Source organism: Barbus barbus (genome assembly GCF_936440315.1).
Source record: "Barbus barbus genome assembly, chromosome: 20".
In the NCBI taxonomy this organism is placed as follows: domain Eukaryota; kingdom Metazoa; phylum Chordata; class Actinopteri; order Cypriniformes; family Cyprinidae; genus Barbus; species Barbus barbus.
Genome location: NC_136748.1, coordinates 28041264 through 28113352, shown reverse-complemented (window position 1 = coordinate 28113352; position 72089 = coordinate 28041264). Strand labels below are relative to the sequence as shown.

At 36.2% G+C, this 72089-nt stretch overlaps 2 protein-coding genes and 2 pseudogenes across 4 annotated transcripts; 2 read left to right on the top strand and 2 right to left on the bottom strand.

The window, feature by feature from the left end:
* Positions 1-40511: 40511 nt before the first annotated feature.
* On the top strand, positions 40512-43137 carry LOC306886777 (adhesion G protein-coupled receptor F4-like; the record flags this gene model as incomplete). Its single annotated transcript, XM_079444084.1, has 5 exons — positions 40512-41297; positions 41383-41424; positions 41576-41611; positions 41720-41800; positions 41898-43137. The coding sequence occupies 4 exons, from the start codon at positions 40512-40514 to the stop codon at positions 41780-41782; spliced, it is 927 nt and encodes a 308-aa protein (XP_079300210.1). The 3' UTR covers positions 41783-41800; positions 41898-43137.
* LOC306886776 (ankyrin repeat domain-containing protein 66-like) lies at positions 43129-44740 on the bottom strand (annotated as a pseudogene). Its single transcript has 4 exons — positions 44721-44740; positions 44305-44427; positions 43386-43519; positions 43129-43237 (listed from the first exon to the last, which is right to left on the bottom strand). The product of its transcript is annotated as an ankyrin repeat domain-containing protein 66-like (transcript).
* Positions 44741-45245: 505 nt separating this feature from the next.
* On the bottom strand, positions 45246-56200 carry tdrd6b (tudor domain containing 6b). Its single transcript, XM_079442861.1, has 4 exons — positions 56102-56200; positions 46034-51521; positions 45857-45927; positions 45246-45751 (listed from the first exon to the last, which is right to left on the bottom strand). Exons 2-4 carry the CDS (start codon positions 51474-51476, stop codon positions 45704-45706), a joined length of 5562 nt encoding a protein of 1853 aa, XP_079298987.1. The 5' UTR covers positions 51477-51521; positions 56102-56200; the 3' UTR covers positions 45246-45703.
* Positions 56201-57055: 855 nt separating this feature from the next.
* LOC306885891 (structural maintenance of chromosomes protein 6-like) lies at positions 57056-71695 on the top strand (annotated as a pseudogene). Its single transcript, XR_013785951.1, has 26 exons — positions 57056-57188; positions 57280-57397; positions 58721-58826; positions 58900-59036; positions 59119-59180; positions 59354-59434; positions 59520-59621; positions 59743-59862; positions 59945-60011; positions 60487-60632; positions 61277-61365; positions 61563-61721; positions 62384-62562; positions 62643-62844; positions 62928-63042; positions 64360-64523; positions 66195-66330; positions 66443-66523; positions 66609-66770; positions 67542-67679; positions 67826-67971; positions 68358-68483; positions 68582-68687; positions 69903-70055; positions 70171-70268; positions 71487-71695. The product of XR_013785951.1 is annotated as a structural maintenance of chromosomes protein 6-like (transcript).
* Positions 71696-72089: the final 394 nt, after the last annotated feature.

Genomic DNA, 72089 nt, shown 5'->3' with positions numbered 1-72089 from the left:
ACGGGGGCGCTACAGCGCAAAAACCTAAAATTTCAGACATTTTTGGCCCACAGTCGTAAACCGTGTGTCGTAGACTCAAAAACTTTACATCGTTGCAATCCTTGGGTTAGCCCGAACAAAAGTGGAGTCCGAAATTTTTGAGCTGCGACGCTTCCTTCTTGCCCTAAAATTGACCTATATCCCAGACCTACTTTTGCGAACTAGTCCTAGGTTTTTCGCCTGATCGGAACCAAACCAGTGCAGAAATATTCTGTGGACACTGAATATCAATAATTATCAAAAAAAAGTTGCAATTTTGATTTTCGGGCGATACAGTACTCCAATTAGCGTCTATGCTAACGTTAGCCAAATGTTGTTGGAAGTATAGCTCTGGAACGGAATGAGCTATATTCACCAAACTCGGTACAAATATGTACGAGCTCAATCTTTGGTCAAATAAAAAAAATTACGAAGCTTTGCCACTTAGGGGCGCTATAACACAGAAAAAACATATAAATGGTTATAACTAGGCAATCGTTGGTCCGATCGACTTCAAAATTGGTATGCAGCGTCTTGGTCCAAAGGGGCACAAGTGTATATGAGGACATTCACGTATCTCAAAAAACATGGCCGCCATTGGCCAAAACAATTTAAGCACCAATTTGACAAGGTTAACGGAGGTCGATCGGAACGAAACTCGGTGGGCATGTTCGACTCATGGCCCTAAAGGTCTGTAAGAATTTTGAAAGAAATCGGCCACAAGTTGGCGCTAACGAGATTTTTGGCCTAGTGATCACGTGGTGTTTTACATATCCACACATAATGCATATCATATGATAGAGCTCCTCATTCTGAACAACTTTGCCTCTTGGACCAAAGATGTCAATCAAATCGTTCATTAATTATTCAGAAATATGTCTAAAACCTACTTTTGCGAACTAGTCTCTGGTTTTTCACTCAATTTCGATCAAACCAATGCAGTAATAATCTCTGGACTCTCTAGATCAATAATTATCGAAAACATGTTGAATTTTGTCCTTTGGTTAGCCATAATTGGCTAATTTCAAAAAAGAGGCGTGGCCACACATACCCAACAGCCTATAAAACCTAAACGAAAACTTGAAACTTTACGAAAGTTGGTGAAAACATGTGTCACATGACTGTGAACAAGCAAGAAAAGTTTCATCAAAATCGGACCATAGGTGGCGCTATAACAGTCAGAAAAGCCATCAAAAATACAATATTTCAACTGTACATGAAATTAACTGTAAAAAAAACATCTTAGATATTCACAAATACATAAGTCATTCATATCACATGATAGATCTCATCATTCTGAACAACTTTGTCTCTAGAATCATTTCTGTCAATCAAACTGTTATTTAACTATTCGCAATTAGGTTTAAAACCTACTTTGGTGAACTAGTCGTAGGTTTTTCACCCAATCGCAACCAAACTACTGCCGAAATGTTCTCTGTCCAGGGCTTATTAATAATTATCAAAAAAATCTTTGAAATGTCCACTCATTTTTGTAATGGGGCCCAAAAACGTTTAAAAGTCGAGGACCTATTTTACGAAAAATGCTATAACTCGTGAGCGAAATGGGATATCTTCACCAAACTTGGTACATATATATAGCAGTAGGAACTTTGGTCAAAAAACAAAAAATACCACTGATCTGCCACTTGGTGGCGCTATAAGATCGAAAAAACTGTAACTGGGTAACCATTGGTCCGATCGACTTGAAACTTGGTATGCAGTGTCTTTGTCCGACGTGGCTGAAATATCTATGAGGACATTGGCGTATCTCAAAAAACATGGCCGCCATCGGCCATTAAAATTTGAGCACTTATTAGACAAGGTTAACGGAGGTCGATCGGAACGAAACTCGGTGGACATGTTCGACTCATGGCCCTAAAGGTCTGTAAGAATTTTGAAAGAAATCGGCCACAAGTTGGCGCTAACGACATTTTTGGCCTAGTGATCACGTGGTGTTTTACATATCCACACATAATGCATATCATATGATAGAGCTCCTCATTCTGAACAACTTTGCCTCTTGGACCAAAGCTTTCAATCAAATCGTTCATTAATTATTCAGAAATATGTCTAAAACCTACTTTTGCGAACTAGTCTCTGGTTTTTTGGTCAATCTCGATGAAACCACTGCAGTAATAATCTCTGGACTGTCTAGATCAATAGTTATCGAAAAAATGTTGAATTTTGTCCTTTGGTTAGCTTTAATTGGATCATTTAAAAATGGACGCGTGGCCACACATACCTGACAGCCTATAAAACGTAAACAAAAACTTGAAACTTTACAAATGTTGGTGAAAACATGTGACACATGACCGTTAACAAGCATGAAAAGTTTCATGGAGATCGGACCATAGGTGGTGCTTTAACAGTGAAAAAGGGCTTCTGAAACAGTATTTCTAAGGGAAATGACCTCAAATTGCAATAAAATATTAATAACATTCACTTATACACTACATCTTCATATCATCTGATAGATCTCCTCATTCTGAACAACTTTACCTCTTGGACTAATGCTGTCAATAAAATCGTTCATTAATTATTTACAAATGTGTTAAAAACCTACTTTTGCTAACTAGTCTCTGTTTTTTTGCTCAATCTCGATCAAACCACAGCAGTGATGTTCTCTGGAGTCTCTAGATCAATAATTATCAAAAAAATGTTGATTATTTAAGAGAGATTGGGCAAGAAATAAAACTATTATAGTAAAAAGCTTAAAAACAGTGTTGTATGAGAAATTGGCTTTTATAACCACTAGATGGCAGCGGAAGACCACTAATGGCCTTATTAAGCTGTAAAACAGCACTGTTCAATGGTTACTGAATGATTCAAGATAAAACATTATAAAATCACTGTTATAACCTTTTAAACCTCATTGAGTCAAAGTTTACCATTTTGTTCATACAGACATATCAGTTTTTATAATTTTGCCAGATTATGATTACAGTGAAACCTGAAAATGACATCTAAACTCTTAAAAACTGAATAGGTGCAATAAGGTTTGTTACCTATCACTTATTTTAATTCTCATTCTGATATACTTTGCCTCTAGGATCAGTGCTGTCAATCAAACTGTTAAGTATTTAAGATTACTTAAAAAACATGCTTTTGTCAACTAGCCTTCAGTTTTTAACTCAAAATGAATCAAATCATTGCAGTACTGTTCTCTAGACTCCCTGGGTCAATGATTATCAATTTTTTTTTATAATTTAATAGAGATTGGGCAATAAATAAAACTATTATAGGTAAAAAGCTTAAAAACACAGTGTTGTATGAAAAATTGGCTTTTATAACCACTAGATGGCAGCGGAAGACCACTAATGGCCTTATTAAGCTGTAAAACAGCACTGTTCAATGGTTACTGAAGAATTCAAGATAAAACATTATAAAATCACTGTTATAACATTTCATTGAGTCAAAGTTTACCATTTTGTTCATACAGACATATCAGTTTTTATAATTTTGCGAGATTATGATTACAGTGGAACCTGAAAATGACATCTAAACTCTTAAAAAGCCAATAAGTGCAATAGGCTTTGTTACCTATCACTTATTTCAAATATCTGCATCTGCAACAAAATGTGTGTGCATGTATGCCCGTGTATGAGTGTTTCTGTGTGTGTGTGTATACAAGTGTGTTTGTGTGTGTGTGTGTGTGTGTGTGTATGTGTGTGTATGCGTGTAAGCAGGCTTTATGATTGTTATTGTGATGGTTTGACCATTTAATTTCTATGTGTGTGTGCATGTGTGTTTTTGTGTGTATGTAAATATGCTTATAGAGTATTAATAGGCTAGTTTAATAATTTTGAGATTGATATTATTTTGAAAAACATGCTTTTGTCAACTAGCTTTCAGTTTTTAACTCAAAATCAATCAAATCATTGCAGTACTGTTCTTTAGACTCTCTAGGTCAATAATTATCAAAATTTTTTGATAATTTAACAGAGACTGGGCAAAAAATAACACTATTACAGTTAAAAAGCTCAAAAACACAGTGTTGTATGAGAAATAGGCATTTATAACCACTAGATGGCAGCGTAAGACCATTAATGGGCTTATTAAACTCTTAAACAGTACTGTTCATATGTTGCTTATGGAGATGCTATAAAATCACTGTTATAACATTTTAAACCTCATTGAGTCAAAGTTTACCATTTTGTTCATACAGACATATCAGTTTTTATAATTTTGCCAGATTATGATTACAGTGGAACCTGAAAATGACATCTAAACTCTTAAAAAGTGAATATGTGCAATAATCTTTCTTACCTATCACTTATTTTAAATATCAAACAACTGTGTTTGTGTGTGTGTGTTAGCAGGCTTAATGATTATTACTGTGATAGTCTGACCATTTCATTTATGTGTGTGTGCATGTGTGTTTCTGTGTGTGTGTGAATATGCTTATAGAGCATTAATAGGCCAGTTTAATCGTTTAATTTCACTGTGTGTGCATGAGTGTTGTGTGTCTGTGAGCCTGCTCTCCATTTTGGATGTTTTTAACTGTCAGCCATACATCCAGGTTGGCCAACCTTAAAGGGCGTCAATTTCACGAACCCCGGTTAATCGCTGCTTGCAGCTATATTTAGGGGTTCGTGCACGTAGTGCAGAAACCCTATTGTATTTGTTAAGATTTTTATTATTATTATTATTAGGGGTTCGTGCACGTAGTGCAGAAACCCTATTGTATTTGTTAAGATTTTTATTATTATTATTATTATTATTAGGGGTTCGTGCACGTAGTGCAGAAACCCTATTGTATTTGTTAAGATTTTTATTATTATTATTATTATTATTATTATTATTATTATTCTGCCTTAAAACGAATCGTGCAGCCCAAACCGTAAGGGCTAGAGAGCTGAAACTTGGTCAGAAGGTAGTAGTCTTGCTCGCTACTCAGATACAAAGAATCGGCCAAATCGGCCAAACGGGGGCGCTACAGCGCAAAAACCTAAAATTTCAGACATTTTTGGCCCACAGTCGTAAACCGTGTGTCGTAGACTCAAAAACTTTACATCGTTGCAATCCTTGGGTTAGCCCGAACAAAAGTGGAGTCCGAAATTTTTGAGCTACGACGCTTCCTTCTTGCCCTAAAATTGACCTATATCCCAGACCTACTTTTGCGAACTAGTCCTAGGTTTTTCGCCTGATCGGAACCAAACCAGTGCAGAAATATTCTGTGGACACTGAATATCAATAATTATCAAAAAAAAGTTGCAATTTTGATTTTCGGGCGATACAGTACTCCAATTAGCGTCTATGCTAACGTTAGCCAAATGTTGTTGGAAGTATAGCTCTGGAACGGAATGAGCTATATTCACCAAACTCGGTACAAGTATGTACGAGCTCAATCTTTGGTCAAATAAAAAAAATTGCGAAGCTCTGCCACTTAGGGGCGCTATAAGACAGAAAAAACATATAAATGGTTATAACTAGGCAACCGTTGGTCCGATCGGCTTCAAAATTGGTATGCAGCATCTTGGTCCAAAGGGGCACAAGTGTATATGAGGACATTCACGTATCTCAAAAAACATGGCCGCCATTGGCCAAAACATTTCAAGCACCAATTAGACAAGGTTAACGGAGGTCGATCGGAACAAAACTCGGTGGGCATGTTCGACTCATGGCCCTAAAGGTCTGTAAGAATTTTGAAAGAAATCGGCCACAAGTTGGCGCTAACGAGATTTTTGGCTCTGTAATCACGTGGTGTTTTACATATCCACACATAATGCATATCATCTGATAGATCTCCTCATAATGAACAACTTTTCCTCTTGGACCAAAGCTGTCAATCAAATCGTTCATTAATTATTCAGAAATATGTCTAAAACCTACTTTTGCGAACTAGTCTCTGGTTTTTCACTCAATTTCGATCAAACCACTGCAGTAATAATCTCTGGACTCTCTAGATCAATAATTATCGAAAAAATGTTGAATTTTGTCCTTTGGTTAGCCATAATTGGCTCATTTCAAAAAGGAGGCGTGGCCACACATACCCAACAGCCTATAAAACCTAAACGAAAACTTGAAACTTTACGAAAGTTGGTGAAAACATGTGTCACATGACTGTGAACAAGCAAGAAAAGTTTCATCAAAATCGGACCATAGGTGGCGCTATAACAGTCAGAAAAGCCATCAAAAATACAATATTTCAACTGTACATGAAATTAACTGTAAAAAAAACATCTTAGATATTCACAAATACATAAGTCATTCATATCACATGATAGATCTCATCATTCTGAACAACTTTGTCTCTAGAATCATTTCTGTCAATCAAACTGTTATTTAACTATTCGCAATTAGGTTTAAAACCTACTTTGGTGAACTAGTCGTAGGTTTTTCACCCAATCGCAACCAAACTACTGCCGAAATGTTCTCTGTCCAGGGCTTATTAATAATTATCAAAAAAATCTTTGAAATGTCCACTCATTTTTGTAATGGGGCCCAAAAACGTTTAAAAGTCGAGGACCTATTTTACGAAAAATGCTATAACTCGTGCACGAAATGAGATATCTTCACCAAACTTGGTACATATATATAGCAATAGGAACTTTGGTCAAAAAACAAAAAATACCACTGATCTGCCACTTGGTGGCGCTATAAGATCGAAAAAACTGTAACTGGGTAACCGTTAGTCCGATCGACTTGAAACTTGGTATGCAATGTCTTTGTCCGACGTGGCTGAAATATCTATGAGGACATTCGCGTATCTCAAAAAAACATGGCCGTCAACGGCCATTAAAATTTGAGCACTTATTAGACAAGGTTAACGGAGGTCGATCGGAATGAAACTTGGTGGGCATGTTCGACTCATGGCCCTAAAGGTCTGTAAGAATTTAGAAAGAAATCGGCCACAAGTTGGCGCTAACGAGATTTTTGGCCTAGTGATCACGTGGTGTTTTACATATCCACACATAATGCATATCATCTGATAGATCTCCTCATAATGAACAACTTTTCCTCTTGGACCAAAGATGTCAATCAAATCGTTCATTAATTATTCAGAAATATGTCTAAAACCTACTTTTGCGAACTAGTCTCTGGTTTTTTGGTCAATCTCGATCAAACCACTGCAGTAATAATCTCTGGACTCTCTAGATCAATAGTTATCGAAAAAATGTTGAATTTTGTCCTTTGGTTAGCTATAATTGGCTCATTTAAAAAGGACACGTGGCCACAAAAACCCAACAGCCTATAAAACGTAAACAAAAACTTGAAACTTTACGAAAGTTGGTGAAAACATGTGACACATGACCGTTAACAAGCATGAAAAGTTTCATGGAGATCGGACCATAGGTGGTGCTTTAACAGTGAAAAGGGGCTTCTGAAACAGTATTTCTAAGGGAAATGACCTCAAATTGCAATAAAATATTAATAACATTCACTTATACACTACATCTTCATATCATCTGATAGATCTCCTCATTCTGAACAACTTTGCCTCTTGGACTAATGCTGTCAATCAAATCGTTCATTAATTATTTACAAATGTGTTAAAAACATACTTTTGCTAACTTGTCTCTGTTTTTTTTGCTCAATCTCGATCAAACCACAGCAGTGATATTCTCTGGAGTCTCTAGATCAATAATTATCAAAAAATTTTATAAGTTAAGAGAGACTGGGCCAAAAATAACACTATAATAGTTATAAAGCTTAAAAACACAGTGTTGTATGAAAAATTGGCATTTATAGCCACTAGATGGCAGCGGAAGACCACCAATGGGCTTATTAAGCTGTAAAACAGTACTGTTCAATGGTTACTGAAGGATTCAAGATAAAACATTATAAAATCACTGTTATAACATTTTAAACCTCATTGAGTCAAAGTTTGCCATTTTGTTCATACAGACATGTCACTTTTTATAATTTTGCCAGGTTTTTATTACAGTGAAACCTGAAAATTACATCTAAACTCTTAAAAAGTGAATATGTGCAATAATCTTTCTTACCTATCACTCATTTTAAATATCAAACAACTGTGCTTGTGTTTGTGTGTTAGCAGGCTTAATGATTATTACTGTGATAGTCTGACCATTTCATTTATGTGTGTGTGCATGTGTGTTTCTGTGTGTGTGTGAATATGCTTATAGAGCATTAATAGGCCAGTTTAATCATTTAATTTCAGTGTGTGTGCATGAGTGTTGTGTGTCTGTGAGCCTGCTCTCCATTTTGGATGTTTTTAACTGTCAGCCATACATCCAGGTTGGCCAACCTTAAAGGGTGTCAATTTCACGAACCCCGGTTAATCGCTGCTTGCAGCTATATTTAGGGGTTCGTGCACGTAGTGCAGAAACCCTATTGTAATTGTTAGGATTTTTATTATTATTATTATTATTATTATTATTATTATTATTATTATTCTGCCTTAAAACGAATCGTGCAGCCCAAACCGTAAGGGCTAGAGAGCTGAAACTTGGTCAGAAGGTAGTAGTCTTGCTCGCTACTCAGATACAAAGAATCGGCCAAATCGGCCAAACGGGGGCGCTACAGCGCAAAAACCTAAAATTTCAGACATTTTTGGCCCACAGTCGTAAACCGTGTGTCGTAGACTCAAAAACTTTACATCGTTGCAATCCTTGGGTTAGTCCGAACAAAAGTGGAGTCCGAAATTTTTGAGCTGCGACGCTTCCTTCTTGCCCTAAAATTGACCTATATCCCAGACCTACTTTTGCGAACTAGTCCTAGGTTTTTCGCCCGATCGGAACCAAACCAGTGCAGAAATATTCTGTGGACACTGAATATCAATAATTATCAAAAAAAAGTTGAAATTTTGATTTTCGGGCGATACAGTACTCCAATTAGCGTCTATGCTAACGTTAGCCAAATGTTGTTGGAAGTATAGCTCTGGAACGGAATGAGCTATATTCACCAAACTCGGTACAAGTATGTACGAGCTCAATCTTTGGTCAAATAAAAAAAATTGCGAAGCTCTGCCACTTAGGGGCGCTATAAGACAGAAAAAACATATAAATGGTTATAACTAGGCAACCGTTGGTCCGATCGGCTTCAAAATTGGTATGCAGCATCTTGGTCCAAAGGGGCACAAGTGTATATGAGGACATTCACGTATCTCAAAAAACATGGCCGCCATTGGCCAAAACATTTCAAGCACCAATTAGACAAGGTTAACGGAGATCGATCGGAACAAAACTCGGTGGGCATGTTCGACTCATGGCCCTAAAGGTCTGTAAGAATTTTGAAAGAAATCGGCCACAAGTTGGCGCTAACGAGATTTTTGGCTCTGTAATCACGTGGTGTTTTACATATCCACACATAATGCATATCATCTGATAGATCTCCTCATAATGAACGACTTTTCCTCTTGGACCAAAGCTGTCAATCAAATCGTTCATTAATTATTCAGAAATATGTCTAAAACCTACTTTTGCGAACTAGTCTCTGGTTTTTCACTCAATTTCGATCAAACCACTGCAGTAATAATCTCTGGACTCTCTAGATCAATAGTTATCGAAAAAATGTTGAATTTTGTCCTTTGGTTAGCCATAATTGGCTAATTTCAAAAAAGAGGCGTGGCCACACATACCCAACAGCCTATAAAACCTAAACGAAAACTTGAAACTTTACGAAAGTTGGTGAAAACATGTGTCACATGACTGTGAACAAGCAAGAAAAGTTTCATCAAGATCGGACCATAGGTGGCGCTATAACAGTCAGAAAAGCCATCAAAAACACAATATTTCAACTGTACATGAAATTAACTGTAAAAAAAACATCTTAGATATTCACAAATACATAAGTCATTCATATCACATGATAGATCTCATCATTCTGAACAACTTTGTCTCTAGGATCATTTCTGTCAATCAAACCGTTATTTAACTATTCGCAATTAGGTTTAAAACCTACTTTGGTGAACTAGTCGTAGGTTTTTCACCCAATCGCAACCAATCTACTGCCGAAATGTTCTCTGTCTAGGGCTTATTAATAATTATCAAAAAAATCTTTGAAACATCCACTCACTTTTGTAATGGGGCCCAAAAACATTTAAAAGTCGAGGGCCTATTTTACGAAAAATCCTATAACTCGTGAACGAAATGAGATATCTTCACCAAACTTGGTACATATATATAGCAGTAGGAACTTTGGTCAAACAACAAAAAATACCACTGATCTGCCACTTGGTGGCGCTATAAGATCAAAAAAACTGTAACTGGGTAACTGTTTTTCTGATCGACTTGAAATTTGGTATGCTGTGACTTTGTCCGAAGTGGCTTAAATATCTATGAGGACATTCGCGTATCTCAAAAAACATGGCCGCCATCGGCCATTAAAATTTGAGCACTTATTAGACAAGGTTAACGGAGGTCGATCGGAACCAAACTCAGTGGCCATGTTTGACTCATGACTCCAAAGGTCTGTAAGAATTTTGAAAGAAATCGGCCACAAGTTGGCGCTAACGAGATCTTTGGCCTAGTGATCACGTGGTGTTTTACATATCCACAAATAATGCATATCATATGATAGATCTCCTCATTCTGAACAACTTTGCCTCTTGGACCAAAGCTGTCAATCAAATCGTTCATTAATTATTCAGAAATATGTCTAAAACCTACTTTTGCGAACTAGTCTCTGGTTTTTTGGTCAATCTCGATCAAACAACTGCAGTAATAATCTCTGGACTGTCTAGATCAATAGTTATCGAAAAAAGTTTGAATTTTGTCCTTTGGTTAGCTATAAATGGCTCATTTCAAAAAGGGCACGTGGCCACACATACCCGACAGCCTATAAAATGTAAACGAAAACTTGAAACTTTACGAATGTTGGTGAAAACATGTGACACATGACCGTTAACAAGCATGAAAAGTTTCATGGAGATCGGACCATAGGTGGTGCTTTAACAGTGAAAAAGGGCTTCTGAAACACAGTATTTCTAAGGGAAATGACCTCAAATTGCAATAAAATATTAATAACATTCACTTATACACTACATCTTCATATCATCTGATAGATCTCCTCATTCTGAACAACTTTGCCTCTTGGACTAATGCTGTCAATCAAATCGTTCATTAATTATTTACAAATGTGTTAGAAACCTACTTTTGCTAACTTGTCTCTGTTTTTTTGCTCAATCTCGATCAAACCACAGCAGTGATGTTCTCTGGAGTCTCTGGATCAATAATTATCAAAAAATGTTTATAATTTAAGAGAGACTGGGCCAAAAATAACACTATAATAGTTATAAAGCTTAAAAACACAGTGTTGTATGAGAAATTGGCTTTTATAACCACTAGATGGCAGCGGAAGACCACTAATGGCCTTATTAAGCTGTAAAACAGCACTGTTCAATGGCTACTGAAGGATTCAAGTTAAAACATTATAAAATCACTGTTATAACATTTTAAACCTCATTGAGTCAAAGTTTACCATTTTGTTCATACAGACATATCAGCTTTTATAATTTTGCCAGATTATGATTACAGTGAAACCTGAAAATGACATCTAAACTCTTAAAAAGCCAATAAGTGCAATAGGCTTTGTTACCTATCACTTATTTGAAATATCTGCATCTGCAACAAAATGTGTGTGCATGTATGTCCGTGTATGAGTGTTTCTGTGTGTGTGTGTATACAAGTGTGTTTGTGTGTGTGTGTGTGTGTGTGTGTGTATACAAGTGTGTTTGTGTGTGTGTGTGTGTGTAAGCAGGCTTTATGATTGTTATTGTGATGGTTTGACCATTTCTATGTGTGTGTGCATGTGTGTTTTTGTGTGTATGTAAATATGCTTATAGAGTATTAATAGGCTAGTTTAATAATTTTGAGATTGATATTATTTTGAAAAACATGCTTTTGTCAACTAGCTTTCAGTTTTTAACTCAAAATCAATCAAATCATTGCAGTGCTGTTCTTTAGACTCTCTAGGTCAATAATTATCAAAAAAATTTGATAATTTCACAGAGACTGGGCAAAAAATAACACTATTACAGTTAAAAAGCTCAAAAACACAGTGTTGTATGAGAAATAGGCATTTATAACCACTAGATGGCAGCGTAAGACCACTAATGGGCTTATTAAACTCTTAAACAGTACTGTTCATAAGTTGCTTATGGAGATGCTATAAAATCACTGTTATAACATTTTAAACCTCATTGAGTCAAAGTTTACCATTTTGTTCATACAGACATATCAGTTTTTATAATTTTGCCAGATTATGATTACAGTGGAACCTGAAAATGACATCTAAACTCTTAAAAAGCGAATAGGTGCAATAGGCTTTGTTACCTATCACTTATTTCAAATATCTGCAACAAAATGTGTGTGCGTGTATGTCCGTGTATGAGTGTTTCTGTGTGTGTGTGTTTGTATGTGTGAGTGTGTGTGTAAGCAGGCTTAATAATTATTACTGTGACCGTTTGACCATTTCATTTAAATGTGTGTGTGTGTGTGAATATGTTCATAGAGTATTAATAGGCCAGTTTAATCATTTAATTTCACTGTGTGTGCATGAGTGTTGTGTGTCTGTGAGCCTGCTCTCCATTCTGGATGTTTTTAACTGTCAGCCATACATCCAGGTTGGCCAACCTTAAAGGGTGTCAATTTCACGAACCCCGGTTAATCGCTGCTTGCAGCTATATTTATTATTATTATTATTATTATTATTATTATTCTGCCTTAAAACGAATCGTGCAGCCCAAACCGTAAGGGCTAGAGAGCTGAAACTTGGTCAGAAGGTAGTAGTCTTGCTCGCTACTCAGATACAAAGAATCGGCCAAATCGGCCAAACGGGGGCGCTACAGCGCAAAAACCTAAAATTTCAGACATTTTTGGCCCACAGTCGTAAACCGTGTGTCGTAGACTCAAAAACTTTACATCGTTGCAATCCTTGGGTTAGCCCGAACAAAAGTGGAGTCCGAAATTTTTGAGCTGCGACGCTTCCTTCTTGCCCTAAAATTGACCTATATCCCAGACCTACTTTTGCGAACTAGTCCTAGGTTTTTCGCCTGATCGGAACCAAACCAGTGCAGAAATATTCTGTGGACACTGAATATCAATAATTATCAAAAAAAAGTTGCAATTTTGATTTTCGGGCGATACAGTACTCCAATTAGCGTCTATGCTAACGTTAGCCAAATGTTGTTGGAAGTATAGCTCTGGAACGGAATGAGCTATATTCACCAAACTCGGTACAAGTATGTACGAGCTCAATCTTTGGTCAAATAAAAAAAATTACGAAGCTTTGCCACTTAGGGGCGCTATAACACAGAAAAAACATATAAATGGTTATAACTAGGCAATCGTTGGTCCGATCGACTTCAAAATTGGTATGCAGCGTCTTGGTCCAAAGGGGCACAAGTGTATATGAGGACATTCACGTATCTCAAAAAACATGGCCGCCATTGGCCAAAACAATTTAAGCACCAATTTGACAAGGTTAACGGAGGTCGATCGGAACGAAACTCGGTGGGCATGTTCGACTCATGGCCCTAAAGGTCTGTAAGAATTTTGAAAGAAATCGGCCACAAGTTGGCGCTAACGAGATTTTTGGCCTAGTGATCACGTGGTGTTTTACATATCCACACATAATGCATATCATATGATAGAGCTCCTCATTCTGAACAACTTTGCCTCTTGGACCAAAGATGTCAATCAAATCGTTCATTAATTATTCAGAAATATGTCTAAAACCTACTTTTGCGAACTAGTCTCTGGTTTTTCACTCAATTTCGATCAAACCAATGCAGTAATAATCTCTGGACTCTCTAGATCAATAATTATCGAAAACATGTTGAATTTTGTCCTTTGGTTAGCCATAATTGGCTAATTTCAAAAAAGAGGCGTGGCCACACATACCCAACAGCCTATAAAACCTAAACGAAAACTTGAAACTTTACGAAAGTTGGTGAAAACATGTGTCACATGACTGTGAACAAGCAAGAAAAGTTTCATCAAAATCGGACCATAGGTGGCGCTATAACAGTCAGAAAAGCCATCAAAAATACAATATTTCAACTGTACATGAAATTAACTGTAAAAAAAACATCTTAGATATTCACAAATACATAAGTCATTCATATCACATGATAGATCTCATCATTCTGAACAACTTTGTCTCTAGAATCATTTCTGTCAATCAAACTGTTATTTAACTATTCGCAATTAGGTTTAAAACCTACTTTGGTGAACTAGTCGTAGGTTTTTCACCCAATCGCAACCAAACTACTGCCGAAATGTTCTCTGTCCAGGGCTTATTAATAATTATCAAAAAAATCTTTGAAATGTCCACTCATTTTTGTAATGGGGCCCAAAAACGTTTAAAAGTCGAGGACCTATTTTACGAAAAATGCTATAACTCGTGAGCGAAATGGGATATCTTCACCAAACTTGGTACATATATATAGCAGTAGGAACTTTGGTCAAAAAACAAAAAATACCACTGATCTGCCACTTGGTGGCGCTATAAGATCGAAAAAACTGTAACTGGGTAACCATTGGTCCGATCGACTTGAAACTTGGTATGCAGTGTCTTTGTCCGACGTGGCTGAAATATCTATGAGGACATTGGCGTATCTCAAAAAACATGGCCGCCATCGGCCATTAAAATTTGAGCACTTATTAGACAAGGTTAACGGAGGTCGATCGGAACGAAACTCGGTGGACATGTTCGACTCATGGCCCTAAAGGTCTGTAAGAATTTTGAAAGAAATCGGCCACAAGTTGGCGCTAACGACATTTTTGGCCTAGTGATCACGTGGTGTTTTACATATCCACACATAATGCATATCATATGATAGAGCTCCTCATTCTGAACAACTTTGCCTCTTGGACCAAAGCTTTCAATCAAATCGTTCATTAATTATTCAGAAATATGTCTAAAACCTACTTTTGCGAACTAGTCTCTGGTTTTTTGGTCAATCTCGATGAAACCACTGCAGTAATAATCTCTGGACTGTCTAGATCAATAGTTATCGAAAAAATGTTGAATTTTGTCCTTTGGTTAGCTTTAATTGGATCATTTAAAAATGGACGCGTGGCCACACATACCTGACAGCCTATAAAACGTAAACAAAAACTTGAAACTTTACAAATGTTGGTGAAAACATGTGACACATGACCGTTAACAAGCATGAAAAGTTTCATGGAGATCGGACCATAGGTGGTGCTTTAACAGTGAAAAAGGGCTTCTGAAACAGTATTTCTAAGGGAAATGACCTCAAATTGCAATAAAATATTAATAACATTCACTTATACACTACATCTTCATATCATCTGATAGATCTCCTCATTCTGAACAACTTTACCTCTTGGACTAATGCTGTCAATAAAATCGTTCATTAATTATTTACAAATGTGTTAAAAACCTACTTTTGCTAACTAGTCTCTGTTTTTTTGCTCAATCTCGATCAAACCACAGCAGTGATGTTCTCTGGAGTCTCTAGATCAATAATTATCAAAAAAATGTTGATTATTTAAGAGAGATTGGGCAAGAAATAAAACTATTATAGTAAAAAGCTTAAAAACAGTGTTGTATGAGAAATTGGCTTTTATAACCACTAGATGGCAGCGGAAGACCACTAATGGCCTTATTAAGCTGTAAAACAGCACTGTTCAATGGTTACTGAATGATTCAAGATAAAACATTATAAAATCACTGTTATAACCTTTTAAACCTCATTGAGTCAAAGTTTACCATTTTGTTCATACAGACATATCAGTTTTTATAATTTTGCCAGATTATGATTACAGTGAAACCTGAAAATGACATCTAAACTCTTAAAAACTGAATAGGTGCAATAAGGTTTGTTACCTATCACTTATTTTAATTCTCATTCTGATATACTTTGCCTCTAGGATCAGTGCTGTCAATCAAACTGTTAAGTATTTAAGATTACTTAAAAAACATGCTTTTGTCAACTAGCCTTCAGTTTTTAACTCAAAATGAATCAAATCATTGCAGTACTGTTCTCTAGACTCCCTGGGTCAATGATTATCAATTTTTTTTTATAATTTAATAGAGATTGGGCAATAAATAAAACTATTATAGGTAAAAAGCTTAAAAACACAGTGTTGTATGAAAAATTGGCATTTATAACCACTAGATGGCAGCGGAAGACCACTAATGGCCTTATTAAGCTGTAAAACAGCACTGTTCAATGGTTACTGAAGAATTCAAGATAAAACATTATAAAATCACTGTTATAACATTTCATTGAGTCAAAGTTTACCATTTTGTTCATACAGACATATCAGTTTTTATAATTTTGCGAGATTATGATTACAGTGGAACCTGAAAATGACATCTAAACTCTTAAAAAGCCAATAAGTGCAATAGGCTTTGTTACCTATCACTTATTTCAAATATCTGCATCTGCAACAAAATGTGTGTGCATGTATGCCCGTGTATGAGTGTTTCTGTGTGTGTGTGTATACAAGTGTGTTTGTGTGTGTGTGTGTGTGTGTGTGTATGTGTGTGTATGCGTGTAAGCAGGCTTTATGATTGTTATTGTGATGGTTTGACCATTTAATTTCTATGTGTGTGTGCATGTGTGTTTTTGTGTGTATGTAAATATGCTTATAGAGTATTAATAGGCTAGTTTAATAATTTTGAGATTGATATTATTTTGAAAAACATGCTTTTGTCAACTAGCTTTCAGTTTTTAACTCAAAATCAATCAAATCATTGCAGTACTGTTCTTTAGACTCTCTAGGTCAATAATTATCAAAATTTTTTGATAATTTAACAGAGACTGGGCAAAAAATAACACTATTACAGTTAAAAAGCTCAAAAACACAGTGTTGTATGAGAAATAGGCATTTATAACCACTAGATGGCAGCGTAAGACCATTAATGGGCTTATTAAACTCTTAAACAGTACTGTTCATATGTTGCTTATGGAGATGCTATAAAATCACTGTTATAACATTTTAAACCTCATTGAGTCAAAGTTTACCATTTTGTTCATACAGACATATCAGTTTTTATAATTTTGCCAGATTATGATTACAGTGGAACCTGAAAATGACATCTAAACTCTTAAAAAGTGAATATGTGCAATAATCTTTCTTACCTATCACTTATTTTAAATATCAAACAACTGTGTTTGTGTGTGTGTGTTAGCAGGCTTAATGATTATTACTGTGATAGTCTGACCATTTCATTTATGTGTGTGTGCATGTGTGTTTCTGTGTGTGTGTGAATATGCTTATAGAGCATTAATAGGCCAGTTTAATCGTTTAATTTCACTGTGTGTGCATGAGTGTTGTGTGTCTGTGAGCCTGCTCTCCATTTTGGATGTTTTTAACTGTCAGCCATACATCCAGGTTGGCCAACCTTAAAGGGCGTCAATTTCACGAACCCCGGTTAATCGCTGCTTGCAGCTATATTTATTATTATTATTATTATTATTATTATTATTCTGCCTTAAAACGAATCGTGCAGCCCAAACCGTAAGGGCTAGAGAGCTGAAACTTGGTCAGAAGGTAGTAGTCTTGCTCGCTACTCAGATACAAAGAATCGGCCAAATCGGCCAAACGGGGGCGCTACAGCGCAAAAACCTAAAATTTCAGACATTTTTGGCCCACAGTCGTAAACCGTGTGTCGTAGACTCAAAAACTTTACATCGTTGCAATCCTTGGGTTAGCCCGAACAAAAGTGGAGTCCGAAATTTTTGAGCTACGACGCTTCCTTCTTGCCCTAAAATTCACCTATATCCCAGACCTACTTTTGCGAACTAGTCCTAGGTTTTTCGCCCGATCGGAACCAAACCAGTGCAGAAATATTCTGTGGACACTGAATATCAATAATTATCAAAAAAAAGTTGAAATTTTGATTTTCGGGCGATACAGTACTCCAATTAGCGTCTATGCTAACGTTAGCCAAATGTTGTTGGAAGTATAGCTCTGGAACGGAATGAGCTATATTCACCAAACTCGGTACACATATGTACGAGCTCAATCTTTGGTCAAATAAAAAAAATTGCGAAGCTCTGCCACTTAGGGGCGCTATAAGACTGAAAAAACATATAAATGGTTATAACTAGGCAACCGTTGGTCCGATCGGCTTCAAAATTGGTTTGCAGCATCTTGGTCCAAAGGGGCACAAGTGTATATGAGGACATTCACGTATCTCAAAAAACATGGCCGCCATTGGCCAAAACATTTCAAGCACCAATTAGACAAGGTTAACGGAGGTCGATCGGAACAAAACTCGGTGGGCATGTTCGACTCATGGCCCTAAAGGTCTGTAAGAATTTTGAAAGAAATCGGCCACAAGTTGGCGCTAACGAGATTTTTGGCTCTGTAATCACGTGGTGTTTTACATATCCACACATAATGCATATCATCTGATAGATCTCCTCATAATGAACAACTTTTCCTCTTGGACCAAAGCTGTCAATCAAATCGTTCATTAATTATTCAGAAATATGTCTAAAACCTACTTTTGCGAACTAGTCTCTGGTTTTTCACTCAATTTCGATCAAACCACTGCAGTAATAATCTCTGGACTCTCTAGATCAATAGTTATCGAAAAAATGTTGAATTTTGTCCTTTGGTTAGCCATAATTGGCTAATTTCAAAAAAGAGGTGTGGCCACACATACCCAACAGCCTATAAAACCTAAACGAAAACTTGAAACTTTACGAAAGTTGGTGAAAACATGTGTCACATGACTGTGAACAAGCAAGAAAAGTTTCATCAAGATCGGACCATAGGTGGCGCTATAACAGTCAGAAAAGCCATCAAAAACACAATATTTCAACTGTACATGAAATTAACTGTAAAAAAAACATCTTAGATATTCACAAATACACAAGTCATTCATATCACATGATAGATCTCATCATTCTGAACAACTTTGTCTCTAGGAGCATTTCTGTCAATCAAACCGTTATTTAACTATTCGCAATTAGGTTTAAAACCTACTTTGGTGAACTAGTCGTAGGTTTTTCACCCAATCGCAACCAATCTACTGCCGAAATGTTCTCTGTCTAGGGCTTATTAATAATTATCAAAAAAATCTTTGAAACATCCACTCACTTTTGTAATGGGGCCCAAAAACGTTTAAAAGTCGAGGGCCTATTTTACGAAAAATCCTATAACTCGTGAACGAAATGAGATATCTTCACCAAACTTGGTACATATATATAGCAGTAGGAACTTTGGTCAAACAACAAAAAATACCACTGATCTGCCACTTGGTGGCGCTATAAGATCGAAAAAACTGTAACTGGGTAAGCGTTAGTCCGATCGACTTGAAACTTGGTATGCTGTGTCTTTGTCCGACGTGGCTGAAAAATCTATGAGGACATTCGCGTATCTAAAAAAACATGGCCGCCATCGGCCATTAAAATTTGAGCACTTATTAGACAAGGTTAACGGAGGTCGATCGGAATGAAACTCGGTGGGCATGTTTGACTCATGACTCCAAAGGTCTGTAAGAATTTTGAAAGAAATCGGCCACAAGTTAGCGCTAACGAGATTTTTGGCCTAGTGATCACGTGGTGTTTTACATATCCACAAATAATGCATATCATATGATAGATCTCCTCATTCTGAACAACTTTGCCTCTTGGACCAAAGATGTCAATCAAATCGTTCATTAATTATTCAGAAATATGTCTAAAACCTACTTTTGCGAACTAGTCTCTGGTTTTTTGGTCAATCTCGATCAAACCACTGCTGTAATAATCTCTGGACTCTCTAGATCAATAGTTATCAAAAACATGTTGAATTTTGTCCTTTGGTTAGCTATAATTGGCTCATTTAAAAAAGGACACGTGGCCACAAAAACCCAACAGCCTATAAAATGTAAACAAAAACTTTAAACTTTACGAATGTTGGTGAAAACATGTGACACATGACCGTTAACAAGCATGAAAAGTTTCATGGAGATCGGACCATAGGTGGTGCTTTAACAGTGAAAAGGGGCTTCTGAAACAGTATTTCTAAGGGAAATGACCTCAAATTGCAATAAAATATTAATAACATTCACTTATACACTACATCTTCATATCATCTGATAGATCCCCTCATTCTGAACAACTTTGCCTCTTGGACTAATGCTGTCAATCAAATCGTTCATTAATTATTTACAAATGTGTTAGAAACCTACTTTTGCTAACTTGTCTCTGTTTTTTTGCTCAATCTCGATCAAACCACAGCAGTGATGTTCTCTGGAGTCTCTGGATCAATAATTATCAAAAAATGTTTATAATTTAAGAGAGACTGGGCCAAAAATAACACTATAATAGTTATAAAGCTTAAAAACACAGTGTTGTATGAGAAATTGGCATTTATAACCACTAGATGGCAGCGGAAGACCACTAATGGCCTTATTAAGCTGTAAAACAGCACTGTTCAATGGCTACTGAAGGATTCAAGTTAAAACATTATAAAATCACTGTTATAACATTTTAAACCTCATTGAGTCAAAGTTTACCATTTTGTTCATACAGACATATCAGCTTTTATAATTTTGCCAGATTATGATTACAGTGAAACCTAAAAATGACATCTAAACTCTTAAAAACTGAATAAGTGCAATAGGCTTTGTTACCTATCACTTATTTCAAATATCTGCATCTGCAACAAAATGTGTGTGCATGTATGTCTGTGTATGAGTGTTTCTGTGTGTGTGTGTGTATACAAGTGTTTTTCTGTGTGTGTGTGTGTGTGTGTGTGTATACAAGTGTGTTTGTGTGTGTGTGTGTATATGTGTGTGTGTGTGTGTGTGTGTGTGTGTATACAAGTGTGTTTGTGTGTGTGTGTGTGTGTGTATACAAGTGTGTTTGTGTGTGTGTGTGTGTGTGTGTGTGTATACAAGTGTGTGTGTGTGTGTGTGTGTGTGTTTGTGTATGTGTGTGTATACAAGTGTGTTTGTGTGTGTGTGTGTGTGTGTGTATACAAGTGTGTTTGTGTGTGTGTGTGTGTGTGTGTGTGTGTGTATACAAGTGTTTTTCTGTGTGTGTGTGTGTGTGTATACAAGTGTGTTTGTGTGTTTGTGTGTGTGTGTGTGTGTGTGTGTGTGTGTATGTGTGTAAGCAGGCTTTATGATTGTTATTGTGATGGTTTGACCATTTCTATGTGTGTGTGCATGTGTGTTTTTGTGTGTATGTAAATATGCTTATAGAGTATTAATAGGCTAGTTTAATAATTTTGAGATTGATATTATTTTGAAAAACATGCTTTTGTCAACTAGCTTTCAGTTTTTAACTCAAAATCAATCAAATCATTGCAGTGCTGTTCTTTAGACTCTCTAGGTCAATAATTATAAAAAAAATGTGATAATTTAACAGAGACTGGGCAAAAAATAACACTATTACAGTTAAAAAGCTCAAAAACACAGTGTTGTATGAGAAATAGGCATTTATAACCACTAGATGGCAGCGTAAGACCACTAATGGGCTTATTAAACTCTTAAACAGTACTGTTCATAAGTTGCTTATGGAGATGCTATAAAATCACTGTTATAACATTTTAAACCTCATTGAGTCAAAGTTTACCATTTTGTTCATACAGACATATCAGTTTTTATAATTTTGCCAGATTATGATTACAGTGGAACCTGAAAATGACATCTAAACTCTTAAAAAGCGAATAGGTGCAATAGGCTTTGTTACCTATCACTTATTTCAAATATCTGCAACAAAATGTGTGTGCATGTATGTCCGTGTATGAGTGTTTCTGTGTGTGTTTGTATGTGTGAGTGTGTGTGTAAGCAGGCTTAATAATTATTACTGTGACCGTTTGACCATTTCATTTAAATGTGTGTGTGTGTGTGTGTGTGAATATGTTCATAGAGTATTAATAGGCCAGTTTAATCATTTAATTTCAGTGTGTGTGCATGAGTGTTGTGTGTCTGTGAGCCTGCTCTCCATTCTGGATGTTTTTAACTGTCAGCCATACATCCAGGTTGGCCAACCTTAAAGGGTGTCAATTTCACGAACCCCGCTTAATCGCTGCTTGCAGCTATATTTAAATATTATAATTTAAAATAACTGTTTTCTCTTTGATTATATGTTAAAATGTAATCAAAGTTGAATTTTCAGCATCATTACTCCAGTCTTCAGTATCACATGATCCTTCAGAAATCATTCTAATACGTTGATTCTGTTCTTTAAACATATTGAAAACAGTTGTGCTGCTTCATATTTTTGTAGAAACTGTAATAAACTTTTTTCAAATTTTGTTTATGAATTAAACCTCAAAAAGCAACATTTATGTGAAATTGAAATCTTTTGTAACTTTATAACTCTTTACTTTTACTTTTGATTATTTAATGCACCCTTACAGAATAGAAGTGAAATAAAAATACACTGACCAAATTTTGAATGGTAGTCTATGTTCATGCAAATCTGCTTTATTATTGTCTCTATAATAAACATATTCAAAAAGAGATACAGACAGTTGTCGGTGCAAAAGCATGCAATAAAATATGGAGATATACTTATTTGTACCTAAAAATGAGATGCTCTCCTTCTCACTCACAGTACAATATCCTCAGCTTTTAACTCATTAGCCACGGTGACCATGGTGGATCTGATCAAACCCCATTACTCAATGACGGAGGCCAGAACCACTCTGCTGTCAAAGATGCTGGGTGAGACTTTATCTTCAATGCTCATCTCTTCATTTGAAATGATTTCCGTCCCTCCACTGATGCACAATGATAGAATATGTTTAATCAGATTTCCCCTTTACTCAAAGAGATCAAATGAAGCTTCAGTGAGCATGTTTATAATACATGATTATTGTATATTCCTCATCCAGCTCTATCATATGGGATTATATGTCTGGCTATGGCTTATGTCGTGCATTTGATGAACAGTTCAGTTCTTCAGGTAAGCGTGCATGCTTTTATAAGCAGTGATGAATTTTTCATAGCAGTAATCAGTAACCTATGCCAATGTTAAGAAATCTAAATATATCCTGTGTTAAATCAGATTAACCTCTATACTCTTAAACTTTATTGCCATCGATGGTTCCATGAAGAAATTTTAAGAATTATTGTGTTAAACAAAATGTTCTTTATAGTTGAAAAAGGTGCTTTAGATTATTAAAATGATCTTCACACTAAGAAAAAACAAGTAAATTTGCAAAAAAATGTACTCACCCTCAGGCCATCCAAGATGTAAATGAGTTCCTGAGAATCCTCTGCAGTGAATGGGTGCCGTCAGAATGACAGTCCAAACTGCTGATAAAAACATCACAATAATCCACAAGTAATCCACATCACTCCAGTCCATCAATTAACATCTTGTGAAGCCAAAAGCTGTGTGTTTGTGAGAAAACTCCATCATTAAGAAGTTATTAACGTCAAATCATGGCATTTGGTTAAAATATGTAGTCTATAAGAGTCTATAATCAATAGTATTGTTTTTTTCAGTTAAAAGTAATCTTGTCTAAATCAGGAGAGAAGTGAAGTGACAGACTGCCAAGTACGGTGACCCATACTCGGAATTCGTGCTCTGCATTTAACCCATCCAACGTGCACACACACAGCAGTGAACACACACACACAGCAATGAACACACACCCGGAGCAGTGGGCAGCCATTTATGATTTATGTGGGCAGCAAACATTATGATTTATGCTGCAGCGCCCGGGGAGCAGTTGGGGGTTCGGTGCCTTGCTCAAGGACACCTCAGTCGTGGTATTGAGGGTGGAGAGAGCGCTGGACATTCACTCCCCCCACCTACAATCCCTGCCGGACTCGAACCTGCAACCTTTGGATCACGAGTCCGACTCTCTAACCATTAAGCCACGACTTCCCTAAAATATGCACAGATCAAGCACATTTACGTTTCTAAATAATTAGAATTAGACTTATTAGAATTAGAGTTTTGTTGATTATGAAATAGGTGAAAAAAATCTCAAACACTTGAAGGACCCAGAAAATCACAGAGAGAATGCAAAAGCCTAGCAATTGCGCAGTTCACTGTAGAAATTGCATAGACTAAAACTATTAAAAACTGATTTTCCTTAATTGAAATAAAGCAGGTAACACTGTACAGTAAGGTTCCATTTGGTAGCATTAGTAGATGTATTAGTTAACATGAATGAATTAACTAACAATTAGCAATATATATTTTAGACTTTTATTAATCTTGATTAATGTTAATTTTAGGGTCTCTTAACTAGTTACTTATTAGCATGCATATTACTAGAATATTAGCCATTTGTTAGTAGTAATTAAGCACGTATTAATGCCTTATTCTACATCCCTAATCCTACCCAATACCTAAACTTAACATCTATCTTACTAACTATTAATACGCAGCAAATTGGGAATTTATTGAGGGAAAAGTCGTAGTTAATAGTGAATAAGTGCTCCCTATTCTAAAGTGTTACCAAATATGGTTGGTCAGTGTTTGTTCAAATGTATTAATAAATGTTGAAATAAAGCAATAAGCCCCAAGAAGCCGTGGTTTACAGTGAATTTATAACAGCTAAGGGGCATTGTTAGGCAAAAAACGTTTTATAAAACAGTTATTCTATATACATAGTAAGGTTTCACAAAATAAAACTGAGCAAATAAAGTGTAATGATATTAATAAAAACAGCATTCTTCCACCAAACAATGTAGTTCCTCAGAAATGGATGTGGTTTCAACAAAAGTGGTTGCTGAGCAACACACAAAGTAAAGAAAGGTGTAGGTTTGTTGAGTCATTAGCTGCAAACGTGGCTCAGCCAATCAGAATCAAGGACCGGAACTATCCATTTTATAAATAACATTGAGTCATATTAACTAATGTTAACAACTGAAACTATTGTAAAGTGTTGCCATGAAGCTGAAATAAAATATAAATATTAGATGGAAAAACTTAAACATTAGAACTATTGCCTCTGCATGTAACTGAAAATGTACAAAAATTCCAAAAATAATTGTAAAATATTAAAGCTTAAAGCTATATAAAAATATTGAAAATAACAATGAGCAAAAAATTGCTTTATAAAAAAGCTAATTTAAAATGTTATTAAATATTATAAGAGTATGTAAATATTATTAAGATACATGGAAGCTTGTTTCTGCCACTGAATAAAACTGTAAAAAAAGACTATTTTTGTCTTAGAGACTTTTTTCTCACATCTCAGAACTAAAACTCCTCTTTTTTTTTGTGAGATATTAAGCCAAAATCGCAAGATATAAACTCATAAATAAAAGTTGCAATTACCTCTTTAGTTTTTTATTATGTGGTGGAAACAAGCTTCCAAAAAATAACACTGGTAGAAAAATATATATATATACTGTATATCAAAAAAACGGCCAGACAAATACAATTTTATAATTTGTCTTTTTTTTTTCTTCACATTTTTTTCAAGGCCCAACAAAAGGAGACTATGTGGCCTTTACTGTAGTAAACCTGCTTCTAACAGATCGATGGTCATAAAGAAATGAATGGAAATGTAAAGGAGGATGCTGGAACTGAGGTAGAGACAGAAACATTTCTCCCATCAAATCATGTGGAGCACGAGACCTCCGTATAGCAAAATCACCATGAACGGGTTGTCCTGCATGCTGAGTATTGTAAATATGTATATTGATGATGTCAGTAATGCTAATTACAGAGATGTGTGCCTGTAATTATTTTGCCTAGGTGTACATTTTTGTAATAGATTGTATATTTCTGTCACATTTGTATTGTTTTGTATGAGTAGCTGTTTTAAATAAACCCAAAGAAAACTATTTTTACAACATGCACTAAAATGTTAATGACTGATGTAAAGTACAAATCCAAATGACAAAGAGAATGTTCAGCAAATCAATTTTAAAGTATTTGTGCATCATGTGCTGCAGCTTTTCTGGGTGAATCTCACAAATCTGGCTCTGTTGCGAGAGACCAGACTGCGTTGGATCCATTTGCAGCTTTTATTGAGAATAGTCAAACGGGCAGAGTTAGAGTAAATCACCAGCAAACTTGAATAACAGAGGCAAGGCAGAGACAGAGTCGAAAAACAGGCAAAAGGTCGAGGCAGGCAGCGAGAATCAAGAGTCCAGTAAACAATCCAAGTCGGGGCGGGCAGAGAACAATCAGCAACGTGAAACAGTCCAAGGGTCGAGAGGTACAAAACAAACACGGTAATAACGCTCAGAAAAGACAGCCGGGGCAAATCAAGACTTCGCAGCGAGGTGCTGTGTGTGAATGGCTTATATGTGTGTGTGTTAACAGCCCGATCTCACCGAAATTCGTACATATTTTACGAGGTGGCTAATTCATACGAATTCGTATGACCTCACTCGTACAAATTCATACGATTTTTGCTTAATCGTACGTATTTTACGAGTTGCCAATTCGTATGAATTTGTAGGAATGACCTACACCTAACCCCGCCCCTAAACCTACCCGTCACTGGGGTTTAGACAAATCCTACTGAATCGTACGAGTGTGAATTCGTACAAATTAGCCACCTCGTAAAATACGTACGAATTGCCGTGAGATAGCGTTGGTGTTAATGAGGTGCAGGTGTGGAGTGCAATCAGTCCCAGGTATGAGGCATGATGGGAATTGTAGTCTGAGGTGGCGTGCAACAGTTAGTGTAGTGCAAGAGTTCATGTGGTGAGCGAGTGACCTCGTGACATAGCTGAAGACCACCTGACCCGAGCAGACGGAGGAGAAGACCACCAGACCTGAGCAGAAGACCACCACGGCGGAGCAGAAGACCACCAGAGCCAGACAGCCGTCCTCCACGGTGGAGCAGACTGAGCAGGAGCCCACCAATGCGAAGCAGACAGGACAAGAGAGCACCACGACGGATCAAGGGAGCACCACGGCAGAGATTGGAGCCTAGGGGAAACTAAGACACAAGAGACAGACATAATATCTACGGTTTCAAAGACCGAGGCAGGGAATACAAAAAGTTCATCAATATTTTGCCTAGTGATAACGGAGCGAATAGACAGTCCATGAGCAAACTCCCTGAGGAAAACTGGACGTGATGACAGTTCATAAATAGTCTCTATGGCAGTGGCAGAGTTAATATGACAGACATGGGATGCATTCATAATCTCTGGACTCATGACAGGCGGGTTTAAGGGTTCAATGGAGGGTTTCGGGGTTGAGACAGACAGGGCAATCAACTCAGTATTGGCCTCCTTGAGAGTGGTTGGATAGACAGAAAGTTCAATATTATCCTCATGGACTGGAACAGGACATACAGATAATTCTGAATTAAACACACTTGGGGGTAGTAGTTCGGCAGACGGATCAAAACTGGCCTGCAACAGTTAGTGTAGTGCAAGAGTTCATGTGGTGAGCGAATGACCTCTGGTGGTGAGTTAATGGAAGTTCATGGCCAGGATTCCTGACAGGCTCAAATTTCCCCCCCAAAATAAAAATAGGAACATTAACTTTTGCATTAAGATGTTATTAAAAAATTAAGCTATTCATAATTTTTTCTACCTCATATGCTGCTATTTAAATACCCTGTACAATTTTTTTTGCACATTCCTGTTATTACTATTTATGTCAACAACATACTGACCTGCACATTTATATTTATATTTTATTTTATTCTTTTTATTTTTTTCTACTTTTCTTTTTCTTAATATTTGTCTATACAATTGCACTGTCCTTGCAGTGGACCTGACTTACATTTCACTGCTGGTTATACTCTGTATAATTGTGTATGTGACGAATAAATTGAATCTTGAATCTTAAAATAAGAATAAACAACACTATCAAAATAATAATTTTCTGTTTTCTCAGTATTGCAATATGAATTGTGGGAAGACTAATTATCATGAATACTTTACAAACAAACGAAGGCTTTATTTTCTTTAAGCAAAATATGTATTTATTTATTTAATTTTGGGGTAGCCTGGACAGGTTCTTGAAATGTTTCACATTTTGTAAAATTAAGATGCATTCAAATTGATGCACATGTGTCCATATGCATACATACATTTTTATTAATAATATATTATTATAAATAAAAAATAAGTGATATTTACATAAGATAGACTTATTTTTATTTATTCATATTATATGTGCATTATATATGTATTAAAAATATATCTAAAAGTCTGCATTAAAGAGGCATTTTTTAGTTATTCCTACATTTGCTCAGCAGATGAAAATACACCAAATAGGCCTACCAAATTTGTGGTTCCTCATGTTGCTACACAAGTGGAACCTCTGGGCCCATTTTCAAGAGAGATGGTTCAAAGTGAAAATAGCAAGCTAATGCTGTGCTTTATTAAAGCTGACTGGGTGAGATGATTTTAGTTGTCATGGTCAGGTGCTCAGCTGAGATGTCGTAAATGCAACTTTATAAACAGGCAAATGTCATGCTGACATTTCAGTGTGTTATTTCTTGGATAAATGTCAGTTCTTTAGCTGAAATATGGTGAGTCAACCGTCCAAAGACTGATGAATGGCATTAAAGTGTAGCCTGCGGGAACTTCTTGCTAAATGAAGCTTTCAGCAGAAGTTTCTGGTCCAATAAGGATGCCTATTTATCGATCTATAGAGAGCAGAATATGATACTGATTTGAGGATGGGCTCTTTTAACAGCAACCAGAGATGAGAGCCTTTACAGATCAACCTCAATGATTTTGATTAATATGCAGTTCAAAACATGTATACAATTTGCTCTATTATGTATTGTACATAAATGTAGTCAAAGCAGATGATACTGTGATATAACAGCATACAGTGTGCTCTTCATTCAGATTAGATTTCATTGTTTCATGACTCTCTGATAGATTTGCATTGTAAAATAGATGTATGTTGTGATGATGCTATGCTTGCATGAGCAAACTTACAGGAAATTCATATTTGAATTACCAGGGAAAAAAAACATCACAGGATTGTCTTGTGCTATTTAAATGAGTTTGTTTCTTCATCATGACAGATTTGGAGAAATTTAGCATAACATCATTTACTCAGCAATGGATTGAAGATTCAATATTTTTATTTGTCACATACACAATTATACAGAGTATAACCAGCAGTGAAATGTAGGTCAGGTCCGCTCCAAGGACAGTGCAATTATAAAGTATACAAATATTAAGAAAAGTAGAAAATAAAAGAATAAAATAAAATAAAAGATAAGATAAAAAATATAAATGTGCAGGTCAGTATGTTGTTGACTTAAATAGTAATAAGAGGAATGTGCAAAAATAATGTGCAAAAAAGTTGTACAGGGTATTTAAATAGCAGCAATATGAGGTAGAGAAAAAAATGAATAGCTTATTGATGTATGATATTTACATGGAGAAAAATTATGAATAGCTTATTGATATGGTGGTATTTACATGGAGTCAAGAGATGTTATGACACAGAGTTAGAGTTTAGGAGCCTGATGGCCTGGGGGAAGAAGCTCCTCCTAAGTCTCTCAGTTTTTGCCATCAGGCTACGGAAGCGCTTACCAGATGGAAGCAAAGTGAATAGATGGTTACCAGGGTGATTAGAGTCCTTGAAGATTTTAACAGCTCTATTTTTGCAGCGTTTGAGGTAGATGTCCTGCAGAGAGGGGAGAGCAGACCCTGAGATGCGCTCAGCTAAGCGCACAACTCTCTGTAGTGCTTTGCAGTCCTGATTGGAGCTGTTTCCATACCACACTGAGATGCACTGAATCAATACACTTTCTATGGTCCCTGAATAGAAGGTTTTCAGGATTGCTGGTGAGACCCTGAATTTCCTCAGCTGTCGCAGATGGTACAGTCTTTGCCTGGCTTTCTTAACCTGTGTCTGGATGTGTGTAGTCCAAGTCAGGTTCTCGGAGATGTTTACACCGAGGTACTTGAAGCTCACCCTCTCCACAGGGGTCCCACTGATCATAAGAGGAGTGTAGGGCTGCTGCTGACTCTTCCTAAAGTCCATGATCAGCTCTTTAGTTTTCCCCACATTCAGAGAGAGACAGTTGTCCTGGCACCATGATGTGAGTCTCTCTACCTCATCCAAGTATGCGGTCTCATCGTTGTTGGAGATGAGGCCCAGAACCACAGTATCATCAGCGAATTTGACAATAGACAATAGGATGCTCTGCAGTGAATGGGTGCCGTCAGAATAAGAGTCCCAACAACAGATAAAAACATCACAATAATCCACAAGTAATCCACACCACTCCAGTCCATCAGTTAATTATCTCGTGAAGACAAAATATTGTTTGTAGAAAACAAATCCACCATTAAAAGATTTTTAACATCAAACCATTGCTTCTGGCTAAAATACAAGTCCGAAATCCATAACAATGCATCCTTTGCGGATTATCGTGATCATTCTGACAGCACCCATTCACTGCAGAGGATCCACTGGTGAGCAAGTGATGTGATGTTAAATTTTTCAAACATTTGTACGTTTTCAACAAATTTTCATTTTTGGGTGAACTATTCCTTTAAACCAGGGTTTCCTAAAACTATTTCCATTGCGAGTGCTCGTGTATTGATGAAAAGCTAAATCATAGAAATACTGAAAAAAAATACAATTCATTTGCATGTCATGTGACCACTCATTCAACATCAACGGGGGAAGTCGTGGCCTAATGGTTAGAGAGTCGGACTCGTAATCGAAAGGTTGCGAGTTCGAGCCCCCGGCCGGCAGGAATTGTAGGTGGGGGGAGGGAATGTCCAGCGCTCTCTCCACCCTCAATACCACGACTGAGGTGCCCTTGAGCAAGGCACCGAACCCCCAATTGCTCCCCGGGCGCTGCAGCATGGCTGCCCACTGCTCCGGGTGTGTGTTCACGGTGTGTGTGTGTGTGTGTGTGTGCGCATTTGTTCACTACTCACTGCTGTGTGTGTGCACTTGGATGGGTTAAACGCAGAGCACCAATTTCGAGTATGGGTCACCATACTTGACAATACGTCACGACTTTTTAACTTAATTAATCAGAAAACCGAAAATATGAGCATAAAACGTCACAGAAAAGCAAAAGTCAGTAAAGTAGGTGTCATTTCATAAGAATCATGAGGCCATGCAAAGTAAAATGCAAATACAGTTGTGCTATTTTGAGTATTTTTTGTAACCAGCAACTGTAGGTACTTTTGTTTATACATTGTAAATGAATGAGCCTGCTGTTGACAAGGTCTGCTTCCTTGAGGCTTGATTGGATTTTACTGATATTCAAACTAGCATCTGGGGGATGGTTATTCTTGAACATTCTGTGGTGTTCAATGCATTTTTTTTTTCTTTGACCAAAATGCATTTTAGACTTTGGACAATGTTTCTTTCAATCAACAACAACAACAAAAGTGTGACCTTAAGCTTCTGCTTTAACGCTTGAATTAAGTTTTGTACACAATAAATTGCGCCTACATACTGTATGATAATTCAAATAGGCTGAAAATGTTTTGATGATTCGTATAATGAGAATAAAAGATTAGATATATCTAAACATTTATTTCCTCAACTGTGCACTGTAGTCAAAGAACTGAAGCAAACCATGTTAGAAAACAAAAGCTGACGAGTTATTAGACCAGATAAGCTTTGTAACATTAACACGAGGAGCAAATGTTGCAAACAATGCAAATGAAGAAGGTTGTATTGGAGACACGAGAGAAGCAGAGTCATTTGTGGGTTTTAAAATACAGAAATGTATCTTTGCTAAATACATATTTACAATCGAAAAAGTCTGATGACATAAATGACCAAAACATCTACGATGGTGCTCCCTGATATCTAATTATATAGTAAGAAAATGTGGGTGGTGTTTGCTGCTGGAAAAAAAACCCAGAATGCTGAGGTCTTGTTGGTGGTTTTGTGTTTTCTTACTGTCTTGTGTGACATTCCAGCGCCCTCAAGTCTCTATGATTTTCTGAGATTTGGCTAAATGTGCATCTGTGGGATTTTTTTTCGTCTGTTTTAAGGTGAAAATGGTGCATCTGATTACTTAGTAAATTAACAATCTACAAGACTTTGAGGAAATATTTAAGGATACAGTGGGGCAAATAAGTATTTGATAAACTGCCGATTTTTCAAGTTTTCCCACTTACAAAGAATGGAGAGATCTGTCATTTTCATCCTAGGTACACCTCAACTGTGAGAGACAGAATATATTTTTAAAAAATCCAGAAAATCACATTGTATGATTTTTTAATAATTAACTTCCATTATATTGCATGAAATAAGTTCATGGGATGAGAGTTGCTGAAATCGCGTTTGGTCTCGTACTGTATCGTGTATCTTGTCAGTGTGTGCACTTGCTTGGCCATTTGTAGTTGATAAACAGGAAAGTGGGTCCAGCTGAATTGAAATGATCATTTGTTAGATTGGTATAATAAAGGTTATTATACCGCGGCAGCGGTTGCGGCAGTCGTCGTGTGAAGCCCTCTTAGTGTGAAGACCAAAGAGTGTAAAGACCATCGACTCTACCGTGCGACTCCACCGGGCAGGGACACCGACAAGGGATAGTAGTAGCTTTTTATTTAATTTTTTCATTGATATGTTTATTATTGAAATGTTGTTGTTATATGCATGTGTTAATTTGATTTAATTTCTTTATTTTCTTAAATATGTGGGTAGATAGTATTTATAGAGTTGTAACTTTTTAGTTTTAGTTACTTTTTCTTATTTGTAAGTCGCTTTGGACAAAAGCGTCTGCTAAATGACAAAAGTAAAGTAAAGTAAAGTAAAATAAGTATTTGATCACCTACCAACCAGCAAGAATTCTGTCTCTCACAGACCTGTTAGTTTGTCTTTAAGAAGCCGTCCTATCCTCTACTCATTACCTGTATTAACTGCACCTGTTTGAACTCGTTACCTGTATAAAAGACACCTGTTCACACACTCAATCAATAACACTAGGGACAAAATTGTAGACCTGCACAAGGCTGGGATGGGCTACAGGACAACAGGCAAACAGCTTGGTGAGAAGACAACAACTGTTGGCGCAATTATTAGAAAATGGAAGAAATTCAAGATGACTGTCAATCTCCCTCGGACTGGGGCTCCATGCAAGATCTCACCTCGTGGAGTATCAATGATCCTGAGAAAGGTGAGGGGACCTGGTCAATGACCTGAAGAGAGCGGGGACCACAGTCTCAACGGTTACCATTAGTTACACACTACACCGTCATGGATTAAAATCCTGCAGCGCGTGCAAGGTCCCCGTGCTCAAGCCAGCACATGTCCAGGCCCGGCTGAAGTTTGCCAAAGACCATCTGGATGATCCAGAGGAGGCATGGGAGAAGGTCATGTGGTCAGATGAGACCAAAATATAATGTTTTGGTATAAACTCCACTCGCTGTGTTTGGAGGAAGAAGGATGAGTACAATCCCAAGAACACCATCCCAACCGTGAAGCATGGGGGTGGAAACATCATGCTTTGGGGGTGCTTTTCTGCAAAGGGGACAGGACGACTGCACCGTATTGAGGGGAGGGTGGATGGGGCCATGTATCACGAGATTTTGGGCAACAACCTCCTTCCCTCAGTAAGAGCATTGAAGATGGATCGTGGCTGGGTCTTCCAGCATGACAATGACCCCAAACACACAGCAAGGGCAACTAAGGAGTGGCTCCGTAAGAAGCATTTCAAGGTCCTGGAGTGGCCTAGCCAATCTCCAAACCTGAACCCAATAGAACATCTATGGATGGAGCTGAAACTCTGTGTTGCCCAGCGACAGCCCCAACACCTGAAAGATCTGGAGAAGACCTGTATGGAGGAGTGGGCCAAAATCCCTGCTGCAGTGTGTGCAAACCTGCTCAAGACCTACAGGAAACATCTGACCTCTGTAATTATAAACAAAGGTTTCTGTACCAAATATTAAGTTCTATTTTTCTATTGTATCAAATAATTATTTCATGCAATAAAATGGAAATTAATTATTTAAACATCATACAATGTGCTTTTCTGGATTTTCTTTTTATATATTCTGTCTCTCACAGTTGAGGTGTACCTACGATGAAAATGACAGATCTCTCCATTCTTTGTAAGTGGGAAAACTTGAAAAATCGGCAGTTTATCAAATACTTATTTGCCCCACTATATATAACTTAAATGTTATTGCTGCAAGTTGCACACATTTTAGTTGTAAATAAAACATTCTATTTGAGTACATTTGAAAAAGTCAATTTTGTTATTTCAAAATTTCACGTTTCTTGGTGAAAATTGTAAGTTAAAGAAAAGTAAATCCAACACCTTTTTGCCCCCCAGTGTATTGGATTTATGGGAACAAAACAGAAGAGCAACAACCTAACTAAAGTGTTCTTCTTAAGAAACATGAAAAATTATTTTGATGTATGACATTTAGCTAGAAAAAAAAAGACATTTTTAAGTGGAACTGTGATATCATTTACAGTATAGTGTTACGACCCTGGTCTAGGGTCAGGGAAGACAACATAAAGAAATCGGAAACCTGTGGTTACATTGTACTGGTAAATTTATTTTTCTTTTCGTTTCTTTTCGTATCAGTTGTGGTAAGTCATGTGATAAGTCATGTGACCTAAATAATGCAAATCAGGAGGGTTATTGGGAATATTCTTTGAGCGGAATATCATTCCATTCTCTCACATGGTCTGTACAGCCACTTGAAGCTTTTTAAGTGATCACTGCAACAAAATTGCACCCTGAATCCACGGATTAATACTGCTGACAGGAATTACAGTAGAAGGCAGAGAGGTATGTTGACATTTAATGGATTCTAGCCAGTGTTTTTCATAAAAGCTCTATTTATCAGGACATGACTGGTTTGTAAGCAATGACAGGAGCTATTGTTCATTACCGGTCAAAAGTCTCTTATGCTCATCTTAAGCATTTATTTGATTAAAAAAACAGTAATATTGTGAAATAGTATTACAATTTATATTAACTGTTTTCTAACCAAATGTATTTAAAAACGTAATTTATTCCTGTGATGCAAAGCTGAATTTCCAGCTTCATTATGATCCTTCAGAAATCATCCTAATATGCTGATTTGCTGCTTAATTATTTTCAACTATTATTGGTGCCCAATTATTAGTAATGATTCTTATTATTATCAGTGTTGAAAATGTTGTAGAACCCCTTTTTTAGGCTACTTTGATGAATAAAAATGTAATACCTCCCGCTAAATAAAAGTATTGCTTACCCTAAACGTTTGAACGGTAGTGTGTGACAGTTTCTTCAAAAACATGAAGCAATATTAATCAATATTAATAATAATAATAATAAAGCAGCAGCAAATCAGCATATTAGAATGACTGAGTAATGCATCACAGGAATAAATTACACTTTAAAATATAATCAAATAGAAATATTACTGTTTTACCGTATAATTTAACCAAATAATTGCAGCCTTAAGAGCTTCTATAATTTTTAAAAAAAAAAGCAATTATTCTATTACACTATTTTGGAAAAACTTAAAATCTTTGTATTAATTTCTCGTGTTTAATAACTTGTTAAGATGAATCACTTGTTGTGTTTGCTAAATTAATAGATGTAAATGTATTGCATTATTCATGTCACTGATGAAAAGCATGTGCACCTTTTCATATGAATGACTGCGATCTGTTCCATTCACCAGAAATTGATGGTGCAAAGATGAAATTGTCTAAAGGCGTCATTCTCCTTTTCCTGGGATTGTTTTTTAAGGTGGGATAATATTTCATTATTATAAAAGTTCTTCAGTTATATACACAAAGGTATTATTTTTTAGTATTAACTCTTGAACGCTTTTGTTTGATAGGTTGCTGTGGCAGGTAGTACATATAGATTTTTTTTCCTGCTCATTATCAGTAATAATCTATTGAATAAATAATTGTAAATAAGTGTATTTTTCCATTAATCACCTGCATGTTAAACGTTCCAGAGAGGTCCACACAGGTGTACTGGTTAGAGCTTGAAATCGAGTCATCGGTGTATAAAAACATCACTAAACGTCTGCAACAGCTGCAACAAATAGCCATAAATGATACAACTGTAACAAACATCACCATCACAACAGGTAAACAAACATATAATGAAAAGGTCAGTACAACATTTGTTAATTTGATGGATATTCCTCTAACCAAAAGCACATCACAATGCACAGTGCATTTCAAAACAGGAGTAAAGCCTGTACTGAAAATTGCTTCATATGAACACGGGTGCAAGACTGCATATAAAATAACATTTAAATTGGGGCTTCCCTGTTGAGCATTAGAGAGTTTAAGAATGAATATGCTTGCTGTAATTTTATGGATGCATTTATATAAAAATTAATTACAGACTTTCAGCAATATACTCTGAGTAAGTTCAGAAAGCTCAACATTAATAATGATAATTATCCTGTCTTGTTTGGCTGGAAGGTGTGCGCTCAAGCCATTGAAAGCATAGTTAGTTCCAGTCGGTTTAATCACCATTCTTCATTAATGCGCTTCCTTCACTGAAGTGCATCAATCACACACAGAAACATTCAGAGGCACAGCAACTGGTTGAAACAAGAACTGGATTTGTTAGTTAAAGAGATTAAAAATATACAATCTAAGATGATAGGAAAAAATGATATGATATTGATTCCAAATTAAAATATGTGAATGAGTAATACTATAATTAATAATAAAAATATTCCCAAAAAGATACATTGATTCATAAATTCAAATAATATTAATAATAGTAATTAAGAATGTTCCTGAGAATACATATTTTGGCGGATTTCAATTAAAGAAAAAAAAAATATGGGAATGATTATTCTGATTAATCAGAATCAGAATGAGCTTTATTGGTCAGGTATGTTTACACATACAAGGAATTTGTTGTAGTGACAGAAGCTCCACAGTGAAACAGAGAGACAGCAACAGGACACAGATAATAAAGAATAATATACAAATAGGCAATGTACGAAGCAGCAAAAACACAATATATAATATAGACAACTATGTACGATTAATAATTGATGTTATGAAAAAAAACTCTAATGTGCTTGTTTGCAGATTGCGAATGGCATGAGACAGATAAGATCTGTTCATGCGAGTCGAACTACACAGGCAGCGAGGACATGTGCAACAATGATAAATGCTGCAATGAAAACTGCAAACAAAAATTCAGTGACATTGCTGTGTGTCTGCCTGAATCAAGAGGTAGAGTACTGTTTGATATGGGCACAGGATTTCTTGATGAAAATCAATCAATACATACATAATAAATAACAGTCATTGAATGATGTGATTATTATTTTTTCCAGTAAGCATCAATGGATTTACTACACTAGATGAGAGTTGTGATGTCTTATGTGATCCAAGCGACAAAAGTGATCCTAAATACCAAGAAAAAAACGACAGAATTACCAGAGAGGTATGCACTGCTGAAAACCAACACAATGGCATTTTCTCCCTCCTATAGGCAAAAAGGAAGTACAGTATATCAACTGTAAAATATAAAGGCAACATATCGTCATCCTGCATCCATGCCTATAAACTGTCACTGTATTGGTTTACTTAACTTCATCAATATCAATTCTAGTAATACTTGCACTGTATACATGTATATATACCTCACCGGCATGTTTCAATTTCTTTTAGCTTGCAGAACAATACAGCAAATTGAAATATTTTGATTCTCTGATTATCCACAGTTATAGGTAATCATGATAACAAACACACATAAAACACATTTTAAATAGATAAATGTCAGAAAATGTAGTAACATTTTTGATTTAAAGGCATGGCAGTTTGATCGTAGATCATACGGTGCAGTTGATGAGTTCAGTTGCAATTAATGATTTGAAGAATGTAGCCAACCAGCTGTCTAAAACTGGTAACCATCTGGTAACAACAGGTAACTTATTTATTTCTTTCACTTGTTTTATTATTGCCAATACTTCAGACACTGTTATGTGAATAAGAAGAGTTTATTACACAGTGACAGCTTATTTTCTCCAAAGGCATCATCACTATTAAGGGGCCTAAAAATAATAATAAGCCGATTGATATTGGCTCCTCGACAAGTATAACTTGTACTCGACCAGCAGAGCTGGATGTGGCGGTACCTAAGTGGTACTTAACAAATGTGCGGAATAAAACAACAGAGATCACAGTTGGACAAGAGGCTAACTTCACAAACAGCGGTTTGGATTACACTATCATTCTGAAAAACATTTCAGGAAGCTGGAAAGGTATGTTTCTGTACACAAATGTAATCAAGATAACTGCATGACTTTGAAAGTATTTCATCTTAATGATGATGTGCATAATTTTTTAATGTTAAAATCTATCTATCCGTCTGAAGGAACAATTCAATGCGTGTACACAAGTTACACAAGTGGGTCCATAGAACACATAGCAAGTACAGAGTTGGACATAGCACTTCTGCCAGAAATACAAGCTATGAGCAATCCTCAATTTCCAAATTGTAAAGATACAAACGCAAAATCGGTTGTTGTTGTTGTTGAGTGTAAAATTTCAGCCGACACAGAAAATTACAAAGTTACGTGGAATAGTACTAATTTAAAAAAAAAAAATCCAGGTAAGCATCTCTTTTTTGCTATCTCAGTGCAAACACAGCCAGCGTAAACAATGTGTTGGAAAGATAAATATCTATTCATTACTTTTACACACTTTATGATAAACATTTTTTTTTATTACTGCATTCTCTAGAAATCCAAGGGAATATTATATCTCACAAAGCAGAGATGACCATAAATTGTCCAGATAAAAATGAGGCAATCTATGTTGCATGTACATTCACAAACAACAGAGCCAATTCCAACAATTTTACAAACAAAACTGTGGAGATTCCCATCATTCTTCGTAAGTTTTGGTGTTGTTTAACTTTTTGTCTTTGGAGAATTGTAAAGGATATCCTGAGCTATCTTTTTCCATAAAATGGGTTTTTCAAGCTCCAACACTCACAACAATGTGGCTCGAATGAACCACGCTACACCTTTACGAATCCATACGACATCACAAAGTCATTATTCACTGGCATTCTTCCCCTCCATTGAAGCTCTTAATTGGAAAAACACTGACTACAAAAATTACTTTTGAGAGCTGCAGTTGAAGATGAACAATGAATAATGATGATGATTTGGATTGGCTTTTGTGGTGCTTTTTGTCATACAGGTTTGGAATGGCATGAGTGAGTAAACGGGGAGACAAATTTAATTTTTGAGTATATTTTTGAGTTATTGTATATGGATGAATAGCTGAATTACTTTGTTTCTTCCAAACAGATGCATATTATACTTACTAAAGACTAGTAACTGCTTTTAGAATGTTTGAATTCAAAAATTATGAGAAAAACAAATCTGTGGTATTTCATTCCTTAATACAGCCGATTCAAAAATCTGTGAAAAAGAAGGTGTCTGGCCCATGACAAAAATGGATTATGTTGCTTTTCTATACTGTGAGAACTCTGCTGTTGGTTGGAAAAAGAGAAAGTGCGAAAACCAAGTGTGGCAAAAGGAAATCTCTACTTGTGTGAATGAGGACCTGCATGACATTAAAAAGGATATAGAGGTATTATTCTTTGGTATTCATTTACTTCATTCGTCATTGCTGGACAGATTTACTCATAGGACTAAATCCTTGTTGTTGTTTTATTTTTACTTTCATAATAACAGATATTAAATAAAGGCATTGGCCTTATTAAGAATGATGCAGAAGAACTTTTCAGACGAATAAAGCAATCGACCACTGTGGAGACATTCAACTCGTTTGCAAATATAAAGGAATCTATAGTTATTTTCGGAACCATGAACAGTGTATCTATACAGCAGTCAAATCAATGGAATGATACTATCATGTCTGTATGTATGTTTTCTCTTAAGTTTCTTTGTGGCATTATTTGCTAACATTTAACTCTTCTTTAAATCTTCAGTAGTTTTTGGTTTGGGAAAATGGCTATTTTTGAGATCTACTGCAATAGTTTAATGAACTAACACAACGCATGTGAAATGTTTTAGAGTTTCTTAAGTATTCTACAGTATTTCCTCAATGGCTTTGGCTCCTTTTTTAAAACAGTCCTCTGAACATTCTCTGAACTGGAAGTGCAATTGTCACAATTGCCTTTTTAGAAGTTGTATAGAGTATGGCAATCAACTCAATAGTCAACTCAAATAATCAAATTCCTGTGTTTGCTCAAAGTTAAATTGCATTTCACTTTCTTCTTGTTTTTACATTACAGGACTTTGTCAGCTCTATAAGCAATGTTTTGAATGACACAAATGCCTGGACAAATCCTGAAAATGAAACCAAACCTTTATCTGTAACATATCTAAAGACTATTGAGGGAATTATAAGCAACTCAAATCTGACCTTGGATGTTCCTCAAACTTCTAAAAATGTTGAACTGGCAGTCTGTAATAATACCAGAGATGCAAACTGCGGTGCCTTCGATGCCAACGTCACCTCAGACGATAGGGTTGTTGTCACTGGATTCCAGCAACTAAATAAAATTTTACCAGAGTATGAAGGAATACATGTAAAGACCACCATCTTGTCAGTCTCCGCTGCAAATAATATCAAAAACATCTCCATTAAGCTGATGTTCGATTATTCTAAAAAAAGACTTCGAAATCATGAAATGTATTGTGTTTTCTTGAATGAAATGAACAATACTTGGTCTTCAGAGGGGTGTGTATGGGGTGGTGCAGAAAACCCAGAGTTGTGCACATGTACACACAACTCTGCGTTCACCATAATGATGTCCCCAAATCCAGAGTCCCTTCTGTATATGGAGGAACTGACCTATGCTGGTTTAGGAATATCCATCGTCTCACTTGTTCTGTGTTTAATCATTGAGTTTTTGGTATGGGATACAGTTGTAAAGTCAGACATCTCCAATTTTCGGCACGTGGCCTTAGTCAACATCTCTTTATGCTTGCTGCTTGCACACTGTGGATTTTTAGCATCGTCTGATGCTAAGAAAATCCCCCAAAACTGGTGCTCCATCCTTACAGTAACCAAACACTTCTTTTTCCTCGCCGTCTTCTTCTGGATGCTGTGTTTAAGTGTCGTGCTTCTTCACCAAATGATTTTTGTCTTTGACCAGCTGAGGAAAAAGGTTTTTTTGGTATTGTCTATCACTGTTGGTTACGTATGCCCTTTAATATGTGTGGCAACAACCTACATTACTTTCGAGAACGGTAAACGTGATGAATACTATTCCAAAGAGACTTGCTGGCTCATATATCAGGGTGTGTTGAAGGGCTCCCTCTTTTCTTTTGTAATTCCTGCTCTAACTATTGTGATAGTAAACCTTTTCACACTGGTTGTGGTGATCATGAAGATAGTATCTCCTACTGTGTCGGATTCAAAGGCGCGGGACCAAAAGGACGTTGCCAGGGGTATGATAAAGACAATAGTTTTCTTAAGCCCTGTGCTTGGAATAACTTGGCTCCTCGGGATTTTGGTGCTGTACCTTGATTTTACACAAAAACCTTACGCCCAAATTGTGAACTACGCATTTACATTGTTCAATTCACTGCAGGTGAGGGTCAAGCATCAAACACTTTATCTGTTTATGTACTCATTCATGCATGTACATTAAAATATTTTGTTGTATGTCATTGCAGGGCTTTTTGATACTGCTGACAAACTGCTTGGGAGAGAAAAAGGTAACTATGCCCACTACACGTGCCCTCCGTATGATTGATCATAACTGTTTAAGGAATTTAGACTGAAAATATAACATTTATTTGCATCAGTTGATGATCACTGATCACATTTGCAAGGTTTTAGTCTAATTGTATTTCATTTTCCTCAAAGGTTCGTGATGCACTTCTGAAGCGTTTTCAATCCAAGGTTAGTATGTACGAGAGAAATACATGCTTTTACAACCTCCAAATGCATTACGAACACATGAAATACATGAAATAACACAGCTCGCATTCCCACATGTTCTTACCTTAGAAATCAGTGCATTCTAAAAGTCAAAGCTCAACCAAAGAGACATCTTCAGTTATGACGAAATAAAGATCGGACAGATTAAAGGCAGGTAACATTTGTGCTCTTGACAATATTTGATTTAGTGTCTACGTATTTTGTTCTAATGTTGTTTTTATTCCAAATCTGCATGTGAATCATTTAGTCGGTGCCTTCTAAAAGTACTGAAAGAGAAGACATGAAACTCGAGGGAAACTGGAACATCTTCATGGATTAAATTCTGTCATATTCAACAGCTATAAAACATTGTTTTCTAGAATACTGTACAGTTATTTGTGATATTCCAGCTCAGAGGATATAAATATATTTAGATGCAGTCATGTTAGTCATATTTCATTTGAGTTCATTTTTCTTTTTCTTCCTGTAAATGGTTTAGTCAGTTTTTTTCATGAATATGAATGGTTTATTCATATTCATATAAGTATAATTATGCTTGTATGTCTGTAGACTACTCGGTGTTATAGATGAATATGAATTTGGGCATATGATTTAGTCAATGTTTCAATTTTTATTTTTGAACGTGGTTTATTAAATTTTTATTTCAGTGGTTTATTACATTAATGTAAGTATATTTATGCTTGTATATCTATATATAACATACTTGGTAATACTCAGAACTTGTGAAAGTCGTAGATGAATATGAATTTTGGCATGTAATTTAGTGAATGAGTTCATTTGTATTTTTGAAAATGGTTTATTCAGTTTTATGTATATTAATGTAAATATATTTAAGCTTGTATGTCTATAGATAGCCTACTTGGCATTACTCGTAACTGGTGACAGTAATACATGAATATTAATTTTGGCTTGTAATTTTACTGTCCACCAAGCTTTCTTTTATATTTTACTATCTTTACTATATGTGATCCTGGACCACAAAACCAGTCTTATATCGCTGGGGCATATTTGTAGCAATAGCCAAAAATACATTGCATGGGTCAAAATATGCATTTTTCTTTTATGCCAAAAATCATTAGGATATTAAATAAAGCTCATGTTCCATGAAGATATTTAATCAATTTCTTATATCAAAATCTCATTTTTGATTAGTAATATGCATTGCTAAGAACTTAATTTGGACAACTTTAAAGGCAATTTTCTCAATATTTCGATTTTTTTTGCACTCTCAGATTCCAGATTTTCAAATAGTTGTATCTCGGCCAAATATTGTCCGATCCTAACAAACCATACATCAATGGAAAGCTTACAAGCTTTCAGATGATGTATAAATCTCAATTTCGATAAATTGACACTTAAGACTGGTTTTGTGGTCCAGGGTCACATATCTTAATTTCATTTAGATGTGCAACAAAAATGGCATATGTTGCCTATAAGCATCCATTAGTTTGTATTTTGCTCTCATGGTCTAATAAAACCTACCTTTTAATGACTTGTTTTTTGGCTTCTTTTCTCTCCTGTTCCCATTCTTCATCAGTATCGTTTAACTTTGCCATTTGCCGGTAGTTTCTGCTCTCAACCTCTGCCCTGAAAGTACAGAGAACACCCCTTTATTGAACATCTTGGATCACATTGCCACTTCTTTGACTAAACAGCATCAGAAAATGCCACAATCAGTAAGAACTGATCATTTCAAAAATGTGATTCAGAAAACAAAACAACAGATTCTTATTACTTTTTAAGAAAATTAACACAATCTTCATGTCCATAGATTTCAGCAATCCTGACAGGTTTATCGCCAGAGGAATCTTCCTTGTCTACATGGTGCATGTAGGTAATGAGGGAGTCGAAGTACTGCTAGTACCCGGACTGTGCGGGTGTCCATCCATTATCCGTCCTCAAACAAGCCCTGGCTCCATTTTCAATTAATATCCAAACCATCTGTTTGGCCTTAAACAAGATCAAATGTTAAATGGCATCAGCATCACACATGCAAGAACCCCAGGTGGAAAAAAGTGCACTTCCATAATGTACTTAAAGTGCTCTGTTTTCACACACTAATTTTGTACTAAATATACTAAAAGTTATTCTTTAGTACTTCTAAAGATAATAAGTGTACTAAAATTTGCTATTTTGAGAGACCGTGAATATGAACTAAAATGTGCTTTTAACATACTTTGTATTAAAAATGTATTTATTTACCACTTGTAGCACACTGAACCCAGTGTATGAAAGATAAGTTCAAGTGTACTACAAGTGGTATCTAAAATATATATTTTTTTAATACAGAGATAGTATGTTAAAAGCACATTTTAGTTCATATTCACGGTCTCTCAAAATTGCACATTTTAGCACACGTAGATGTTCTTAAGATAAAGAAGTACTACAGAATATTTTTTTGTATATTAAGAACAAAATTAGTGCGTGAAAATAGAGAACTTTAAGAACATTATCCAAATGCACTTTTTTTCCACCAGGGACAACTGGGTTAATGTCCAGGTTACATTTTCACCATATTCATGACATTACAAGACTTTCATACTACTAGTCTGTTGAATTTTCATTTGTAAAAGATTATTAAATTATAATAATTGCTCTTTATACATTTTTAATAAAACAGCACTTTTTGGACCGGAAAGTAGGCTATAACCTGCCTTTGGATGCTGCCCAGTGCAGCGGGGTCTTCTTGTTCCAGTCCAAGTCTTTCTGATTAGGGTCACAAATTTTTCTTCACAATTTCTTCCACTAGATCATAATCTCTAGCAGCTGCTGCAACTCTGTCATCTTTTTAATTAGTAACATTAAAACTGTTTGTAACCCTTCAGTTTACTCTTGTGTTGCTTTTCTGGCTTGACTTGTTACCACAACAACTCAACAGCAGGCTTTACCCAGTTTTAAATAAACATCTATATTTTCAATTTAATGTCTATTTTGATTTTGCGCTACATTACTGTACAGAATAACTGTAGCAGCATACAGACGGCGTTATCACGTGATACCTGTTACCTGTCCAAAATAAGTTTTGGACCAATTACAGCCTCTTGAGACTGCTAAGAAACTTTAGACTTACATTTGCGTGTCACGTACCATTTAGCTGAATTTATATATTTTCCATACATTATAATGCACAAATGTTTTAGTTCAGATTAAAAAAAAAAGGCCATTAGATCTGAATGCTGCTCGAAGGATTTTGAGCCGCTGTGCGCCCCTTTGAGAAAGAAAGGTTTACTGTATGTCTCATGAGAAATGACAAGCATAGCCTCTACCGGTGATACTAAGAAATGAGAAACTATAGGGACGTCTATTACAGAAATTCTGAAACACACATATTCAGGTGATTCGCTTACGTAGTTTACCGTACATTTATTTTCGAGCGTCAAGATTGCACATTTAGCCTACTTACTGTAGTGCATTCATTGAAACCCAGCAAATTACAGCAGTAGATACTGAGGAAAACACTCATGCATTAGGAAGTACACATAAAACAATTTTTAGCAGTTTAAAAATGGCAGTGTTATGAAAAAGTGTGATAACTTTCCATCTATAACAATTTTCCACCTTTAAAAATTTCAAATCAACCACAGCAACACAAACTCAATTGTATGAACAGGTTTTATTCCAATAAACAATTATTCAAATACATCAAGATAAAGAAAAATGACTACACACACTATTGCACAACAAGGAGAAAAAAACTCCACTACAGACTTCAGAGCAGGACTGTGGTCTGAAACGCTTGTACTTTCTGAACAATCATCATTTCAATTTACAATTACTTGTGTATAAACCGTATTTAAAAAAAAAAAAAAAAAAATCTGAAAAGAATTAAATATTACCTTACCATCTAAGATAAACTGGGGTAATCAACAAAAAAAACAAACAATGCAATCAGACAAGCTTTTAAAATGACAAGAAACATGACAAGCAACACGGCAAATAAAATCTCTAATCTTTCAAAGGCTGAGTCTGTTTGAAACAAATATTTGCCAGTTTACATTCATGTTCCCCATGAAAACAAATGATACCTTTTCACAATAAAGTTTAAAATTCTGTTCATTTGAAGATGCACTTAACAGAGTCACATGAATCTTCAGTGCAAACCTACAAAATAACAAAGAAAAAGTTATTCATTAAAAAAAAAACCCACATACCAAAGAAAAAAGCAAAAAAAAAAAGCAAAAAAAAAAAAAAAAAAGCAAATAGTACCATGGGTAACATTGGATTTTCTAAACCAGCTACCCAATCTGTACTTCTGCTTGCCGTTTTCGGGTTGTCCTCTGAAAAATAAATAAGCATTGTAAAGTAAGCAAAACACACCTGTGACTAATTATCAAATCTTAAAATTAAATAATTCTCTCTCATATGAAGAATAATCATACAAACCTTTTTCAGATCCTCCATCTTTTCTACTTTCCTCTGTGTCCAGCAGCATTTGCTCAGCTGATACAACAGGAACTCCATCAGATTCATGACAGACTTCTAAATCTGAGTTAATCCCTATAGGATCATCAACAGTGACATCAGAATTTGTTACAGCAGCAATCACATCTGCTCCATCAAGCTGATCATCCACCTTGTTTTCAGGTACACCATGCAAGCCACCTTTTACTTCTAATGGTTCAATCTGATTAGCTCCATGTTGTTCTGCACCATGAGATTCAATTGCGTGCATATCCTCTGTAGAGACTGCAAGGCTCACACTTGCTTTATCCTCTGAAATTATTTGATCAGATGTTGATGCAATGGATTTTTCACAGGATTCAATCCCCTCAGAAGAATTCTGATAATTTTGTGCAGAACCGCTCCAAAATTTTGTCATGAGCTCATTTACAAGATATTGGGGAGACTCAACTTTAACATAATATGGAGGGCTGTTAGGATCAGTTGTACTGTCAATGCACTGCACGGTCACTTTCAGAGGTTTATCCACTAAGAGCTCATAGAAATGATCAATAGCTGCACTGTCCCAAGATCCCTTGGAAGGATCAAACCCTTCCAACCGACACAGAAAAGCTTGAGGTGGATTTTCCAGCAAGTCACAAGGCAGTGCCTTAACAGAGCCTTCACTGGTTTCAGACTCATTTCCGAAGTCAACAAAAAGGACAGATACATTGTTTGCGCATTTATTAATAACCTGCGCACGATACCACATCTGATCGTCACAGAAACAAGCCAGGCACGGGCTTCCAGAATCCAAATTATCCAGCTTAATTGGCTGTCTCTCACTAGAGTTTCCATATTCTTGGGCAACAAGGGTGATTTGATTGAGTATTTCAGAGTTCGAAAACTGGCACCAGAAGTAATCTGGTCCAACAATGCATGATGCAAAGGCTTCTACTGTCTGTCCCAAAGAGACATCTGAATTCTTGAAGAGTAGCTGGAATGTCTCCTTCACAGTTTCAGACACTACCTGTGATGCATTTAAACCTAAACTATCCCATTTCTCACTTGAATCTGATGTGATGCCACTGGGAGTCATTTTAACTTCCCAAGTGATGCCATCTTCTTTGATAAACTTGCAAGACGCTTTTTTCTCACCAGATTCACTGAATATTGTTTTAAAGAGAAATATCTGCTCCTTCATTCCCTTCTGCACCTTGAATCGATCATCTAGACTGCAGCTGCAGTGAATGCTGAACCTTGGGTAAGAAAGTTGCTGCTCATCAAGTCCGCAAATTTTAAGGAGAGGAACAGTTGCTTCATTTCCGAAATCTATGAATTCTACCTGGATCGTGTCATTTTCGGTAATGTCCTTTACGACAGCACGATACCAGGAATCATCTTCAGGAAACATGGCCTTCACCAAACTTCCCTGTTGAACACTGGATGCATGAATTTCATCTTTCTCTGATGGCTGATGGGAATTCAGTAGCTCGGTGAGGGAGAATAATGTATTCTCATCTTCTACCAGTTGAACAAAAAAACTTGTCAGGCTGTTGATGTGCGAAACATAAACTTCAGACACCTTACCTGGTTCTATCATACGTGGAGGAAGATCTACAGCTTGAGGTAAACACTGCACTGATATTTCAGGAACCATCGTGTTTCCAACTCCTGCCGTCAGTGTTGGGCATGTAATGCTTTGCTCTTGGGTCTTGGCTGCAACTAATTTGTTTTGTGAAATCTGAGGGTCAAAGCTGTGAAGGTCAGGGTTTACATAATTTGATGCTCTGCCATTTAACTTTCCAGAGTTAAGCTTGAGAACGTTATTTTTTTTAACAGTTTCAGAGCTTGTTTCTCCAAAAATCTCTTTCCCTGCAGTGGGTTTTGTTTTAGTGTCCATTGTCACTTCGCTACAAACTTGAGGTTCGGGATCACACCAGTAATCTTTCATAAGATCATTAACTATAAGTCCATTACATTCAACAAGTACGTTATACTGAGGACAGTTTGGAAGGTCAGAGGACATTACTGCATTCTGAATAGTCACTTTTAATGGTTCATCCACCAGAAACTCAAAGAATTTGTCAGCTGCAGCATTGCTCCAAGTGCCATCTACGGACCCCAAAGCTTCTAACTGACAAAGAAATGCTTGTGGTGGGCTTTCCAGGAGCTTGGTGGGCAGGGATTTAACCAAGTTCAGATCAATTTCAGACTCATTTCCATAATCTATAAAAAGAACAGAGACTGTTTTAGAATGTGTATTGATAACCTGTGCACGGTACCACAGCTGGTCAGAAAAGAGTGCCAGGCAGGGTCCCTGGCATAACTGATCTGGCTGAATTGGTTTTGTTTGACTAGAGTTTCCAATTTCTTGTGCAAGCAAGGAGATTTTGTCAAGATTCTCTGAGTTTTTGAACTGGCACCAGAAATAATTTGGTCCAACAATAGATGAAGCATATACGTCCACAATTTGTCCATGAGTTACAGCTGGTTCCTTGAATGCTAACGGCTGGGTATCTTCATTGCAGTGCATTTGGGATTTGGTTTGAGCACCTGGTTTGAGAGCAGCATTAAACAAAGGCCCTTCCTCGAGATCTAAACTGACAATCCAAGCAGATATGTCCCCTCGGATGAACTTGCATTGAATTTTCTTTTCACCATTTTCACCTGCTGCTTTTTTGAAATTCATCAACTCTTCCTGGGTCCAATCTTGTTTTCCTCTTCTACCATCTTTAAGTGTGCAATGAATACCGAACACGGGGGTACTGAGAAACTGCTTGCCCAGTTGCCTTATTTTAAGGGGCAAGAGAGTTGCCTCATTGCCAAAGTCAATAAACTGCACTTGAACCATGCCATTTTTCTTGTTTTGAACAACAGCACGATACCAGGTCCCATCAGCAGGATATTCAGCTACCACCAGGTCACCTGACTGCAACAGGTCTAGTTCAACTTGTGCATCACTTAACGGAGCAAAATTAAGTTTGTCGAGAAGGGAAAATATTTCATCTTCATCACTTGCCAATTGTACAAAGAAACTTGATGGACTATTACAATGTGAAACATAGATGTCTGAAACATATCCCGCATCCAAGATTTTCGAGGGAAGATCGCTGAGCTTTGGATAATGACACGACGACCCTTGTTGCTGTAATGCATTAGGCCTAGCTCTACTGTGTCCAGTCGTGTGACTTGTAACAGTCTGGAAGTTTTGTTCCCATGTGCCTTGAACAGCTGCTTTTGGGACTTTCTTAGAGATCTTCTCATGTGCTTGTGATGTAGTGTTGAAATTGTGTCTCTCAGCTTTAGACTCCATGCCTTCTGAAGACTTGATGAAAGTACGAGCCTTTTCCATTGCTTTGCTGATGTTAGACCCTTTTCTTTTGGACTTGTGGCTCCACTGCTCTTTAATTTTTGAGTTCAAGTTTGTTTTCTCATCATACATCTCCACTGATAGTTTGCCTGAAGAATTATGTTTCACAATGACAGAGAACATGCAGTCTGTAGCGTAGTTTTTAAACCACTCGTTAAGCTCACACAGCTCAGGTAATGTTACATTGAAAAGTTCAAACTGAACAGCCTGAATCGGAATGGATGCAATTGCATTTGCCTTCGGAGGAAGTGGCAGAATATCAGATTTATCCAAAACCACCAGGTCACCATAGTCTACAAATTGGACAAGTATTTTCGGATGCATCGATTCAATTTGTCCTCTGTGCCACAGCCCATCGGCGTATTTAGCAAGACACATCATCTTAGGGTAAATTGAAAACTTTGCTTGTGGTGGCTTGCAGCAAAGTTTTTGGATATCTTTGGTCATTTTCCTAACCGTATCAGTATTTTCTGCAAAATGGCCATAAAACTGGTTTACACTTTGGACACAGGTTATTTGAACCTTCTCCTTTGCGCCCACTTCAGTTTTGGGTTGCGAAACAACATACGCTTCATTCTGAAAAGGTGGAGCTGCAGCGACATTCAATGAGCAACACCCCTCTGAGGGCTGTAGGCCTTTTCCAGCTTTGGCTACAGTGACATCTTCAAGAGAATCAGAGCACCCGGTTAAAGCGGTTGAAGAAAGAGAACATACAGGAACATTTCTCTCATGCATATATTTGTGTGCCACTTTGTTTAGGGTCTCGAGAGTTTGGTCATCACAAATCCTCTCAGTCACTGACAAACACTGCTCTCTGTGGCCAAAAGTGTCGTTCACATTCACATTATCATTTCCATAAAGCGTTATATAATAGACACCCTCGTTCACGCTGTGATGCTCATATTTTCCAACAAGGATTTGATCCAGTAAAACAGATTTCAGATAATCTATCTGTTCCATCCTCCATCCAATGCCTTTGTCAATGACACCATGTAGAGAGCATGCATAGGTGACAACTGGCAATTTGAAGAACCTTGGAGATAAAGGTCTGATATTGCAAAGTTTAACAAAATCTCCAATTCCATAATCTACATGAAAGACCTTGACAACATCGGAGACATTGTTCTGCTGAAGTACAGATCGATACCACTTGCCATCACTGCCTTTGGTTGCACATGGAGACCCGTCATACAGCAGAATTGGCATTTGAGCAGAGAAAGAGTCTTCATAGTATTCATGGAGCTGATCACTTAATTTCTTGAGCTCTTGTGAAAAGACACGCAATTTGCAATAGATTTTCAATGGATGAATAACTTGTGTCACAGTTACGATCTCAATTGTTCCAGGCAACAACTCAGGATACAAGTATTGATGCAACTTGTCGGGGTCACTGGCATGCTCCTGTGGTCCATTTGTAGTCACAAGGTCAGTCTGAATGGAAGGGTTTCTTCTTGGAAAATGCAGTGAATACATTACAAGGTTTTTGAAGTCTTCATTAGGCATCTTTCTAGCAAATCCAAGTTCATACATTTGTTTGGATATGCTTGGAATGTCAAGAATGACGATTCTGGATGGCATTACCACATCCCGAACACACCCAGAGATGTCTTTCCCACACAAAGATCTGATGAACTTTGAAGCAGCCACAGACCATGCACTTTCAAGACACAGAGGTGATACATTGGCCAGTATGCAAAGCTCAACTTTGGGAGGTAGACTGCAAAGGTTGTGTGGACATTTTGTCAAAACTTCGCTTGAGGCCCAAAGCAATTTACCATCGTCAATTAGGAACAACTTGTATTCATGTTCTGACTTTGAAAGTATCCTTCCTCTGTGCCAAATTCTGTCTTCATATACTAAGCAAACTTCTCCAGGTGTGCCTTCAAAAGTATGCTGCTGCTTCCTAGGGACTTCAATGTCTTTTTTAAGTTGTTGATATGCTTCGCAGGTCTCTTGCCCATAATTTAAACTTGCTCCAAATTCTACCAAGACAGTTTGTTGGTTTAAATTAACTCTTGTGATATGAACAGTTGTACTGGATCCAACTTTTGGCAAACCGGGAATTGAACACATCTTGGTTGAGAATCTGCTCGGTTAAAGACCAGAAATAGGGAGAATCTAGATGGAGAAAAAAAAAAAAAAAAAAAAAAAAAGGGAATAATAAGAGAGAATACCTGATTATTAAAAGAAGAGTTGACCCATACATTAAAACTTTTACTTACTCATCCTGTTACTTTTAAAAAAATGATACATAATATTCACTTGGGCTTCTTTCCAACATTCAACAGAGACAAAACAAAAGCCTTATTGGGTGTATTTTAGTGAAAAAAATTAAATAAAAAATTCTACATCAGGGGTTCCCAGACACGTTCCTGGAGTCTCCACAACACTGCACATTTTGCATGTCTCCTTTGCCTGACACACCCATTTCTGGTCTTGGAGTTGCTACTAATGAGCTGATGAGTTGAATCAGGTGTGATAGACAAAGGAGACAATGGCCGTTTCTCAATATGCGTACTTGTGTTCTTGTGGACTTGTGAAACGTCATCAGTCGCTGCCCAAGTACTGTTCCAATTCAAAGTTCACATCTAGCCAAGTCCAGTTCAAATCCCCGGATGTGTTCTTGATCCGCCCCTTTTACCGAGGATGCATCGAGAGGTGACTTGTGCGGACTTGATACGGGCCATAACCCAGAATTCAGTTCGTCCTCCCGTCCTCGAGAGTTCGTTCTTCTGAGTCGAACTAGGCAAGTCCAAACTCGAAAGGACGGAAGTCCAGACTCTGCGAACTTGGTATTGAGAAACGGCCAATGCAAAATGTGCAGTGATGGGGAGACTCCAGGAACGCGTCTGGGGACCCCTGTTCTACACTATGCTTAATACTGATCATCACCAAAAAAAGTACCAATTTATAGGAGATGGTCCTCACTGCAGAACACAAGATCCAGGGGGCGAGGTTGGATCCAGATCCAACTCCTCCCACCTTACATATAGGGTAAACGTACCTATTAAGCTCACGTACCCATTAAGCACACTTCCATTTTTGAGATCAGATTATAAAAAGAAAAAATAATTTATTATCCTACTTGACGTCTTAACCAATTGATATGTTTGTTACTATATACCTCCTATAATTTCAAGTCAATCTTTGCACACCGAGATATGAGTCTCCATGTGTTCACACTGTCTGGCAAGCTGTCTAAAAACTTTCACCAAAAGAGGAGCACCTTAAATGTGCGTTTGTTTAGACTTTTAAGCCTATATTTTGGGTAAATTTCACTACTTATCGTAAAACTAAGAGATTAAAGTTCAGACTTTTGCATATTATAACCTGGAACTTGGATGTGGGAAAAAATTACATTTGATCCAAAAGATAGTTTTAGCAACACAGCGCAGATGCTACAGAACACAGTTAGCTGACTAGCTGTATAAGATTGTGTGCTACGCTAACATATTACTTCACAGACATTACTGGATTGTACTTTTACATCCATAATATTATAAATTGACAGTTTATTGCTGGTCTGTCGTTTTACAGTACTGTAATTTTTAAAGATTTCATAATATTTAAAAGGTGAGCTTAAAGGGTACACTACTATAATATTTTTTTTTTTTTAAACACAGCTTCAGTGTGACATCAATAAGAAAAAGTATAATTTCTTAGATATTGTTAATAATATTTGTTCATATTAAAATATGTATGAATTTAATACATGACCTAGACTATTTATTGAGCACAAATCCTGTAATTTTAATAAATATTACATAAAATTTTAAATTGTTGCTGCTCCAATTAAGCTCAGTGTGCTCTCTTTAAGCTCTTCCACATTGAACATCAATGTAAATACTTCATAAACGGACTTTAAATATTAACTGATGGTCGTTAAGTTAATCGATTTTCTATGGATTCTGCCAACTCAAATCTGCAGACTGGCTCTGATCTTTGGTAACTAGCATCAACTTTTCCATAAGGTAAATCTGTGGAAATCGGGGAAAAAAACATGTAGTGTATTCCAGCCTTAAGAGATTATAGATAAATTGACATCCATTTAATAAGAGGCTTCATAATGAGGCTAGTTTCTGTGTTAATCCCCATGAATTAAATGTTTTATTGGTTTGTTTTATTTGATTTTTGAATGCGTTACTTAGCTGAACGTGGACTAGTCTAGATGTTGCAATGTGCTTAAATGACACTTCATTATGAATATATAACTGTGATCGACTTGAATGCCTTGTTGCTTGATTTTAGTGTTCGGTTCCGTTTTATTTTTTTATTTTTTGTGATTGACTTTGTACCCTCAAAAAATATATATTTTTACAATTATTCTTTAAAAATTTTCCTTAAAATAAACAAGAATTTTTAATAAAACATGATGTGAGCTTAATGGGAACAAGGGTGTGCTTAAACGGTAGTACAATAATTTACCCTTTTTCTTTCTTTATAAAGCACTTTCACACAACTACCGGTTGATCCAAACTGCTGTACAATACAGCTAAAATAAAACAAATAAGAGACAGCAAAACATCAAAACACTACATAATACAATTGACATGGCTAAATAAAAGTTTTTGACAGATGATGTTTAAGCCGTCATTTAAATACAGGCAAAGAGGGCACAGCTCTACTCTAATAGAAGCTGGTAATTTGTTCCAAAGACTAGGACCAGCAACAGCAACATTAAATTTTGAATTTAATGACTTGTATCTTAATTGAAATGCTTTTGTCATTTAAAATAAAATTAAATATTTTTGTGTGAGAGATCAATATTTTATTTTAACATAACTTTCTGTACTGAAACCAATATCTTGTGCACTAAAAATGTCTCAATGTGAGCTTAATAGGTACGTTTACCCTACCTAAACCTACCTGTCCCCACCCTCTGATCCCTAAACACACCCATCTCCACCCCCTAGATGTGGATCCAACCCCGCCCCCTGGATCTATGTTCTGCAGTGAGGGGCTACTTGAAGGTTATGAAAACAAATAAATACTCATTCGGTGAAGACCGTGACACTTAACAGAAACTTGTTTGCTATCAGGAAGAGCCTTTATGCAAAACTGAAATACTGGCAAGGATATAACAGTAAACTATAATTTATTTGTCTCAAACCCGTTGGACAGTACACGTACAGTATCTTTTAAAGCACATGGCAGGAGACAAAACACATTAGCTTTTGCGCACAGACTCAACTAGTCAAACTGATTTGTTGTCGTTTGTTTTTTCATTATAGCATTTAATCAATTTATGTCATCTGTCAGTGCGGACATGGTCACTAGATGAAAGTCAATAAAACCTAAATAATGTCAGGCAGATCTTGCCTTCCATATTGTGACATTCATCTTAGTGTATTATTATTTCAAAAGAAAAAATAACGTAGACGAGGACTTGGTTCTATGTATCAGTTGATGATTGATTTTCTTTTTTTTTTTTAAATGAAACATGCATGGATGAATTGTTCAATGGATCTACAGCATTCATTTAAAAAAAAAAAATGGCTTTAACTGTCAATGTATGGAAAAGAGCTCCATAGAAAGACATCTGTATCACAATCTCACCTTCCAGTTAGGCTCATCTACTATTACTCCTTCAAAAACAGCCAGAAACCTTGGAGTTGTGATTAACGATAAGCTGAATTTCTCAGACCACATTGCTAAAACTGCCCGGTCCTGCAGATTTGCATTATACAATATTAAGAAGATCAGGCCCTTTCTCTCGGAACATGCAACATAACTCCTTGTTCAGGCTCTTGTTCTGTCCAGACTTGACTATTGCAATGCTCTCTTGGCAGGTCTTCCAGCCAATTCTATTAAACCTCTACAATTAATCCAAAATGCTGCTGCAAGATTAATCTTTAATGAGCCGAAAAGAACGCACGTCTCACCTCTGTTCTTCAATTTGCACTGGCTACCAATAGCTGCTCACATTAAATTCAAGGCATTAATGTTTGCCTACAGAACCACCACTGGCTCTGCACATCTTTACCTAAATTCATTACTTCAGACTTATGTGCCCTCTAGAAGCTTGCGTTCTTCAAGTGAACGACGCATTATTGTGCCATCTCAAAGACACACACAAACACTTTCACAGACTTTTTCATTAACTGTTCCCATCTGGTGGAATGACCTGCCCAACTCAATCCAAGCAGCTGAATCCTTACCCATCTTCAAGAAACGGCTAAAAACTCATCTCTTCCATCTTTATTTGACGCTCTAACTCTAGCACTCTCTATTCTAATTTTATTTGATCTATATGTCTTTTTATTTAAAATATAAATATAATAATAATTATGTGTACTGCGTTAGGCTAACCAAGACTTGTAATAGCACTTGCATGTTGTTGCTCTTTTGTTAGTCCTTAAAGGCACTCACTACATTAAATGATTCCTTTATAGTGACTTAAAGATATCAATAAATAGGCAAAGCACCAAATGTTTGTCAACCTGTTGATGACGTGCAGATAAAAAAGCATTGGCATAGGGATCGAACCTAGCCAGATTGACAAATCAAACACCAAATAAAAAGTCAAAAGCACAAATTATACAACAGAGGGAAGCCACACATCACAAAAACCACGACTAAAAAGAAGCTAGTAATTTAAATAATTTAGCTACTGCCTTTTTCCAAAGCTAGAGATGTCATGGCTTATTCAATGGCTCTTGAGGCGCTGAAACCCGTTTAAACTCATCGATTCCACTTACCAGCGTGAATTTCTCCCCACAATATAACTTACACAGCGAGGCTTTTAAAGTCAACGAAACACATTTACTCACTTCAAAAAAATCAATCTGGTCTACGTCAGTTAAGAGCGCGGGTCACGTGACGACCCCAGGATTTTGCGTGTTTCAAAACACCAGTCTTCCCGCTCTTTTTAAACAGTAAATTATTTTAATATGATCTTGAAATGTTAATTTTTGTTAAAAATCTGCTTTATAATTAACTAATTAAAATAATTTCCGTTTTCCTGATTTTTTTTAAAACTGTGGTAACTGTGGTAACGCCTCATTAGCCACAACTGTCATGGACAGTTAAAAATTAATAATCATCATAAAAAAAACTATTTACACTGTTTGTAGGAAATCCACTTGTGACTGTAAAGTAATGACATTTTAGCAAAAATAAAATAAAACGGTTAATGTGATAATTTGCGACCTGAATATTTTACAAAGTACGTTTATGGACATTTTTATGCTACATAAATAAGCACTGGCGGTCTGAAATTTTACAGGAGGGTGGAGCACCATCGGTCAACCAGGAAGTCACTTTCCAGATGCAGAGGAATGGGTAAGTGCTATCATACACATGATTAATTTAATACAGCTTCTGCGCTGTTAAACTGCGTCCGTACTGGATTCTAATGTACAGTACTGTACTGTAAACCTGTTCATCTGCGGCAGATGACTTATGTCAGCGTAGCTGTTAGTGGCATGCTCGCAAACACATCTATTGTTGCTCTTTGTGATGCAGTAAATGTGCTTATTAATGCAGTGACTTTGTAAAGTAGCTTCTTACATCAACTATGAACTTCCATGCTTAAAATATCATGTTTCATTGAACTGTGCAGAAGTTAAGCAGATAAATTGTGTTTGACAGCACTTTAGAAATGCTTCCAGATGCATGCTGATGTGTTTCTGTGCTCCTTTCTTCTAGGCTGGGCATCTTTCTGCCATGAATAAGAGGAAGTCTTGTGTCCACAATGTTGTGAAACCATCTAAGACTCCTAGGACAGATGGTAAAACACATGTTGAGGATGAGGAGGAGGATGAAGATCAGTCACTCTCTGCTTCGGTCAGTTTATTGATTTGCTGAATACATAACATAACATCACTAAATGTTATAGCTACAGTTCTGGTTTAAATAACATCTTGTGCTGTTCCAGAGCGTGGGAGATATCGGCGTGATAGAAAGTATCACTTTGAGGAACTTTATGAGCCACCATTTGCTTGGACCTTTCAAATTTGGACCAAATGTAAACTTCATTGTTGGGATCAATGGAAGTAAGTATTTGTTTTAATTGAATTGAATTAATAAAAGATTCATGATTTGCATTACCAGTCAAACACAAAAATTTAAAATAAATTATACATGCATATGAGATTTTTTACAAAAAATGTTGGTGTTCAGCTGTTGTGTTCAAAAACGGTCTTGGGATCAAATTTACATTTATGCATTTAGCAGATGCTTTTATCCAAAGCGACTTGCATTGCATTCAAGTTACAGTTTATCAGCTCTTGCTTTCCCTGGGAATTGAACCCATGACCTTGCCGTTGCTAGCGCCATGCTCTACTATTTGAGCTACAGGAAAGCTCATTGAAATTGAATAACTGACCCACGTTGGTTTCCCTGCAATTTGCCAAAAATCAACACAATAAAAAACACTAAAGATTCATAGAAAACCTCTGAGGTGCAAATGTATAAATAGTATTTAACATTATTAGTACTTAGTTTAAATGTGCTAGTATTTATTGCTATTTGTACTTGCTCTTAGTTTTTATTATTTTTCTTTAAAAATAAAAAAAGCTAAATGATAAAATGAGTTTTTCACACTGCTTTTCTGTTTAGTAATTGAGATCCAAAAAATGAACTACCAAAAAACAACCATATTTTGTTGACTGAAACTCAACTAGATAAAGAACGAGTGAATTTTCCTTGCATGAATCATAAGATGAGACACAATTTCAAGTTGAGAGCAATTTATTTAATTTCTCATGTATTTATATTTTAGTGTTTGACAATAAAGATACTCTTTTCTTTTTTTGCCTGACTCTTTAGTCATGAAAATTGCATGGAAAAAGTGAGGGTCAGTTTGGGAATGTATACAGCCATTCCTAAACACATATATGTGTGGGACTTTTTATTTTTTGCACGTTAATGACTCCAAATAAAAAATATTCTCAATTTCATGAATAAATAAATAGTTTAACCATTAGTTCAAGCAGTTTGAGAATTGAGTGTGTGCTAAATTGACCCCACCACAAAAATGGCTGTTGTTTGGGTGGATACTGATGGAAAAGTTATGCACTCTAAAATGTGCAAAATACTTGCAGCAAATAATGGGTCAGTGTGTCCAAACCTTTGACTGACAGTGTATAAATAAATGTTTCTTAACATTTTTAACTTCAAAAGCCTGAAAAACAAAGCCTAAGCTGATACACACTTCAGTTTAATTATTAAATAATAATTAGTTTTTATTTTGATTATGCTAATATACAGTAACTAAATTTAAATCACTGTATGATTTTTAGTAGTGGACCCTGAATATGAAAGTATTAACAATGTGGGTCTTTTCTCAATGTACTGTATGCATTTTTTTATCTAAGCTGGGAAAAGTGCCATTCTGACAGCTCTTATAGTGGGTCTTGGTGGAAAAGCAACCATAACCAACAGAGGAACATCTCTGAAGGGCTTTGTGAAATATGGAGAGAGGTTAGTATTTTTAGGATACAAAATGCAGTAGTATCTCTTCATAAGATAAGATTTTTGATCCTTTTGTTTACAGTTTTGCAGACATTAAAATGAAATTAAAAAACAGAGGAAACGACCCCTATAAAGGTGACATTTATGGAGATAGCATCTGCATTGAGCAGCGGATCACAAGCGACGGTTGCAGGACTTGTAAAATCAAGAATAAAACCGGTAATATCATGACTTCCTCTCAGATCACAGGTAATATCAGAAACAGGACTTTCTCATATATATTTAGATGCTCTATTTTTAGGTCATGTCATTTCCACAAAGAAGGAAGAGTTAACTGCTATATTGGACCATTTCGGCATCCAGGTACTTTTGGTGGAAGTAAAGATATCAGCTCATATGACTTTTAAGTGCAATCTTTTAGTTATTGATAAGTAATTATTTTTAAATCTAACTTTAAAGACTAGTTGTTTTAATATTGATGTTGTATAAAGTAAACCTCGCTTTATTTCTGATTCTGGATTAATTTCATATTACAGGTTGACAATCCCGTTTCAATACTCAATCAAGAAATGAGCAAACAGTTCCTGCATTCGAAAAGTGAAGCAGACAAGTACAAGGTGATTTATTTTTCATATATACCATCCATAACTGAACAGTGAACTGTTTTCACACTTTTCATATCTTTTAGTTTTTTTCCTAAAGTTTTTCATGAAAGCAACTCTTCTGGAGCAAATGAAGAGAGACTACATTCACATCAAGCAGACTAAAGCCTTGACGCGCGAACAGGTGGAAAGACAAGAGGAGGTGATTTGTGAATAGTCAAGCATCTTTATTAGTGTTTCTCATACTTCACAACCCATAATGCCTGTTTTATACAGGCGGTCACCACTAACAACACACATCGGTCATATCTTTGTATTTTTAGTGTCTTAAAGATCTCAGGCAGTTATTTTTGCAAAAGAAAGAAAGATATGAACGCTTGGCGTCGCTTGACAATTTGAGACAGACTCTAGAGGACCTGAAAAAGACAATGGCATGGTGTTTGGTATGTTATTTTAGTGCTGAAGTGTGAAAAGTCGCTTGCGTTAGAGAGTCTGTTCAGCAGTGTCTCTGTTTGTTGGTTGTAGGTGAGAGAGAAGGAGAGGCTTGTTGAACAACTGATAGAACAAATTGAAAAAGCTGCAGCTCTGTCAGGTATGTTCGTTGATCTGAAATTTTACTGGCAGAACTATGTTTTTATTATGGTATATTACAACTTTTTTTGTGCGTGTCCAATGTGTCCAATGCTCAGCAAAGCTGCATTTATTTGATCAAAAATACAGAGAATATTATTGAAGCGTAAAAGAACTATTTTCTCTTTGAATGTGTTTTTAAATGTAATTTATTTGTGTGATGCAAAGCTGAATTTTCAGCAACATTACTCCAGTCTTCAGTGTCACGTTATCCTTCAGAAATCGTTGAAATATGCTGATTTGGACAAGCAGACATCTTTCAAAAACATTATAAATCATAATTATTATATACTTTTGAGCGGCAGTGTAAACAGGGAAGTTTTTAACAGATCAACACCACTGATAGTGTCAGTACCAGTTAAACATCATTAGGTAAAGTGTGTATTGTCCAGATGTAACATTAGTAGGCATTTGACTAAATATTCTTTGCTTTTAAGAGCAAAGTTACCGCTGCTGAAAAGAGCTTGCAGGACATTCAGAAGAAGGTTTGCATGCTTCGAGAAGAGCAGGAGCGTTTGGCAGAGGAGAGCGTAAAATGAAGGAAGAAATTAAAGTCAAAACGAAAGCACAGAAAAATCAGGAGGTGAGATTTGTTTGTTTTCTCTTTCTTTTAGTTACTGTTAAGTCTTTTGAGAGTTTTTGAAGACACCTGCTCACACATGCACTTTAATATCTCAAGCTATGTCATAACTGCATTCATTTTAAATGAAGACATGCATCTCTCTACAGTTAGGATAAACATTTACATGTGAGCAACATTTGCCTGTTTGTTGTGTTTTATTATTATTAAAGGAATATGTCAACCAATTTCATTCTTCTGTGGAATACTTCATAAGAGCGTTTGTGCTGCTCTTTCCCATGCAGTGAAGGCATTAAGTGACCAGAGGTTGTGAAGCTCCAGCAAAGAACCAAAAATCTGCATAAAAAGAGGACGATGCAACTTTTCAGGGATTGATAACCTAAATAATGACAAAAGACTTCAAATATAGCTTACAAATTTTATGCAGATTGTTTGTCAGCTCCAGTCATTTGCTATCTTTGAATGGAAAAGAGCAGTATGAACCATCTAATCTCGTGTTGCATGGAAGGAAAAAAATCATATGGGTTTTAAACAGACCTGATGGAGAGTAAATGATTACATGGTTTTAATTTCTGGGTGAACTACTGCTTTAAGTTAGCATATTTTATAAAGAGAGTTCTTAGGTTTTCACAGTGCCGGTTTTTCAGGTGGTTTACTTCCGCGCTGAGAATAAATTGAAACAATTAGAAAAGGAGCAATGCCTTCTTCAGGAGCGAATGCACAAGATAAGTAATGGGTGAGTCCATTTGTTGAGGGAACACCTCTAATTTTAGGCTGTTCATGCCGATAAATTGTTTAATATTATGCTGTGTGTTCTAATTAATTTTTTTTAAGTATTTTTTGCAAACCATTTGTTTGACTTGGTTGAAAATGTATTTAAAGTAACTGACTAATTTGGTGACGCTGTCAATGTCACATTTTTAGCAGTGGCAGAAGAAGCTGTGAGACTGAGCAAGAACAGCATCAAAAAAAAATATCTGCCTTCAAAAAGCAGCTGGAAAAGCTTGAGAAAGAGTCCAGCACTCTGAATCAAGTGATTAAGGACAAACAACAAGCTCTGCTTAAAGGAAGAGAGGAATATGATAAACTGAGGTAAAGACTGGCAACTTAATTTCTTATGGCACTTGACTGGACAGTGAAGAGGAAGACGGGAAAGTGGAGGGACACAAGGTGTATTCAAACACGAGGGCTTTAATATGTTGTGTGGCACGGCTTTGACTTGAAACTGACCTAAAATGTGAAAAAATCCACTTATTTTTTGTAGTGCTGTCAAACAATTAATCGTGATTAATCGCATCCATAATAAACGTTTTTGTTTACATAATATATGTATGTGTACTGTGTTTATTTATGTATATATAAATACACACACATACAGTATATATTTTGAAAATATATACGTTTTTTATATTATTGTATATAAATATATATAATATATAGTCAACATTTTTCATAAATATATACATGCATGTCTTTGTATTTATATATGCATAATAAATATATACAGTACACACTCATATATGATGTAAAAAAAGTTTTATTTTGGATGCAATTAACCGTTTGACATCACTAAATTTTTGTCATAATTTTTCCTTTGTAAAGAATATTTTGCATTATGAAAACTGTTGCAAAACCAATTGTTAAAATGTGATAAAGATGTTTGTGCAAAAATGTGTGATATGACCACTTTAAATATAGAACCATCTGTACATGATCTTTATTTTGATAAATTACAGTTTTTATTAATTTTTTAGCATGGAGGAAAAGAACATCCAGGTCTCTCTGGAGTCCAAACTGAAGAGAAAAAAGCAGCTAATGGCCAGCAGATCCAACAGACTGAGACGCTTTGGCGATCACATGCCAGAATTGTTGGAGTCCATCAACAAAGCCTTCACTCAGGGCCGATTCATCAAGAAACCTGTGGGACCAATAGGTGAGAGGTCTTCCGTATCTTCAGATTATTCACTCAGTCTTACAAAGAATTACTCATAATCTTTTTTTATTCATCACCAGGTGCATGCATCAGACTAAAGGATCCCAGTTTAGCCGTGGCTGTGGAGAGTTGCTTACGAGGTTTAATTAAAAGCTTTTGCTGTGACAATTACAGGGACGAAAACGTCCTGCAAGGACTGATGTCCTCATACTTCCCCAGAGGCAACAGGCCTCAGATAATCGTGTGTTCATTCACGGACAGAGTTTATAACCTGCAAGGCCGGTAAGAAATATTTGTGTCCAGAAATGGAGTCAGAGGTCTTATGAGGGTACAGTAAACATGATGTTTCTATGTGTTCTTGTCAGTGGAGTCCATCATCCTGAGTTTCCAACTGTGCTGGACTGCCTCAATATGGAGAACCCGGTGATAACAAACTGCCTCATTGACATGAGGGGCATTGAGAGCATTCTGATTATCAAAGTAAGTTGTTAAGTAATAGTAACAAGTAAAAGCATTTATAATAATGTATAACACAGCGAGTGGGGTGCAAACATCTAAATAAAAGACCTCATTTGCATTTAACTGATTAAGAATTGTGTAAATATTTATATTTTATTTTTAAATGATAGTTTATATGTTCAAAAGTTTGGCATTTTTAGGGCTAGATTTACTAAACAGGGCAAATTTGCGTTAGAGTGCAAGTCAATAAAAGTGAATACAAGTGAATTGACGAGCGCAAATCTTACTAAATCGTGATGCGTGATTCATTTAATTAGTCTCCTCCCATAAATTTAACGATCAAAAGGGAAACTCCTACAAATGCATATTCAATAATGTGACAAAAATGTATTTTATATGGCAAAAAGTGGCAAAAATAACTCTGTCCACGCCTTTTCAGCGCTAATTTCCCACTACTTGGCTTTAGTAAATCCTGACAGTAGTTCTTTAACACCAAATGAGGGTTTGCGCTGGTGCAAGCTGATATTATTATAATCTGGCCCATAATGTTTTTTTAAAGAAGTTTCTTCTGCTCACCAAGACTGCATTTATTTGATCAAAAAACAGTAATATTGTGAAATATTATTACAAAGAAAAATAAAGTGACTGTTTTCTATTTTAATATACATTTCTCCAGTCTTCAGTGTCACATGATCCTTCAGAAATCATTCTAATATGCTGATTTATTATCAATGTTGGAAACCATTTTTGCTGCTTAATATTTTCTTTAAAACCTCTGATACTTTTTCATGATTTCATGTTGGTTAAAAAGTGAAAAAGAACAGCAGTTATTCAAAATAGAAATATTTTGTAACAATAAACACTATTGTTAAAAAGTTTGGGGTCAGTATTTTTGTCAATTTGGTCAGTTTTATTTATTTTTTTAATTAAGTAATTAATTATTGTATTCTGCAAGGATATGTTAAATTGAAAAAAAAGTGATAGTAAAGACTATACTATTATTACAAAGGATTTCTTTTTTTAACTCTTTATTCATCAAATAATCCTGAAAAAAAAGTATCACAGGTTCCCCCCAAAAAAATTAAACAGCACAACCTTTTCCAATATGAATAATAAATCAGCATATAAGAATGATTTCTGAAGGATCATGTGATGCTGAAGACTGGAGTAATGATGCTGAAAATTCACAGGAATAAATTATGTTAACGTATATATAAAAAGAGAAAACTATTATTTATTCTGTAATAATATTTCACAATCTATCTGTATATTTAATCTTTAGATATTATTTCAATATATAAAATATATTAATTTTATATTGTTTTTGTTTTTAAACAGGAGAAAGCTTGTGCGAGGAAGGTCATGCAGGGGTCGAGACCCCCAAAGAATTGTCGTGAGGCCTTTACTGCAGATGGTGATCAGGTCTTCACCAATCGCTATTACACACCTGAACATGAAGCACTGGCCCAATATCTTGGTGGAGACCCGGAGGCAGAAATACGGCAAGTCTAATCCTCACAAATACTGAATAATCCTCTTTCATCAAGCAATTTGTCTCTGATTGTACCTGGAGCAAGTTAAAGTTAAGGACTGTAGCAAATTAGCTCAAAGTGAGATGAACATAATTAATCATAACGGGTTGTTATCAATTATATATTCATCTTCAGGAATTATCTGTAGCATTAATAGTACAATAAAATGATTTGTTCGTCTGCAGTACGGACAGTTTTAATCGTCTATTGACTCTAAGGAAAATGATTTCTCTGGCCACGAAAAATTATTTCCTTACTGATACATTGCTCACAGAGCATGCAACAAGACCAGAACGTTAAAGTGACCTCGTTCTGTGAGCAGCAGACACAGACAACCAAGCGTGAATACATATGGATGTTTATTTAACTACACTACAGGGGAACAGGCAACATCTAATGAGACACAAACATACACACATTAAACAGATGCCAATGCAAGGAAGGCATGGAGGGGGGGGGGGGGGGGGGGGGTGTTAGTGTAATAGAGTAGAGTGTAATGCCAGGATTTACACATCAGCTAAACACAACCTGTTAAGAACCATTAGAGAATCACATGACCTTAATTAAAAGTGGTGGAAGCCTAGAAGCGCATCTAAATAGTTCACAAGCGGTTACTTGCATTGGTTTTATTGGTGCTGAGTAAAGTGTCCTGGTGCATGTATAATGCGTAGATTCTTGATGAATTTCTTTAGGAGTGAAAGCTTCGTCATTCCAGCCAGGGGTTGATTGGTCCGAAGTGAATCGACAAAGTTACTGGACTTAAAACAGCCAAACGCTCGGATTCCCCCCGAAAGGGGAGTCGCGAGATTTCCAAGGTGACTCCAGGGCTCCAAAAGTAAAGAGAAGACTTTGTCTTTTGGGTGTGGGAGAAGTTTCATCTGGTTTCCCTGTAACACCCATTTTGGTTAGTTTGACCAATAACAAGGCACATAGTTTCAGCGGGAAAGTGTTTCTTTGTCCCACTTGACACCTCATTTGCCACCTCACCTCACCCTTGACACCTCATCATTGTTTGAGAAATAAAGAGCAGATCATTTTGATATCAAGAAAGAGACATCTAAAAGATATTAAACCATAGATACATTCATACACCTGAATATGAGTGTTTAGAGCTTACTAATACGAATAACGAGTGGTCACTAGGCTAATATAATAAGGAAACATACAAACAACACATGCATATCCCAGATACATTTGTAACTGATTAATTATGGTCTAAATAAAGAAAATGTCTCTATGTGTGTGTGTGTGTTATGTGTTTGGTAATCATGGGGGTAGTGCACTGGTCAGCCAGGCCTGGTACCGAAGGTCATTTAGTTCTCTGGAATGTGTTTGAAGTCCGATGGAGAGAACAGATAGTCGATCTGTTTAGCATCTTTTTGACAGTGGGGGGACAACCATTGGCAATTTAGCACCCATATAAAGAAGAATGTGGGTAATGTCTGTGAATTATATGCAAATATCAAAAGTCTAAAAGGGTCTCTTAAGACATAAAGTCCCAACGACCATCAAGGATCATAAGCAGATGTTACAGGACACAGTGATGATAATTCATGCAAACCCTTGTGGAGCCCAATTCTTTAAGGCATGAACCGGGGCAATTATGCTTGAACATATGTGTTTATCTCTATTGATTTACAGTCGAGTGGAGTCAGAGCTGGTGAACAATCAGGCTCAGCTTTCACGGTTCCAGCTTCACTTGGGCTCTGTGAAGGAAGACATTCAGTTACTGGAGGAGAAGCTGCGTAGTGTCATCGTGGCCTGCAAAAACAATCAGGTATTGAACTGCACAGGCTACACCATTATATAATCTATATTATAGTCTATATTCGTGTCCAAACATATCTGCATACAGTAGTTGATGCTGGCTGTAATTGTTCTTTTTTTAGGAAAGTATAAACAAGGTTAAAGCTTCCATAACCGAGCTTGAGAACATTGAAGAGGCACAGACTGAAGACATCAGCTCCCTGGTGAGGTCTCTATGAATTTACCAGGCAAACGTTGATGCTTATTGTTTTGTGACGTGGAATAATAGGCAATTTGTCAAATGTACAGGAAGAAGAAAATGAACAGAAGATTGAATCGGGGAGGAAAAACGTGAAAGAGGCTCAGGATGAGTTAAAGAAACACGAGAGAGGGCTTATGAATATTAATCAGAAATATACAGATGTGAAAAATAAAATGGAGCAACTCTCAGATGAGACAGATCAACTGAAGGTGAGAGACAGCGCTGGATGATCAGTATACAATGCAACACTCAGTTTAAATATTTTACATTTGAGATTTAAATATATATAAAAACATGTTTTCTGAAATATATTCTTCCAGTCAAAAGTCTTTGAACAGTAAGATTTTTAATGTTTTTTAAAGAATTCTCTTTTGCTCACCAAGCCCGCATTTATTTGATCCAAAATACAGCAAAAGCAGTAATATTGTGAAATATTTTTACTATTTAAAATAACTGCTTTCTATGTGGATATATTTTAAAATGTAATTTATTCCTGTGATCAAAGCTGAATTTTCAGCATCATTACTCCAGTCTTCAGTGTCACATGATCCTTCAGAAATTGTTTTAATATGCTGATTTATTGTTCAAGAAACATTTCTGATTATTATTATCAATATTTAAAGAGTCAATTTCAGATAAATGCTTTTCTTCTGAACTTTCTATTCATCAAAGAAAACTGAAAAAAATTCTACTCAGCTGTTTTCAACATGATGATAATAATAATGTTTTTTTTAACCAGCAAATGCAGGCTTGGTGTAGAGCATTGCGTTAGCAGCACAAAACATCATGGGTTCAGTTCCCAGGGAACACACATACTGATAAAAAATGTAATGCACTGTAAGTCACTTTGGATAAAAGCGTCTGCTAAATGAATAAATGTAAAAGACTTCTTTAAAAAAAAAAAACATTAAAAAATATATATACACACACACACATATATAAATATAGTGTTTATTGAAAGATGGATTTGTCTTGAATAGGAGGAGCAAGTTAAGGCAGAGGCTGTGTGCAGTAAACTTGATCAAACCTTGAAGATCTTGGAGAAGAAACTGGAGGATCATCAGGATACTGTTCAGGCCATGAAAGATGATCTGTCACTCAGAGAGGAAGAAGCACAGGTAATCACTGCTTTACGTGTTTCATATCATATAGTGTAATATATAAAATCCCTTATCATAAGAAAATGTGCATATTGTTTTCATCCAAAGAGCAGTATGGCAAAATATTGGACTTGTTCATTGTTTGTAAATGGTTTGCTTTGTAGGATTGTGAAGCCAAAGCCAAAGAGATCTGTCCTGTGCGACAGCAGGTAGGTCAGAGTGCCAGAGGTATTGATGCCGAAATCACACTCCTGCGACAAAACATCAGTACAGAAGAGAGCAGCCATGGCGACAAGGAACAAGTTATCCGGTATGCACAGCTTTATTTTTAATAAATAGTTTTGACTCAGCTCAGTTGTTATTTTATATAATTTAAATTTTTTATTTATTATTTTTATTTTATTTTTAAGGATATAGTTTTAACTGATAGCTAATTTCATTAGATTTTTTTTCATAATATATTTTATTAATTAATTTAATAAAATTATTTTCAGTGAAAAAAGTTTAAACTCGTAGCTCAGTTTCAATATATATATATATATATATATATATATATATATATATATATATATATATATATATATACATATAATACATTAAAAGTAGCATGTTGGAGAAATAAAAAGCATATATATGAAGCCTGTATTTTTTTTGACATAGAACTGAAATAAACCACTGAAGAATGTATTTTTCCAGAGAGTATGCAGAAGCTCACAGTAATTACAAAAGCAAATCCAGCCAGCTGAGGGATCTCAGGAAGTTTATTGATCGTCTCGACCACATCATGATTGACCGTCAGGACCGATACAAATCAATGCGACGGTAACTTACTTAGTATAACACCGTTAAGTCACAGTTGGAGCCTTTGTTTCTGTTTAAAAGTCTTTAAGTGTGCGGCGTCTGTTGAATTGTGTTTTCAGGTCACTTTCTGTGAGATGCAAGCTGTACTTCAACAACTTCATGATGCAGCTGAACTGCTGTGGCTCTATGATGTTTGATCACATCAATGCAACTCTGTCCATTTCTGTAAGTTACGTTAGGCAGTGAGTTTAAGGCAGTTTTGACTTCAGTTTGAATCTGCTTATGGGATGAAACCGTTGAAAATATCTCTTGTGTCATATAATATCTTAAAGATTGTGAAAATGATTTAATCAAGGCTGCATTTATTTGATCATAAACAGTTAAATTAGTATTATTGTGAAATATTACTACAATTTAAAAAAAGCAGTTTTTTTAGTTTAATGTATTTTAAGATGCTATTTATTCCTGTGAGGCTAAGCTGAAGTTTCAGTACCATTACTCTAGTTTTCAGTGTAATCATTCTAATATGCTGATTTGCTGCTGAAGAAGCATTAATTATTATTATACTACGGGGCCGTTGAATGCTTGAATCTGATTGGCTGACGAACGTTCTGAGGTGTGCAATTATTTTCAGGGAAACGCACGGCGAACGTAGTTCCAGGCAGCTTTCTTGACCGCATTACAGTTCCATATCACTTCGCATCGTTGTCAGCGCTGCCCTGACGATTTTATCAGTTAGCCTAGTGTAGCAACTTAAAGGCTACACATGACATTTCTCACTAGCGAGGTAATAACAGCGCTGCATCTTAAAGCAGACTTACAGTTTAGAGACGGTGCTTCAGAACACTGTTGAGGGACACACAGAGGTAGCCTAATTCATACAAGCTCTCTCTCTCTCTCTCTCTCTCTCTCTCTCTCTCTGTTTCTCTTTCTCTGTGTCTCTGTCTCTCTCGCTCTCTTTCTAATAACTTCATTATTAACTGCATTAGTCTGCTATCAACGGCTCAAGCCTCCATTGCCAGCTTTAAAATGACGTTTTGGAACTAGCAAAAGAGTCGTTGGATGAGATGCGGAAGAAATAATCCTACTCACAATAGCGATTTAAGTAGAAAAACCGGACGAATCCCTGAAATATATAATCTGATCGATGTCTTGAGGTGTGGCAACCGTAGTATAAGCGGAATAATTGACTCCGGACCGTTGAATTATTAGAAAAATGGATAAATAATTGACTCCGCTTCGCGTCGTGGCCGCATCACCACCTCGGGTGTGCATTATTTTTCTAATAATTCAACGGCCCGTCGTCAATTATTCCTTACTCAATGCTGAAAACAGGTGTGTGGAAATTGTGAATATATTTTCAGGATTCTGATGTATGTGTTAATTGAGTGCACAACATCCTGGGTTCTTTTGTGATGTATGTTACTTGTTTCGGCTCAGGTGAAACCCCCCGGTCAGGAAAGAAATAACGTCAATGACATGCGTTCCCTCTCGGGAGGCGAGCGCTCCTTCTCCACTGTCTGCTTCATTCTGGCTCTCTGGGAGATTACAGAGTCGCCTTTCCGGTGCCTGGACGAGTTTGATGTCTACATGGTATGTACTCTTGTTTTTATGCGATGACTTTATTGAGGACATGTGACATGCCAAACATTAGTATTTTACATATACAGTACATCATGTGTTTAATAAGCTCTTTTGCATTTTTAAGGACATGCATAATCGCAGCATTTCAATGAACATGCTCGTGGCCCTTTCAGAACGTCAACGTCTGCGACAGTTCGTCTTCATCACCCCTCAGTCCACCAGGTAGAAAAATAAGTTATTACATGTTTTATGGTGAAACTCACTGAAACACGTCTTACTGACCCTAGTGGGGAAAAAACTAAAAGTTATATTTTCATAACCTGCAATTGTACTTTTGGTATACTAAAATGGTATACTTAAAGTATGCTACATTTGAACAACTAATTTTGGACTTGACTAGAAGTAGTGCTGAGGTCCAACTAAAGATCCACTTAAGTATATTTGATTGGAACTATTGCAAGTATACTTCAGGTACACTTGAAATATCTTGCATTTAAAGACTGATATCATACCGAGATCATACTATCATTAATGGTGATATCAAAACACATTTTTGGCAAAATATTAAGAAATGTGCATTGTGCAATAAAGAAATACTTCAAATAAAGTGTAATTGTAATTTTATATCAGTAAGTCTCAAGTGATATGTTAATGGATTTGAAGTATACTTAGTATGAAATAAAAGTATTTAAAATTATGGCAGTTTTTTGTTGTTGTTGTTTTAATATGGGATATTTCTCATCAAAAGCTAAACAAATTTTTTGTTTGAAATTTAAAAACATAGTGTTTTCTGACATTTTTATAAAAAATACACATTAAATAAAGATACATTAAAGACAAGTACAAATCATGGGTGTTTAAAAATGAGAACTTCAATAGGAATATCATCATACAAAAAGACTTTAATGTATGATGCCTGTTTTAGGACCATTACCGTGCTTCCATTGTGATAATTGAAGACATTTTTGTTACAGTAATCTGAACACGTTGTAGATTTACTTTTTTTTTTAATGCATCCTGCATAAATTCAGTAAAACAAAAGTTATCATTATGTATACTTCTGATTTTGTGCTGAAATATGACCAAACTGATGCCAGATGTTACTCAGAGTAACAGCATTCGTTCCTGATCAGCTTCTCCTGTCCTCGTAATCACATTTATTCAAGCAGGAAATGCAAACGGTTTGTAGACCACAAACCCTTAAGCAGGTTTCTTCATGACTTGCTAGTTAATCAAACGCATAATTGTAAACCAAGTAAAAGCGTATTTGTCCCGTAATGAGAACATTTTCTTTGAAATGTCAGTTTTTTGCCCAGGGTCTCGTTTGTTAAGGTTTTAAGTCAATTAGAGATCCAAAACACTGTATCCTCACTCAGCACTGAATTATAGAGTTCATGTTTTTGTATGTAGACGTTGATGTTTCTTTGCATTATCTTTCAGCCATCTGTCTAAAAGTTCCCATATTACGATCCACCAGCTTCAGGATCCAGAGAGAGAAGCGGAGGAGGAGTGAGATGGGTGTTAGGTACGGACATCGCCTGGAGAGACTGTACTGAAAGCGTGTAAAGTTTATATGTCTGTACATTTTATTATGCATTTGCTTTTATTTATTTTTAAAGTTTTATGGTTCTAGTTCCTCTGCAAAGGATGTTTCAAAAGCACAAAGCATGTGCCTAATTTGTGTTAGTGTGAAGTCCACATCATTTCATCAGTTTTTTTTTTAAAGAAAAAAAGGAGGCTCAAAGAATAGTTAACCCAAAAATGAAAATGTGCTTGAAATGTACTCAGTCTCAGGCCATCCAAGATGTAGATGAGTTTGTTTCGTTATTAGAACAGATTTGGGGAAATTTTGCATCACATCACTTTCTCCCGAATGGATCATCTGCAGTGAATGGGTGCCGTCAGTAAGCCACACAACTCCAGTACATCTATTAACAATTACCACGTTAGAAGTTGTGTGTTTGTGGGAAACAAATACATTAAGAAGTTTTTAACGTCAAACTTAGCTTCAGCTAAAATATGAGTCCTCTGTACATATTGTAA

Bases quoted from the DNA above. Each gene is read 5' to 3' on its own strand.
- tdrd6b (XM_079442861.1), bottom strand. From the start codon at position 51,476: ATGTGTTCAATTCCCGGTTTGCCAAAAGTTGGATCCAGTACAACTGTT. The intron at 45,928-46,033 runs GTTTGTATGATT...TTTATTTTTCAG, and splicing joins AGATGGAGGATCTGAAAAAG to AGGACAACCCGAAAACGGCA. The intron at 45,752-45,856 runs GTACTATTTGCT...GTTATTTTGTAG, and splicing joins AAAATCCAATGTTACCCATG to GTTTGCACTGAAGATTCATG.